Source organism: Triticum aestivum, chromosome 2A, assembly GCF_018294505.1.
Source record: "Triticum aestivum cultivar Chinese Spring chromosome 2A, IWGSC CS RefSeq v2.1, whole genome shotgun sequence".
NCBI classification, from domain to species: domain Eukaryota; kingdom Viridiplantae; phylum Streptophyta; class Magnoliopsida; order Poales; family Poaceae; genus Triticum; species Triticum aestivum.
The window spans coordinates 661,769,450-661,841,538 of NC_057797.1; positions in this window are offsets into that span (position 1 = coordinate 661,769,450).

A 72,089-nucleotide genomic window follows, 5' to 3' on the forward strand; every position below is an offset into this window, starting at 1 on the left:
AACAGAAGGGGCCATATGGAGTGATGAATGCCGTTGCGGCTTGATCGGTCTCCGCCATCTTGATTTGATGGTATCCGGAGTATGCATTGAGGAAACACAATGAGTCGTGTCCTGTGGTAGAGTCGATAATTTGATCAATGCAGGGGAGGGGGAAGGGATCCTTGGGGCAAGCCTTGTTAAGGTCCTTGAAATCGACACATAGGCGCCAGGATTTGTCCTTCTTTGGTACCATCACCAGGTTTGCTAGCCAGTCCGGATATTTTATTTCTCTAATGAATTTGGCCTCGAGTAACTTGGCAAGCTCTTCTCATATGGCTTGTCACTTAGGCTCTGAGAAATGCCGAAGAGTCTGCTTGACCGGCTTGTATCCCTTTAGAATGTTTAGGAAATGCTCGGCCAGCCTGCGTGAGATTCCTGGCATGTGTGAGGGATGCCAGTCGAAGATGTCCCAATTCTCGCGCAAGAACTCCTGCAGTGTGGCGTCTGTTGTGGGGTTCAGTTGTGCCTCGATGGATGCTATTTTTGAAGGGTCCGTTGGGTGGACCTGGAATTTGACTATTTCGTCCGCTGGTTTAAAAGAGGTGGGCTTGGGTCTTTTGTCGAGTATCACGTCGTCCCTGTCCATTGTGGAGCGCAGCGCATTTAGTTCTTCGGCCGTGAGGGCTTCGGATAACGCCTCGAGGGCCAGTGCAGCGGTTTTATTTTCGGCATGGAGTGCCATATCCGGATCACTATCTAGAGTGATGATTCCAGTGGGCCCGGGCATCTTGAGCTTCATGTACCCGTAATGGGGTATAGCTTGGAAGATCGTGAATGCCTCCCGCCCTAAAAGGGCGTGGTATCCGCTACTAAACGGGGCCACTTGGAATGTGATTTCTTTGGACCTATAATTCTCTGGCGTGCCGAATCCCACATCTAGTGTGATTTTTCCCACACATCATGCCTCCTGACTCGGGATGATTGCTCTGATGGTCATGCTGCTTTGCTCAATGCGGCTCTTGTCTATTTCCATTTTGCTAAGAGTCTCCTCGCACATGATGTTTAATCCGCTTCCACCGTCCATGAGTACTTTAGTAAGCCGGAAGCCGTCCACAATTGGACTAAGGACCAAAGCGGCTAGTGCTTGGGCTGTTCGGGATTGAGGTTCGTCACTGGCATTGAAGGTTATAACCGTATCGTTCCATGCATTTATTGCTGCAACGTGCCAGACTTTGGCGAGGCTGCGGAGTGCTCGCTTGCGCCTATTATTTGGGGTGAAAGTATCGAAGAATGTCAGTACTGGATTGTTATTTTCCACGGGATGGTGCTCTGTGGTATTGTTGATGAGGAGATCCACACCGCTCTTGGCCACATGCCAGAGTATCCAACATGCTCTAAGGCTGTGTGTTGGCATGGTATCTGGTGTACTGTGAACTTTGCATGGCCCATTGAGCCATCCCTCCAATACGGTTCCACGCCCTATAGTGGGCTTTGGTTTCTTTGTAATTGGATCGGGTGACTTACGAGAGTACACCCTTTTAGTTCGGATGGGTGTTTTAGTGAGAGCCGGAGGATCACAGAATTTTGTTTGGGTTTTCCAGGTGCTTTCCATCGCACAATACTTTTCTACTACGGCCGCCAAGTCAGCTAAGTGTGCTATGTCACGGCGACTTATGGCATTGAGGATTCCCTTGTCCGTGCAATTTTCGCAAAAGAATGAAATTGCATCTACCTCGCGACAGTCCTTGACCTTGCTCATTACAAGGAGGAATCTAGCCCAATAGTGATGTACTGTCTCTTGGGGCTCTTGTATAATGGGGGAAAGATCACTTATGTGTGGCTGGGTGGGTAGATTTAGGTCCAAACCCTGACCCGATCTGAGACCCAGGGGCAGAGGAGTTTCCGAGCTTGGTAGTTCAGGGTCCGGGACGTTGCCCAATAGTTCTGGCCCGCTGTCTGATTCTAGGTTCGAAGCTTGGGCCATGTCCTCCCGTAGATGGGTATCCGGCTTGGAGTGCTCGGGAATCTGGACATAGTTTGTCCTCAAAATAGAGGAAGAATCGCTTCATTGCTCCTCCACCACCGCTATCTGATGGGTGACCGGCAGAGAGTTAATCTCCCTTTGGTCGGGTTTAAGCCCGATCCGATCATAGTCCGTAGCGACTCCCAAGGTGGCGATGGGATCCAAGAGCTTTTTCAAGGAAGAGAGCTCCATTGGATCCATCTGCTTGGTGAATCCCGAGCCGACGTGGAGGATGTTTTTGATGACCGGAGAAGTCATCATCGGCGCGACAGCCGAACGGGCGGTCATGACGAAGCCGCCTAGTCGGAGAGTTTGGCCTACAGCCAGGGCTCCCCCAGAGGTAATGTTTTCCTTGACAACAAGATGAGCCATCAAGCCTTATCGTGATGGCACAGTGGAACTCTTAATGAAAGCACCAATGTCGGTGTCAAAACCGGCGAATTTCTGGTAGGGGGTCCCGAACTGTGCGTCTAAGGCTGATGGTAACAGGAGGCGGGGGACATAACGTTTACCCAAGTTCGGGCCCTCTCAATGGAGGTAATACCCTACTTCCTACTTGATTGATCTTGATGATATGAGTATTACAAGAGTTGATCTACCACGAGATCGTAGAGGCTAAACCCTAGAAGCTAGCCTATGATCATGATCGTTCTTGTCCAACGGACTAAACCCTCCAGTTCATATAGACACCGGAGGGGTCTAGGCTTACACAGAGTCGGTTACAAGGGAGGAGATCTACATATCTGAATTGCCAAGCTTGCCTTCCACGCAAAGGAGAGTCCCACCCGGACACGGGACGAAGTCTTCAATCTTGTATCTTCATAGTCCAACAGTCCGACCGAAGTATATAGTCCGGCTGTCCGAGGACCCCCGAATTCAGGACTTCCTCAGCGGGGTTATGTCCAAGAATATGCATTTTCATCTTATGCTTCCAACTAGCAAAATTTGTACCATCAAATTGAGGACCTATACAGTGGTAATTTCCCTCGCTAGACGCCACACTCTCCTAGGTTGTGAAACCAAGGTTATGACCACCAAAATCTATGGAAATCAAAGCAAATGGAGACCAAAGCTCTGATACCACTTGTAGGATTGAAAGTATGTCTAGAGGGGGGGTGATTAGACTATTTGACCAAATAAAAATCGAGCCTTTTCCCAATTTTAGTTCTTGGCAGATTTTTAGCAACTTTGCACAAGTCAAGCAATCAACCTACACATGCAATTCTAAGAGTATAGCAGCGGAAACTAAAACAATTGCATACGAAGGTAAAGGGAGGATTTCGGAGGGAGCAAATGCAATGTAGACACGGAGATTTTTGGCGTGGTTCCGATAGGTGGTGCTATCGTACATCTACGTTGATGGAGACTTCAACCCACGAAGGGTAATGGTTGCGCGAGTCCACGAAGGGCTCCACCCACGAAGGGTCCACGAAGAAGCAACCTTGTCTATGCAACCATGGCCATCTCCCACGAAGGACTTGCTTCACTCGGGTAGAGCTTCACGAAGTTGGTGATCTCCTTGCCCTTACAAACTCCTTGGTTCAACTCCACAATCTTGACAGAGGCTCCCAAGTGACACCTAGACAATCTAGGAGACACCACTCTCCAAGATGTAACAAATGGTGTGTTGATGATGAAATCCTTGCGCTTGTGCTTCAAATGATAGTCTCCCCAACACTCAACTCTCTCTCATAGGATTGGATTTGGTGGAAAGAAGATTTCAGTGGAAAGCAACTTGGGAAGGCTAGAGATCAAGATTTATGTGTTAGGAATGGAATATCTTAACCTCAACACAAGTGTAGGTGGTTCTCTCTCAGAAAATATATGTTGGAAGTGTAGTCATGTTCTGATGGCTCTCTCCCGAATGAAGAGTGGGTGGAGGGGTATATATATCCTCCACAAAAATCGAACCGTTACACACAATTTACCAAACTCGGTGGGACCAAATCATGAAACTCGGTCGGACCGATTTAGTTCAAAAATGTGAACGTTAGGATTTTCGGTGGGACCAACACGTCAACTCGGTGGGACCGATATCATTAGGGTTAGCGCATAACGTAATCTCGGTGAGACCGATTACACAAACTCGGTGGGACCAATTTTGGTAATAGACAAACAGAGAGTTGGTCAGGCAATCTCGATGGGACCGATTCGCTCTTTCGGTAGGACCGAAACGTTAAGAAAAGGACACAGAGAGTTTGCATTGCAATCTCGGTGGGACCGATCGCTCATCTCGATTCGACCTAAACGTTACAAAGAGAAACAAAGAGATTATAATCCCATCTTGGTGAGACCGAGATCCCTATCAGTGAAACCGAAAAGACTAGGGTTTCTGGCAGTGGCTATGTCAAGGGAACTCGGTGGCGTCGAATAGTGAATTTCGGTGGGGCCGAGTTTAACTTTTGGTTTTGGACATGTGTGGATATCAGAAAGTAGTTGAAGGCTTTGGAGCATATCACTAAGCATTTTGAGCAAGAAACTCATTAAGCAACACCTCACCCCCTCTCGATAGTATTGGCTTTTCCTATGAACTCAATGTGATCTTGGATCACTAAAATGAGAAATTTAGAGTCTTTTGCTTTGAGCTTGAGCCAATCCTTTTGTCCTTAGCATTGTGAGTGGTCCACTTTCTAATACATGCCATGCCAATCATTGAGCTTTCCTAAAATATTCATCTTGAAATAGCATTACCTCAATGAGCTATATGTTGTTAGGAATTACCAAAACCACCCAGGAATAGTTGCACTTTCAAGGCGGCGACTCCTCGTCGGCGCGTGGGCAGACCGGCGGCACCATGGAAGAGATTTGAGAGAGAGAGAGGGCGAGCGAGGGGAGGATGTAGATGAGAATGCAGGCGGGACGACGTGAGCAAGGTAGTATTTATTGGCGGCCAGAATCTAGATCGACGGGGACAGTAAACACACCGGTCGCCGGAATTTACAAGTACTGTAGTTTGAATTACACACGATTCCCGTAGCAAAATCCGTGTGTGAACATAATAGCCAAAATTCGTGTGTGAACATAATAGCTGACTATTTCCAATGCAGAACTGTGTCTGATTAATGATCCCCGCCGCTCACCTACCAAACCTCGTGCCACAAGATAGAGTGCCAATCATGTGGGGGACCGATTGTCTTGCCAGATCTTTACATTTTCTTTTTTGAACAACACATATTTACATCATCTAATGATTTTTCAACTCGCACACAAGTACACAAAAATATGATTTTTGCAACCGTTATGGTTAGGCGTTGCATGTAGATGTAGTTCAAATTTTAATTACGGCCATTAAATGGTTAGAAAATCACTTAAATGTCTTTAAAAGGTCAAATGACCCCTAAAATTTTCCAAAATTTCACATGATAGTTGTATTAGTGGATGTTAAATGTAGAAAACAAATTGAAGGCCGTAAGAGGAAGCTATCTCCCGTTCGTCATCAAACATGCATTATTCCCTCTCGGAACCACGAGCCGTTTAGTGTGTTGCTCCGGTTTGTGAGGGGTGTGTGTCCAAACTTTCACAAAACATGCCAATTTCTTTATCACATCATCTTGGTGGCATGACATTAAATCAAGCAAGGTTTCATATTTTTCTGATCATTTTTAATTTTTTGGAATTAAAATGCCATGGCACTCTATGCATGTGTGCCCATGCCTTGAGACCAATATGTTTGAAAATTCCTTCGAATTTACTGCACATGGAATTAACTCGCACACAAGTACACAAAAATATGATTTTTCAAACCATTATGATTAGGCGTTGCATGCAGATGTAGTTCAAATTTGAATTACAGTCATTAAATGGCTATAAAATCACTTAAATGTCTTTAAAAGGTCAAATGACCCCTAAAATTTTCAAAAATTTCACATGACAGTTGTATTAGTGCATGTTAGACGTAGAAAAAATTGAAGGTCGTAAGACGAAGCTATCTCCCGTTCATCATAAAACATGCATTGTTCCCTAACCATGAACCTTCTACTAAGTTGCTCCGATTTGTGAGGGCCGTGTGTCCAAACTTTCGTCAAACAGGCCAGTTTTTGTACCACATCATCTTGGTGGCACGACATTAAATCAACCAAGGTTTCATGTTTTTCTGATCATTTTTTTATTTTTTTGGAATTAAAATGCCATGCCACTCCATGCATACGTATGCATGTGTCCATGTCGTGGGACCAATATTTGTTTCAAAATTCCTTCTAATTTATTGCACATGGAATTAACTCGCACACAAGTACATAGATATGATTTTTCAAACTGTTTTAGTTAGGCGTTGCATGTAGATGTAGTTGAAATTTGAATTACGGTAATTAAATGGCCAGAAAATCACTTAAATGTCTTTAAAAGGTCAAATGACCCCTAGAATTTTCAAAAATTTCAGATTACAGTTGTAGTAGTGCATGTTAGACGTAGAAAAAAATTGAAGGCCGTAAGAGGAATCTATGTCCAATTCGTCATCAAACATGCATTGTTCCCTCTCAGAACCACGAGCCTGCTAGAGTGTTGCTCCGGTTTGTGAGGGGTGTGTGTCCAAACTTTTGTCAAACATGCCAATTTCTTTACCACATCATCTTGGTGGCATGACATTACATCAACCAAGGTTTCATGTTATTCTGATCATTCTATTATTTTTTGGAATTAAAGTGCCATGTCACTCCATGCATACGTATGCATGTGTCCATGTCGTGAGACCAATATGTTTGAAAATTCCTTCTAATTTACTACACATGGTATTAAATCGCACACAATTTTTCAAACCGTTTTGGTTAGGCGTTGCATGTAGATGTAGTTCAAATTTGAATTACGGTCATTAAATGGCTAGAAAATCACTTAAATGTCTTTAAAAGGTTAAATGACCCCCTGAATTTTAAAAAAGATCACATTACAGTTGTAGTAGTGCACGGTAGACGTAGAAAAAAATTGAAGGCCGTAAGCGGAAGCTATCTCCCATTCGTCATCAAACATGCTTTGTTCCCTCTCGGAACCACGAGCCTTCTAGTGTGTTGCTCCGGTTTGCGAGGGGTGTGTGTCCAAACTTTCATCAAACAAGCCGATTTCTTTACCACATCATCTTGGTGACATGACATTACATCAACCAAGGATTCATGTTTTTCTGATCATTTTATTATTTTTTGGAATTAAAATGCCATGTCACTCCATGCATACGTATGCATGTGTCCATGTCGTGAAACCAATATGTTTGAAAATTCCTGCTAATTTACTGTACATGGAATTAATTCGCACACAAGTACATAGATATGATTTTTCAAACCATTTTGGTTAGGCGTTGCATGTAGATGTAGTTCAAATTTGAATTACGGTCATTAAATGGCTAGAAAATCACTTAAATGTCGTTAAAAGGTCAAATGACCTATAGAATTTTTTACAAAAATTCACATTACGGTTGTACTAGTGCACGTTAGACATAGAAAAAAAATTAAAGGCCGTAAGAGGAAGCTATGTCCCATTCGTCATCAAACATGCTTTTTTCCCTCTCGGAACCACGAGCCTTCTAGTGTGTTGCTCCAGTTTGTGAGGGGTGTGTGTCCAAACTTTCGTCAAACATGCCAATTTCTTTACCACATCATCTTGGTGGCATGACATTACATCAACCACGCTTTCATGTTTTTCTGATCATATTATTATTTTTTGGAATTAAAATGCCATGTCACTCCATGCATACGTATGCATGTGTCCAATTTGTGAGACCAATATGTTTGAAAATTCCTTCTAATTTACTGTACATGGAATTAACTCACACACAAGTACATAGATATAATTTTTCAAACTGTTTTGGTTGACATTGCACGTAGATGTAGTTCAAATTTGAATTACGGTCATTAAATGGCTAGACATTCAATTAAATGTCTTTAAAAGGTCAAATGACCCCTAGAATTTTCAAAAATTACACATTACAATTGTAGTAGTGCACGTTAGACATAGAAAAAAATAGAAGGCCATAAGAAGAAGCTATCTCCCGTTCGTTATCAAACATGCATTTTTCCCTCTTGGAACCACGAGCCTTCTAGTGAGTTGCTCCGGTTTGTGAGGGGTGTGTCCAAACTTTTGTCAAACATGCCAATTTATTTACCACATCATCTTGGTCACATGGCATTACATCAACCAAGGTTTCATGTTTTTCTAATCATTTTTTTGGAATTAAAATGCCATGTCACTCCATGCTTAATTATGATAGCCGTTAGACCAATATGTTTGGAAATTCCTTCCAATTTACTGCACATGGAATTAAATCGCACACAAGTACATAAAATATGAGTTTTCACACCGTTATGGTTAGTTGTTGCATGTACATGTAGTTCAAATTTCAATTACGGTCATTAAATGGCTAGAAAATCACTTAAATATCTTAAAAGGTCAAATGACCCCTGTAATTTTCCAAATTTTGACATGACAGTTGTATTAGTACTACAAAAATTATCGTACATTTAAAACACCATCTGTTGCCACTCTACTCCAAATTCATTTTTGATAGCTAATAAAAAATATCTACAACATAACACACAGTTGTTTTCTAGGAACTGTTTGCGATGAAAATATCTGGGTCTATTTAAGTCTCCCTCCTTAAGCTTCGCCGACTCGTCTGGTCCAGTGTCGGCAACCGCCAAATCCATGAATCTCGACCCACATTCCCGCACCCCCTTCTTGCAAAGATGACGCCGTGGAAACGCTTCATGAAAGCTTGTACGATGGCCGCGTCCCCCCCGAGCGCCGTCACCTGCGCCGAGAGCGCCGCCGCCTACGCCGAGAGTGCCGCCGCATCTGCATTGAGCGCGGCCGTTTCTGCCGTGAGGGCGTCTGCGGCAGCCGATAGTGTAGCTGCAGCAACCGAGACGGCTGCAGCTGCTACTGCGATGGCAGCTGCAAATGCCGAGAGCGCTCGAGCTGCCGTCCGTGTCGCCGATGTCGCCCTGGCCCGAGTCGAGGCCATCCACGCCAAGATCGAGGATGCACACGCCAAGATATTCCAGGCCACCTCGGACCCCAGCATGCAACCCACGTCTGAAAAGGTGGTGGTGGTCATGGAGCACCTGCTTCCTCATGAGGTCGCTGAGCGGGAGCTGGAGATGTAGGAGGCGGCGCAGTTCGAGGAGTGTCGGGAGGAGGAGTTGCGTGTGGCTGAGGTCGAGGTAGAGAAGAGTTTGTCCGTCGAGTAAACGGCGGTGGGGTACCAACGCGAGCTCTAGCGCAACCACTACTACGAGTACTACAACCTTGAGGGCGGCGCCGAGGATGAGGACGCAGTCGACTTCAGTAGGGGGGACGCAGAGTCCACCAATGGCGGCATGTTGCCAGGACAAGTCATCGACGTCTCATCTCACACCGGTGACGCATAGGCCGGCGCGGCGGCCGATTTGTTAAAATTATGCATACTTGGGCTTTTTCTTTAATGCTGGTCTTTTGTTAGAGCAATGTTTAGGTCAATTGGCTCTGTTTAATTACTAAAATTGCTTGATTCAGTAAGTGTGGTTTGTCTGCTGTATGCTCTTTTGTGTGCCCAAATTAGCAAGCGATGTTAAATTATGCCCCCGCCCCTTCCCCACCCCCTTTTCTCCCCAACCACAAGTCACATTTCCCCTGTTTCCTCCTTCCTTCCTTGCTAAGCTATAGCCGCTTCCTCACTCTCACCATCTCACATCCTACCGCCGGGCCATGGTCTTCTTCAAAGACCTCTCTAGCGGTTCCTCCTCCAGCGACGACTCCTTCACCACCCGGGTATGCCTCTCTTCTCTCTCTTGGGCTATGACTTGGAATGGATGATTTTTACCCAGTGGTAGACTTGAGTCATTTCTTCCTCTTGTAGTTCCCTAGGACCATCTGTGGCAACAAATGGAGCGGGGTGGCTAAAGATCTATCTGCTCTTTGTCACCATCAATCTCCATGCGTGAAGCTATTGCGTTTGATTCTGTGGACGGTGGGAGGAAGTTTCTGGCATGTGCAGAGCAGGTTAGACCCTCTTTCGTTGTTACAAATCATCTGTTAGATGTGATTCACACACTGTCACGGTCCCAACCCATTCATACCACACCTTCAACCAAATGCATCCTAAGACAGTGTCACAATTTGTACCTAGTATCTTAAATTGTTGCCATCTCATCAGCGGTGCCATTAGAAAGTTATTTGGCACCGCTTTAGCAGTTTGTGCAGCCAACTTTGGTCCACACATCCGAGCAGCCAAGCAGTAAAATACTAAATCTTTATGGCACGAAGGAACTGGGCATCGGAGCAACTACGTGTGCTGGAGTCCAGGTCCCTGCTTTTTTTCGCTGCATCGGCTCGCCAGTGCAGGGCACCGGTGCGATATGTAGCAACAGTTGTCTTTACCCCAGTTTTGTCATACATAGTGATGACCTTAGTGCAATTAGTTCTATGTTACTAAAATTGTGCATATACACACCTGTTAGTATCAATTTGCTGTCATCCAAACACTGCCGCTATGCTGTTGTAGTTATATTTACCTTCCGCATAAAATGTTCAATTTGTTATTTATTGTACATGAGTAAGAACTTGTAGCATCGTTGTAGTTAATTATAGCTTGTGATGTTCTAGAATTTGGTTGTTGTCTCAGTACCAATTATTTCATTTGCACATTGATCTTTTTGAGAAGATATGCCATAATTAACATGTGTCTTTAGTTTTTCAAAATAAGCATTGGTGATTTTATCTGTTGCTATAAACCCATTTCCCCTACAAGTTTTACTGATCTGGTTTTAAATATTATAAGATGAATGTAAGTGTTCTTACTTGGAGTGGGTTGATCAAGAGTGGCCACAGTCTTTGAAGATGTGCCTAGCGAAGCTCTGGAGCATGTATGAGGAAGAGAACAGACGTAGGCTTAGAGAAACTATTGTCAATGCTGAAGAATATTTGAAGATGCGGGATAAAAAGTTGAAGGTGGAGAATGAGCTCAAATTTTTTATATCAGACTTTGCTAAGATGGTATTCGCGAAGGAGGAGGCACTTTCCCGGTTGGCCCGTGCAAAACAGGTTCTTACTGAACTGAAAGCAGAGGTGGATAAGACGAGCATGGATGATCTCGATAAGGGAAATGAATATATTGTTCTTATGAAGTTGAACTAGCTATATGTTGTACCGTGTTGTTTTCATGTAGCTACCGTACTGTGATGTTATAATATATTTATGTGCCTGATATGAAATGGGCAAACAACTGTTCGATATGAAATGTGAATTTATGTAATACTGGAATTATTAATTGTAAACTAATAAACCTGCTAAATGTGCCATGGACCTTTGCAAATGGTTCTAGTAGTAAAAGCGCTTGCAATGGATAGCCCAATGCCACACAGTTTTCTTCATCAAATCGTGTGTGATATAGTTGATAAAAGCAAACAGTTAACCAAGGCACACCGTGTGTGATAGTTATACCTTTCACACATGAGCCTACAAATATATATAACTGTGTGGGATGTACGTATGAACGAAAACGTTTTCCCTGGATTGACTATGTGGGATGTACATACGAACGGAAACGTTTTCCTTGGAATGACTGTGTGGGATGTACATAATAACTGAAACATATTCCTTGGATTGACTGTGTGTGATATACATACGAATGGAAAAGTTTTTCTGGGATTCACCGTGTGGGATGTACATACCTACGGAAATGATTTTCTCAGATTACCGTGTGGGATGTAAAATGATCGGGTTTTGATGCCTCGCACGATCGCACACGGCCCCGGCCTTGGTCCCAGGAGGGCTTATCCCCGTTGATTTCTAGGTCGTGTGGGAAGAACACACTATCACACACACACTCACTTGGCGACGGTTCCAAATGTCGTCACAGAAAGTGGTTAAAAACCATTTGTTTAGGACCGACGTGTACTAGTGACATGTGGTGGGGGCGGTTCAGGGGAGGGTGGGGGGGTCAGGGCCGGTGGTCCATCCGGCGGCCCGTGCAGTGTTCTATAGGGGAAGAATCAGAGAAGAGGAAGAAGAAGGGTTAGGAGATGTAGGATCTTCATCCAACTGCCTGAAATGGTCGACTGACCCAATTGACGAAAGTCACTCGACCTGCATGCAGACATTCCAAGCTTGTCGCTCAAATACAAATCTGATATGATGCTGATATTACTAAAATAGATAACGTTTAATTGGTCATCTAATGTTCCTACTTTACTTTCAAAAAGCACGTGCACCACATATAGAGAGACAACAAGGACTTGCATTCTTAACGCGCTCTGGTTCACCATGTGTGGGAACTACGCAACGAACATTTTAATATCCAAAATCTGCTTGCTCTTCTTTAGCATGTTCCACTTCTATTCTTCTTGAATAAGTACTCTCTCCATTCCTAAATACAAGTCTTTGTATAGATTCCACCATGGACTACATATGGAGAAAAATGAGTGAATCTACACTCTAAAATGTATGTCTATACATATGTATGTGATCCATCATGGAAATCTCTACAAAGACTTATATTTTGGAACAGAGTGAGTATGATAGTAGTACATTATGTTACTTGTAGTGAAGAGGAGCCGGTACATTTGCAGTGTAGAGGTCTATTCGGTCGGTTGTGATGGACACTTTCAACTCTTCGGGCCTCTTTGATTCGTAGGATTTTGTAAACGTAGGAATATGAATTGTAGTGGCCTGCCCACTTGAATCCTATAAGATTAGCAAGGAAATGCGGGGAGCTGTGTTGCCTTTGAGAGTTACACTGATATTAACAGTACCACACCTTCAGTTGAAGAGAGTTGGTATCCGAAGCATTTCTAGTCGTACCGGCAATAGTAGCCCATATTTTCCAGCAAGTTCCACTTTCCTGATTTTACTTGTGATGCTTACGGTTTTCCTGTTATATCTACACTATGATCTATGTAGCTGCTTTGTGTCGCACTAGCCGCAGTCCACTCTTGAAGTTAAACAACATACCAATCATAAATCCAAATCTTACTTCTTCAAATACGAATTGTGATATGATCACTGGTACACGTCGGTGCTATACAAACGGTTTTAACCCCTTTCCGCAACGGCGTTTGGAACCGTCGCATAGTGAGTGTGGGCGATAGGGGGGTCCTTCCCACATGACCCAGAAACCGTCGGGGATCGGCCCTCCTGGCACACACGCTCGGCAAAATGAGGTCGTGTGCGACCGGCGAGCGCTCAAATTCGGAAATACATATAGTAGAGCTAAAAAATACAATTATACAAGCGAAATTGTTTCCGGCCGCAAGTACATCACACACAATCAGTCCCCGCTAAATGTTTCCGTTCGTATGTACATCCCACATAGTCGCTCCAAGGAAAACGTTTCCGTTCACAGGTACATCACACACAATTTTTTTCCCATTAAACCGTTTGTGATAGCATTGCCATTGCACATGATATTAACAATTTTATCATTTGCGTTATCGAATGCATCACACACGGTCCATAGAAGAAACTGTGTGGCAACGGTTGTCCATCACACATAGTTTTTATGTGGTAAACGTTTGCGTAAGGTGGCCTAACGCGAACAGTTTTCAAGAGAAAGTCATGTGTGATTGTTCATTGATCCAACATGACTTATTCCTAGAAACTGTGTGCGTTGCCTGAGGTCATCGCCCACAGTATTTTTTCAATAACCGTTTGCAATAGCAAAACCCAATTAGCAGGCTAAATCGCCATTGGGAGGCTAATTTCCCTATTATTAATAATTCATTTATTAATCTAATTGACATTCATATTAAGCACATAATGTATTTCATTTCCATATTAAGGAAGCAGAATTTCATAATAGAAATACATCAGAGTACAACATGATATAGCTTCAGCACTCAGCTACCCCATTACACAACTGCACGAGCACCAAGTTTCACATGCAACATGTAAAACCTTTCGAAATTAGCATCATAGACGGTATATAGACAGATGCATCTCATCTGGAAAACTGCTGAAGTGAAAGGAAAATATTGACCCTTCATTCATGTTCAAGGTCTTTGCAACTTTAGGCCAGTGCCTATGGATGATTGACCGCCTGTCCTTTGTCCTCTTCAGAAACACTTCAATATTGAACCGTGGGTGTTGTATGAAAACCTTCCTCGCCTCCTGACCATAGAGGTGGTTTGAGAGGTAATCATCAGTGAACTGCTTTAGAAATTCTTGAAAACAAGGATGTGCATAAATATCTTCTCTATATTGGAAATGGGGCAAAGGAATAAAAAAGGCAAGGTATAATAGTTAGTACCATCTTGTAGTGAACTGATGTCTTCTCCATTGTGCAAACAAAGATCTTGTTGTTTTTTGTTGCTAATTTCTTTATCCTAACAATCTTTCTGAGTTTCTTGATTTGATCGTTATTCATAGACAACTCATTTCCCCATATTCAAAAAGGATCGAATAGTGGGTCAAAACCTTTGACAGCAGGACCTACATGTGCAAGACCAAATTTCTAAAAACCTAAATATTAGAATGGTTCCTGTAATTGCACAATAATGTGCTATTAGAGAACGGACCATGCACGTGCTAACCTCGATTGTAAACCTCGGTGCTTCCCATTGTTTCCCTGCAACACATATAAGGTAGTTAATCATCAGGTTAAGTAAGTGTTCACATGCTATCAGTAAAATATGTTGATGAAAAATAAGCACATTGCAGATTCATCAGATTAACTCAAGCCACATGGAAAACCCATTTATCCAAACCAAGCATGATTAAGAACTAGGAAATATAGCACTTGTGTATGTTTCTCATGTATTAAGTGCAGCCAAATTCAATTTATTCCTCACATCCACAACAATACAAAATTCTACCCACGACAATTAGACATCGGATTGCATAATTGAACCAAGCAGTTAACAAAACACCACAACAAATGAACCAAACATTAACTGAGCACCACATTGCACAAGAACAGGAAGTTAACCAAACCAAGCATGCTTAATAACTTGGAAATATAGCAATTGTATTTGTTTCTCATGTATTTACTACAGCCAAAGTCAATTTATTACTCACATGGTATACAATAACAGAATGCACCGACAACTATTGAACATCGCATTGCAGAATTGAACCAAACAGTTAACTAAACACCACAACACAAATGAACCAAACGTTATGAGCACCACATTGCACAATGTATAACCAAACCAAGAATTCTTGAAAACTTGTAAATATAGCAATGGTATTTGTTTCCCATGTATTTTGTAAAGATAAATTCGATTTATTTCTCACATGGAAGACAATACAAAATTTCATCCTGAAGAATTGAACATCGCATTTGCAGAATTGAACCAAATAGTTAGCTGAAGACGACAACTAGTTAACAAAACAGTTAATAAGTGAGCACCACACTACACGACATATAGAACATATACACCAGAGCAACAGATTGCATGGTAAAATTAGATAGCACAATTCACTAGAATTTGTCAAGGAAAGGCAGGAGCAGCACACACAATGGGGAAACTGGGCATGCTTAACCGGCGTAGCTAGCAAATGGCAAGGTGCTCCTCCAAGATCTAGGGGTCGGCATGAATGACAGCCATCGCGACCTTATCGACGTGTGCGGCCACGATTTGCTTCTCACTGCCAAATGCTCCTTGAGATCCTGGCTATACTATGTGCACCATGGCTTACGCCGGTGCTTACTTGGTGGAGGGGTCGGTGATTTGGGTGGAAGGTGTCGCGCTCGTGCCGGTGGCCAGGCCATGTGGGAGGTGGAAGGAGGAGGAGGATGGGGTCGGTGTGGATTACCTGCCTGGATAGATGAGGCGGAGCAGCATGAAGGAGGGTCACCGGCGAGGAGGCGACGCTGCAAGCAAGGAGTGCAGATGTCAACTTGGAAAGGAAGGGGGAAACATGGGCGATGTGGCTTTTGGTAAGGGGGAGGGTGCGGGAGGTAGATATTTCCGCGGAAGCCAAAAATTTGGAATCGCTTCAGCGAAAAAACTGGCGCGCAAAGTGTCATCAGACACGGTCCCTTATTCAAAACTGTGTATGATGTGTGAACATCACAAATGTTTCAGATAGCTTAACCTGTGTGCGATGAGTTTGAACGTCAAAAAATTTGGTTCGAATTTCCCTGGTTACCGTGGTTATCCACGTCATTGCATAATTTGGGTACACAAAGGAGACTACAGCACACCCACACTTCTTAATTGAGCAAGTTCAACAATTAAACAAAGCTAGCTAACCTAAACATTACTCTAACAAATTAAAGACTAGCGCTCTTAATTAAACAAAACAAAGAGTACTAGTACTACGACTGGTGCTCGTCGATCTCTGCCGCAGCCTCCATGTCCAGCTCGTGCCCGACAGTCTCCTAGGGAAGGGGCTCCATGCCATCCATCGTACCATAATCGGCAAGCATCTTGCCATCCATGTCTGCCATCTCTTTGGAAAAGGCTACCATGAGCTGGGCGTGGGCGGCCGTGATCTAGGCTTGGACAGGCTCCGTCGTCGCAAGGTATGCGGCGAAGGAACGGACGGCTGCTCGAACGCTCTCGGCGATTGCTAGCTCTTTGGCCGTGGGTTGCCGACTGTTGTCGGAGAAGCTTCGTTCGATTTGTGCGGTGACCGCGAGGAGCTGGGTGTGGGTGGCCTCGACATGGTCGTGGGCGGCCTCCATCAGGGCTAAGGCCGCCGCTGCGAAATGGTCAGCTGATGTGCCACTCTCAGCAGTTGCTATCCCCAAGGCAGATGTTGCTGCCGCCACCTAAGAAGCAAGAGCGGCCATTTGGGCTGCCTTGGCCGCCCGGTCACCGATTGCGGCCGTGCTCATGCAGCTTGTTAGCACGCGCATGGCGGCTGCGGCCGCACTCTCGAAGGAGTGGGCCACCGAAGGTGCCCTCACGACGCGGGTCCATGTGCCCATCTTTCACCGGTGATGATTGAAAAGTGAAATGATATTTGGGGAGCAAGCTAGTGTGCTTGACACGCCAGTTTTGGACTGTAGCCGACGCACCTTCTCGCGTAATACATAGGCGTACTATACACCGACGGTGCTCCAGGATATTTTGTGCTACATCTCACACAGTTGGTGATAATAAACTGTGTGCGATCTACTTGATTTTTCATCTTGATTTGAATTACATAATGGGGTCACAGCGGCAATGGACGGTGTTGAAATTGCTAGACCTTTTATCTGCAGTGAACATGCAACTATATGTGTGTTGTGAAAGAATTGAAATTATTCAGGGTTCGTTTGAACATTTTACACATTAAATTGGTTTTCTAGCCACTTCAGGTGCACAATTCAAAATTAAACTACATGCACATGCTTCGGTCTACCAACATGGGTTGTAAAATCATATATGTGTCCATGGGTTTATGCTTATGTCCCATGCAAGAAATGGGGATGAAATACGAACACCACGACACCGTGGCTCTCCGGAAAACGTCGACATACTTGCTTTTGTAATTCTAGTAAATCCAAAATTTGTCTGAAATTCATGAAATTTGACATGCTATCAAAGATCGGCATCACCATGCCGTGGTAAAATTTTTGTCCCATTTGGGGCAGGTTTGGGTATAAGCTTCTCATAAATAAGAGCTTCTCACAACAAGTGTGATGGTTTCGGTAGGGAACGTTTCACCTTTCTGGACAAAACGATATTTGTTGCCTCTTCTTGATTTCAATTTTTTCCCTAGGGTCAACATAGAACAACATGAGTGTTGTGTCAATTTTTGGGATTTTTCAGGGTTCGTTTCGACATTTTTATGCATTAACAGAGTTTCCAATGCATTTATGTGCATAATTCAAATTTGAACTACATGCACATGCTCGAGTGCATAGAAATTGGTTAAGAAATCAAATCTATGTCCTCGGGTGCATGCTTAGGTCCCATGCAAGAAATGGGAATGAATTTCAAACACCAGAGCACCTTTGATTGCTGGCAAAACGTTGAGGTACTTTACTTTTAAATTCTACTAATTCCAAAACTCATCTGAAATTCATGAAACTTGGCATGCTATCATGGAATGGCACCCGGCATGTTGTGGTATTTATCATGTCCATTTTGAGAGAAGGTGCACTCGAATAATAACAGCAAATAGAGGCATTTTGAAAAAAATAGGTGCCACTTTAATATCTCAAACGTTTGTATAATTCAAACCGTGTGTGTTTTGTTAACCATTCACGTGATGCCTCGTGTATTCGTTTTAATGGCTGTAGGAGCTGCCATGCGGACAGCTGCTTGACCTTGACTGAACAGGAGGTGTGCTAGCGCAGTCTAGTGTGCAGGCTGACCGAGAGGCATGCAAGCTGTCCTTGAATGCGCAGGCTCACCGAGAAGTGTGCGAGTTGTACGCTGCGCAGGCTCACGGGGAAGCATGCGAGCTGTATGCTGCGCAGGCTCACTAGGAAGTGAGCCCTTTGACTTCCATGGCCGCGTGCCTTCCTCTCTGTGCACGTGCCCCCCACAGCGGCATGGGACGCCGCCGTCGACAATGGCATCCCGGATGATGACAATGACAACGATGGCGCGGCACGCCGCCTCCGCCGCCGCTGGAAATAGTTTTTTTCTTGGGTTCAATACTGTATCTCGATCATATGAATATAAATTCGCAGTATGACTGAATGAAAGATATGTTTTGAGCGATCTTGCATTTTTTCTCTTAATGTACAGACTTATCAAACGGTTTTCTTTTGAAAAAACATCAATTGTTTTTAAATATAAAACACTCATCACAAACATCTTAGTTACAACACCCGTATGCAAACCGGGAGCTTCCCCAGGAAGGCAAGGGAAAATGTGTCGAGTAGGATTTTGGCGGCTCTTGCTCGCAAACGTTTTAGATAGAACACTGTATGCAAAGTGAGAGCAGGATTTGTGCATCTCTTCAACGCAAACGGTTCTTTTGGATGACCCGTGTGCAACCACTTACAAACAATTTGGTATGATTTGCCTCTGTCATATTGGGTACATTACCATTTGTCAAACTGGAAAGATTGACATTTGTAGATCCAGTAACATTGCCATTTGTCAACCTTGTAACACTGCGATTTGTCAAAATATGAAGCTAAAAGTCACTAGCAGTATCTAATTTTGGCAACTAAAATTCGGTAACTAAGCATAGATTCCATTCATAGATTAAGCAGGCGTTCTTAATTTATACAACAGTTCAACTCGACAGCTGAACCGACCAAATTTTTCCCCAATTGTTGCCAACCACGTACTGAAATAGCTAGTTCAACTATATATACTAGCTAATTTTAAGTACGTTGTACAGTTCCACCACATCTATAGTTAGATGAACTGAACAAAATAGCCCCTAAATACTACTACTACTGCGGAGGGGCTTTGTGTTGGGAAACGCAGTATTTCAAAAAAATTCCTACGATCACTCAAGATCTATCTAGGAGATGCATAGCAATGATAGGGGAGAGTGTGTCTACGTACCCTCGTAGACCGAAAGCGGAAGCGTTTAGTAATGCGGTTGATGTAGTCGAACGTCTACACGATCCAACTGATCAAGTACCGAACGCACGGCACCTCCGCAATCTGCACACGTTCATCTTGGTGACGTCCCTTGTACTCTTGATCTAACTGAGGCCGAGGGTGAGTTCCGTCAGCACGACGGCGTGTTGACGGTGATGATGAAGTTACCGACGTAAGGCTTCGCCTAAGCACTAAGACAATATGACCGAGGTGTAGAACTCTGGAGGGGGCACCGCACACGGCTAAAGATCAACTTGTGTCTATGGGGTGCCCCCTCCCCCGTAAATAAAGGAGGGGAGGAGGAGGAGGGCCGGCCACAAGGGGCGCGCCCTAGGGGAGGAATCCTACTCCTAGTAGGAGTAGGTTGCCCCCTTTCCTAGTCCTAGTAGGAGAAGAAGGAAGGGGAGGAATAAGAGAAGGACAGGGGCCTGCCCCGCTAGCCCTAGTCCAATTCGGTTTGGGCTAGGGCGGCGCGCACCACACCTTGGCTTGCCTCCTCTCTTCCACCATTAGGCCAAATAACTTCCCTGGGAGGGGGGGGGTTCCGGTAACCCCCGGTACTTCGAAACTTATCCAAAACTACCCGAACCATTTTGGTGTCCGAATGTAGCCTTCCAATATATGAATCTTTATGTCTCAACCATTTCGAGACTCCTCGTCATGTCCGTGATCACATCCGAGACTCCGAGAATGTTAAGCATGCGGACCCTACGGGTTCGAGAACTATGTAGACATGACTGAGACTCATCTCTGGTCAATAACCAATAGCGGAACCTGGATGCTCATAATGGTTCCTACATATTCTACAAATATCTTTATCGGTCAAACCGCATAACAACATATGTTGTTCCCTTTGTCATCTGTATGTTACTTGCCTGAGATTCGATCGTCGGTATCATCATACCCAGTTCAAAATCGTCACCGACTAGTCTCTTTACTCGTTCGATAATTCATCACCCGTGACTAACTCATTAGTCACATTGCTTGCAAGGTTCATAGTGATGTGCATTACCGAGAGGGCCCAGAGAAACCTCTCCGATACACGGAGTGACAAATCCTAATCTTGATCTATGCCAACTCAACAAACACCATCAGAGACACCTGTAGAGCAGCTTTATAATCAACCAGTTATGTTGTGACGTTTGATAGCACACAAGGTGTTCCTCCGGTATTCGGGAGTTGCATAATCTCATAGTCATAGGAACATGTATAAGTCATGAAGAAAGCAATAGCAATAAACTAAACGATCGTAGTGCTAAGCTAACGGATGGGTCTAGTCCATCACATCATTCTCTAATGATGTGATCCCGTTCATCACATGACAACACATGTCCATGCCTAGGAAACTTAACCATCTTTGATTAACGAGCTGGTCAAGTAGAGGCATACTAGGGACACTCTGTGTGTCTATGTATTCACACATGTACTAAGTTTCCGTTTAATACAATTCTAGCAAGAATAATAAACATTTATCATGATATAAGGAAATATAAACAACAACTTTACTGCCTCCAGGGCATATTTCCATCAGTCTCCCACTTGCACTAGAGTCAATAATCTAGATTACACAGTAATGATTCTAGCACCCATGGAGTCTTGGTGATGATCATGTTTTGCTCGTGAGAGAGGCTTAGTCAACGGGTCTGCAACATTCATATCCGTATGTATCTTGCAAATCTCTATGTCTCCCTCCTTGACTTGATTGCGAATGGAATTGAAGCGTCTCTTGATGTGCTTGGTTCTCTTGTGAAATCTGGATTCCTTTGCCAAGGCAATTGCACCAGTATTGTCACAAAAGATTTTCATTGGACACGATGCACTAGGTATTACACCTAGATCGGATATGAACTCCTTCATCCAGACTCCTTCATTTGCTGCTTCCGAAGCAGCTATGTATTCCGCTTCACACATAGATCCCACCACGACTCTCTTCTTAGAACTACACCAACTGACAGCTCCACCATTCAATAAAAATACGTATCCGGTTTGTGACTTAGAGTCATCCGGATCAGTGTCAAAGCTCTCATCAACGTAACCGTTTACGACGAGCTCTTTGTGACCTCCATAAACGAGAAACATATCCTTAGTCCTTTTCAGGTATTTCAGGATGTTCTTGACCGCTGTCCAGTGATCCACTCCTGGATTACTTTGGTACCTCCCTGCTAAACTAATAGCAAGGCACACATCAGGTCTGGTACACAACATTGCATACATGATAGATGAGGCATAAGGAATGACTTTCATTTTCTCTCTATCTTCTGCAGTGGTCGGGCATTGAGTTTGACTCAACTTCACACCTTGTAACAGAGGGAAGAACCCTTTCTTTGTTTGATCCATTTTGAACTTCTTCGAAACTTTATCAAGGTATGTGCTTTGTGAAAGTCCAATTAGGCGTCTTGATCTATCTCTATAGATCTTGACGCCCAATATATAAGCAGCTTCACCGAGGTCTTTGATTTAAAAATTCTTATTCAAGTATCCTTTTATGCTATTCAGAAATTCAGTATCATTTCTGATAAACAATATGTCATCCACATATTATATCAGAAATGCTACAGAGCTCCCACTCACTTTCTTGTAAATACAGGCTTATCCAAAAGTCTATATAAAACCATATGCTTTGATCACAATATCAAAGCGTATATTTCAACTCCGAGATGCTTGCACCAGTCCATAAATGGATCGCTAGAGCTTGCACACTTTGTTAGCACCTTTCGGATCGACAAAACCTTCTGGTTGCATCATATACAACTCTTCTTTAAGATATCCATTAAGGAAATGAAGTTTTGACATCCATTTGCCAAATTTCATAATCATAAAATGCTGCAATTGCTAACATGATACAGACGGACTTAAGCATCTCTACGGGTGAGAAGGTCTCATCGTAGTCAACTGCTTGAACTTGTCGAAAACCTTTCGCAACAAGTCGATCTTTGTAGACAGTAACATTACCGTCAGCGTCAGTCTTCGGCTTGAAGATCCATTTATTCTCTATGGCTTGCCGATCATCGGGCAAGTCAACCAAAGTCCAGACTTTGTTCTCATACATGGATCCCATCTTAGATTTCATGGCCTCAAGCCATTTTGCGGGATCTGGGCTCATCATATCTTCCTCATAGTTCATAGGTTCATCATGGTCAAGTAACATAACCTCCAGAACAGGATTACCGTACCACTCTGGTGCGGATCTTGCTTTGGTTGACCTATGAGGTTCAGTAGTAACTTCATCAGAAGTTTCATGATCATCATCATTAGCTTCCTCACTAATTGGTGTTGGAATCACTGGAACTGATTTCTGTGATGAACTACTTTCCAATAAGGGAGAAGGCACAATTACCTCATCAAGTTCTACTTTCCTCCCATTCACTTCTTTCGAGACAAACTCCTTCTCTAGAAAGGATCCATTCTTAGCAACAAATATCTTGCCTTCAGATCTATGATAGAAGGTATACCCAACAGTCTCCTTTGGGTATCCTATGAAGACACATTTCTCCAATTTGGGTTCGAGCTTATCAGGTTGAAGCTTTTTCACATAAGCATCGCAGCCCCAAACTTTAAGAAACGACAACTTGGGTTTCTTGCCAAACCACAATTCATATGGTGTCATCTCAACGGATTTCGATGGTGCCCTGTTTAACATGAATGCAGTCGTCTCTAAAGCATAACCCCAAAATGATAGCGGTAAATCAGTAAGGGACATCATAGATCACAACATATCTAATAAAGTGCGGTTATGATGTTCGGACACACCATTACGATGTGGTGTTCCAGGTGGCGTGAGTTGCGAAACTATTCCACATTGTTTCAAATGAAGATCAAACTCATAACTCAAATATTCACCTCCATGATCAGATCGTAGTAACTTAATTTTCTTGTTACGATGATTTTCCACTTCACTCTGAAATTCTTTAAACTTATCAAATGTTTCAGACTTATGTTTCATCAAGTAGATATACCCATATCTTCTCAAATCATCTATGAAGGTCAGAAAATAATGATGCCTGCCACGAGCATCAACACTCATCGGACCGCACACATCAGTATGTATTATTTCCAATAAGTCTGTTGCTCCTTCCATTGTTCCGGAGAACGGAGTCTTAATCATCTTGCCCATGAGGCATGGTTCGCAAGCATCAAGTGATGCCAAAAGCCAATTAGCATGGAGTTTCTTCATGCACTTTACACCAATATGACCTAAACGGCAGTGCCACAAATAAGTTGCACTATCATTATTAAACTTATATCTTTTGGCTACAATACTATGAATATGTGTATCACTACTATCGAGATTCAATAAAAATAGAACACTCATCAAGGGTGCATGACCATAAAAGATATTATTCATTTAAATAGAACAACCATTATTCTCTGATTTAAATGAATAACCGTCTCGCATCAAACAACATCCAGATATAATGTTCATGCTTAACATTGGCACCAAATAACAATTATTCAGGTCTAATAATAATCCTAAAGGTAGAGGTAGTGTGCCGACGGCGATCACATCGACTTTGGAACCATTACCCACACGCATCGTCACCTCGTCCTTAGCCAATCTTCGCTTAATCCATAGCCCCAATTTCTACTTGCAAATATTAGCAACAGAACTAGTATCAAATAGCCAGGCGCTACTGCAAGCATTATTAAGGTACACATCAATAACATTATCAAATATACCTTTCACTTGGCCAATCTTCTTATCCGCCAAATACTTGGGGCAGTTCCGCTTCCAGTGACCAATCCCTTTGCAGTAGAAGCACTCAGTCTCAGGCATAGGTCCAGACATGGACTTCTTCACTTGAGCAGTAACTTGCTTGCCGTTCTTCTTGAAGTTCCCCTTCTTCCCTTTGCCCTTTTTCTTGAAACTAGTGGTCTTGTTAACCATCAACACTTGATGCTCCTTCTTGATTTCCACCTCCGCAGCCTTTAGCATTATGAAGAGCTCGGGAATTGTCGTATCCATCCCTTGCATATTATAGTTCATTACGAAGCTTTTGTAGATTGGTGCCAGTGATTGAAGAACTCTGTCAATGACACTATCATCAGGAAGATTAACTCCCAGTTGAGTCAAGTGGTTGTGGTACCCAGACATTCTGAGTATATGTTCACTGTCAGAACTATTCTCCTCCATCTTGCAGCTATATAACTTATTGGAGACTTCATATCTCTCAATTAGGGCATTTGCTTGAAATATTAACTTCAACTCCTGGAACATCTCATATGCTCCATGACATTCAAAATGTCATTGAAGTCCCGATTCTAAGCCGTAAAGCATGGCACACTGAACTATCGAGAAGTCATCAATTTTGCTCTGCCAGACATTCATAACATCTGGTGTTGCTCGTGCAGCGGGCTTTGCACCTAGCGGCGCTTCTAGGACGTAATTATTCTATGAAGCAATGAGGATAATCCTCAAGTTACGGACCCAGTCCATGTTGTTGCTACCATCATCTTTCAACTTAGCTTTCTCTAGTAACGCATTAAAATTCAAAGGAACAGTAGCACGGGCCATTTATCTACATCAACATAGACAAGCCAAATACTATCAGGTACTAAGTACGTGATAAATTAAAGTTCAATTAATCATATTACTTAAGGACTGCCACTTAGATAGACATCCCTCTAGTCATCTAAATGATCACGTGATCCATATCAACTAAACCATGTCTGATCATCACGTGAGATGGAGAAGTTTTCAACGGCGATAATCACTATGTTGATCATATCTACTATACGATTCACGCTCGACCTTTTGGTCTCAGTGTTCCGAGGCCATATCTGCATATGCTAGGCTCGTCAAGTTTAACCCGAGTATTTTACTTGTGCAAAACTGGCTTGCACCCGTTGTATGTTGATACGTCTCCAATGTATCTATAATTTTTGATTGCTCCATGCTATATTATCTACTGTTTTGGACATTATTGGGCTTTATTATCCACTTTTATATTATTTTTGGGACTAACCTATTAACCGAAGGCCCAGCCCAGAATTGATGTTTTTTGCCTATTTTAGGGTTTCGAAGAAAAGGAATATCAAACGGAGTCCAAATGGAATGAAACCTTCAGGAACATGATTTTCTCACCGAACATGATCCAGGAGACTTGGACCCTACATCAAGCAACCAACAGGGAGGCCACGAGGCAGGGGGCGCACCTACCCCCCAGGCGCGCCCTCCACCCTCGTGGGCCCCCTGTTGCTCCACCGACGTACTTCTTCCTCCTATATATACCTACGTACCCCCAAACGATCAGATACGGAGCCAAAACCCTAATTCCACCGCCGTAACTTTCTGTATCCACGAGATCCCATCTTGGGGCCTGTTCCGGAGCCCCGCTGGAGGGGGCATCGATCATGGAGGGCTTCTACATCAACACGATAGCCTCTCCAATGAAGTGTGAGTAGTTTACTTTAGACCTTCGGGTCCATAGTTATTAGCTAGATGGCTTCTTCTCTCTTTTTGGATCTCAATACAAAGTTCTCCCCCTCTCTTGTGGAGATCTATTCAGTCTAATACTCTTTTTGCGGTGTGTTTGTTGAGATCGATCAATTGTGGGTTTATGATCAAGTTTATCTATGAACAATATTTGAATCTTCTCTGAATTCTTTTATGTATGATTGGTTATCTTTGCAAGTCTCTTCGAATTATCAGTTTGGTTTGGCCTACTAGATTGATCTTTCTTGCAATGGGAGAAGTGCTTAGCTTTGGGTTCAATCTTGCGGTCCTTACCCAGTGACAGTAGGGGCAGCAAGGCACGTATTGTATTATTGTCATCGAGGATAACAAGATGGTGTTTTTATCATATTGCATGAATTTATCCCTCTACATCATGTCATCTTGCTTAAGGCGTTACTCTGTTCTTATGAACTTAATACTCTAGATGCATGCTGGATAGCGGTCGATGTGTGGAGTAATAGTAGTAGATGCAGGTAGGAGTCGGTCTACTTGTCTTGGACGTGATGCCTATATACATGATCATACCTAGATATTCTCATAACTATGCTCAATTCTGTCGATTGCTCAACAATAATTCGTTCACCCACCATAAAATACCTATGCTCTTGAGAGAAGCCACTAGTAAAACCTATGGCCCCCGGGTCTATCTTCATCATATTAATCTTCCAACACTTAGTTATTTTCATTGCTTTTATTTTACTTTGCATCTTTATCATAAAAATACCAAAAATATTATCTTATCATAGCTATCATCTCACTATCGTAAGTGACCGTGTAGGGATTGACAACCCCTTATCGCGTTGGTTGCGAGGATTTATTTGTTTTGTGTAGGTGCGAGGGACTCGCACTTAGCCTCCTACTGGATTGATACCTTGGTTCTAAAAACTGAGGGAAATACTTATGCTACTTTGTTGCACCACCCTTTCCTCTTCAAGGGAAAACCAACGCAAGTGCTCAAGAGGTAGCAAGAAGGATTTCTGGCATCGTTGCCAGGGAGGTCTACGCAAAAGTCAACATACCAAGTACCCATCACATACCCTTATCTCCCGCATTACATTATTTGCTATTTGCCTCTCGTTTTCCTCTCCCCCACTTCATCCTTGCTGTTTTATTCGCCCTCTCTCTCTTTCTCTATTTGCCTCTTTTTACCCTTTTTCGCTTGTATGTTGGATTGCTTGCTTGTCACGATGGCTCAAGATAACACTAAATTGTGTGACTTCACCGATACCAACAACAATAATTTTAGTAGCACTCCTATTGCTCCTCTTACCGATGCTGAATCTTGTGAAATTATGCTACCTTGCTGAATCTTGTCATGAAAGATCCGTTTTCCGGCCTTCCTAGTGAAGATGCCGCTACCCATCTAAATAGCTTCATTGATTTGTGTGATATGCAAAAGTAGAAAGATGTGGATAATGATATTGTTAAATTGAAGCTATTTCCTTTTTCGCTTAGAAATCATGCTAAAGCTTGGTTTTTGTCTTTGCCTAAAAATAGTATTGATTCATGGAATAACACTACAAGAAATATGTCAACTTGTGACCTTGACTATTGGTCACTGAAAGGTCATTGTTTTTCATCTGCGACCTTTTTGTGACCAAAAACAGAAGGTCAAAAGCTGGCGGTCGTAAACTGAAATTAACAACCTTCTCTGTGAGAAGGTCGTAGACGTTTACGACCAAAATATGCCTACTGGTTTGTTTTGGTCACTAGAAACCTCCCCAGGCCACGTAGGCATCCAGCATGGCAAGCTGATGTGGCACAAGATTCAGCCCGGTCCAATTCGGTTTTCTACATGGGCCTAGCCCAACAATTCGGCCTTTTTATTGTATATTTTCTCTATTAATTTTCTCTAGCTACATGGGCCTGGCCCAACAATTTGGCCTTTTTATTTTCTAGCCATGTCCTTTTGCGGTCCATTTCATTTTTATTTTTGAGGGTTTTTGTTGTCCGGTTTTTAGATGGGTCCCAATTGTCAGATTTTTCCTGGCAGTGGATCCACATCGCTTTTTAAGAAGTATATATCAAACAGAAAGAAGAAAAGAATATGAAGATCTTCAAATAACAACAAAAATAGGTCATCCCCAGGCCTCCGTAAACCTCAGATGCACCAGGAGCTCCTTCAGTAGCATCGCAGACGCCGCGCGGTCGCACACGGCCGTGTCGATCCGAACGAACAGGGCCGCGCTACCTACGGACGGCGGTAGCTCATAGAACGCGACGAAGAGCACCGGGCCCTGTCGGGCCCGGAGTCGAGGAGGGAGTCGAAGTCGAGCGCAGAGAGTTGAGACGCGAGGGCGAGCTGTGGAGGCAGACGAGGCCGCGCGACGAGGCGCGGATCCAGCTCAACGATGGCGTGGATCTGGAAGGCCCGCTGTGGCCGTGGTGGACCTGGTTGCGGACTAACCTCGTTGGCTCGATCTGGTGCCATGGGAGAGAGGGAGAGGTACGGCTCGATATTGTCGGTGGTCGGAGAGCGGCGCGAAGAACGCGGAGGCTAGGGCGGAGGCGGCAGTGGCGACGAGGTGGTCGTGGAGCGGGTGGTCGGCGGGGAAGGCGAGGTGCGAGGCGATGAGGAGCGGGAGGCGGCGTGCGGGCGCGAGCGGCGGGAGCAGGTGGTCGTCGACGAAGGCGAGGAGGAGCGCCTTGAGGTGGGAGGGGAGGTCGCGGCGGGGGCCGTCGTAGGTGGCGGCGGTTGCGGGAGAGGGGAGAGGGGTCCGACGGGAGGGGTTAGGGTTTGGGGGGAGGAATGGTGTGCGGGGAAGAGGGGGAGGAGTGGTGTGCAGTGGGTAAGTGGTGTGTGGGGGAGAGGGTGGTATTCGACCACTGACAGGTGGGCCCGCGAGGAATTAGGCCCACATGTCAGTGCCCTCAACGATATGTGGTGTACGTGAGGGGAGCTTCTTCCGGGTGGGTGTGGGTGGGGGAGAGGGTGAGGGGTGTGGGCCGTTGGATCTGGTAGTATCCGACGGTCTCTAATGCTTGATCCACGTGACATGCCCATAGACCAATCAGAACGAAGTGCAGGCTTATGACCGTCTAAAATTGTCGTAATTGATTAACAATAGGCACTACCAACGTAGCACCACGACGTCCGGCGAAACTCCATCGCAGCGTGAGCTCCAACGCAGCACCACAACGCCCAGTGGTAAGTTTCATTCTCTTTTTATGACAATGTTTGTTAAGTTTCCAAATAATTAGTAGTGTTATTCCTCGAATAACGAAAAATCAAATTTCCATTTTCCGAGTGCCCAAAATGAGTTTTTTTGTGAAGGACCTACCAAATAATTGTCGCAAAATTGGACAAATCAATTTTCTAAAATACTAGGACACATTTAGTGCACAATTGACCAAATTGTTGGGTGCCAAAAGTTTTGATCCACCTCTCGTGAAAAAGACAAATTCCCGCCGATTCAGCAGGAAGCGGGTCAAATTTGAACTACAGCTGCCTCGTAGTTTGCTCTTTATTTTTTCCAAAAATCATTTCTAGGTACATAAGTATCTATTTAATCAGAGAAACACCAAAAAAATTCCAAGACTCAATCACTAGCTAGGAACGGTCATTCCTGCTGTTTTGACCGCATTTTGAAACGGGATAAAAAATTCAAAAAATTCAAAAAATTGGAAAACCTTCGCATTGTTTCATCATATGTGGCCAAGTTACCAGCAAAAATTATAAACTTGTAATACGACAATTATTTTAAAAAAGTGTTCTCAGAAATGAGCTATCATGCGTGAAGATTCATGGCTTTCAAGCCAAATGATCAATCTTATGGCCACATTCATGGCATAGTTTGTTCAAATGATCTCATATTGTGCACAAGGGTGCATCTTGGAATTCCAAACAATGTTGACAAAGGGAGTTTTCATTTTCTTTGAACGGAAAATTCATTTTCCATTTTCCGAGTGCCCGAAATGAGTTTTTTTTGTGAAGGACCTACCATATATTTGTTGCAAAATTGGACCAAATCAATTTTATAAAATACTAGGACATATTTAATGCACAATTGACCAAATGGTTGGGTGCCAAAAGTTTTGATCCACCTCTCGTGAAAAAGACAAATTCCCGCCGATTCAACAGGAAGCGGGTCAAATTTGAACTGCAGCTACCTCGTAGTTTGCTCTTTATTTTTTCCAAAAATCATTTCTAGGTACATAAGTATCTATTTAATCAGAGAAACACGAAAAAAATTCCAAGACTCAACCACTAGCTAGGAACGGTCATTCCCGCTGTTTTGACCGCATTTTGAAACGGGCATAAAAAATTCAAAAAAAATAAAAAAATTGGAAAACCTTCGCATTGTTTCATCATATGTGGCCAAGTTACCAGCAAAAATTATAAACTTGTAATATAGCAATTATTTTAAAAAAGTGTTCTCAGAAATGAGCTATCATGCGTGAAGATTCATGGCTTTCAAGCCAAATGATCAATCTTATGGCCACATTCATGGCATAGTTTGTTCAAATGATCTCATATTGTGCACAAGGGTGCATCTTGGAATTCCAAACAATGTTGACAAAGGGAGTTTTCATTTTCTTTGCACGGAAAATTCATTTTCCATTTTTCGAGTGCCCGAAATGAGGTTTTTTTTGTGAAGGACCTACCATATATTTTTGCAAAACTGGACCAAATCAATTTTATAAAATACTAGGACATATTTAATGCACAATTGACAAAATGGTTGGGTGCCAAAAGTTTTGATCCACCTCTCGTGAAAAAGACAAATTCCCGCCGATTCAATAGGAAGCGGGTCAAATTTGAACTGCAGCTACCTCGTAGTTTGCTCTTTATTTTTTCCAAAAATCATTTCTAGGTACATAAGTATCTATTTAATCAGAGAAACACGAAAAAAATTCCAAGACTCAACCACTAGCTAGGAACGGTCATTCCCGCCGTTTTGACCGCATTTTGAAACGGGCATAAAAAATTCAAAAAAAATAAAAAATTGGAAAACCTTCGCATTGTTTCATCATATGTGGCTAAGTTACCAGCAAAAATTATAAACTTTTAATACGACAATTATTTTAAAAAAGTGTTCTCAGAAATAAGCTATCATGCGTGAAGATTCATGGCTTTCAAGCCAAATGATCAATCTTATGGCCACATTCATAGCATAGTTTGTTCAAATGATCTCATATTGTGCACAAGGGTGCATCTTGGAATTCCAAACAATGTTGACAAAGGGAGTTTTCATTTTCTTTGCACGGAAAATTCATTTTCCATTTTTTGAGTGCCCGAAATGAGGTTTTTTTGTGAAGGACCTACCATATATTTGTTGCAAAATTGGACCAAATCAATTTTATAAAATACTAAGCCATATTTAATGCACAATTGACAAAATGGTTGGGTGCCCAAAGTTTTGATCCACCTCTGGTGAAAAAGACAAATTCCCGCCGATTCAATAGGAAGCGAGTCAAATTTGAACTGCAGTTGCCTCATAGTTTGCTATTTATTTTTTCCAAAACTAATTTTTAGTTACATAAGTACCTATTTAATCATAAATACATGGTCTGGTGGCGATACGTCAAGGTTTGGATGGTGGCCAAGGGTCCCAACTCTAGAGCGCGTAAACTCGCATGCCCGCCGCGTGACTGTGGCATTGCCATATGTTCTGGGCGGCCTAGGAATGTCTAGTGGGTTGGGCGCTCCCCAGGTAGGTGCTAGGAATAAAATCACAACATAAGATTCTCACGAGGAGACCGATCAATGCTCAAACGTGAATAAACAGCCAAGTGTTTGATTAGCGGTACGAGAAATGCACATGGCTAATGGCCGTGAGTTATGGCTGAGGATGATCAGTTACTAAGAAGTTCGTCTTCACAAATTTTCAGCTCAAAAGGAGGAGTCTAGGTGGTACTTGCTTTGCAAAGTACCACACCCGACATAAATACGAATGTTGAAGCTGGGCTCAAAACAATGAACGCATTGAGCTGGCATTTGGTGGAGGATGGTTATTTGGGCATAGGAAAGCACTATAGAAAATGGATACCATTTGGACATGCCAAAGTGGTACTTCCTTCACAAGGTGCTGCTCTGAACAGAATAGGAAAATGAATATTTTTGAGTTATTTTTGAACTAGGCAAGGAAGGTTTTTGACATATCTGATGAAGATATGATCCAAACAATTTATGAGAGTTTTTTGGGAATTTTTGCAATAACAGAAATATAGGTTGCTTCACAACCTAGAGCAAAAATTGACACATGGACATGACACATAGGCAAAACTGATGAGATGGCGCCTAGTCATCACAACCCACCACAATCTACAAGGCTATGACCATCTATATTGGTCGTTAACAACTAGAAATAAGGCAGCGGACCAGCACTATTTGCTTTATGACCAATTCGTGTAAGGAAATTACGAACTTTCTGACCAAAATGGTCGCAATGGTTTAGGGTTTGGAGCCCCCCGAACAGCTTTTGACCAATTGGTCTGAAATGATCATAGATCTACGACCAATTCTTCCAGGGTCACTCACAGAAGGTCACTAGTTGACATATTTCTTGTAGTGTAAGTGCAAATATTCTTTTATCTCTAAGTATTTTCCTCCCTCTAAGATCATCTTTCTTCTTAGACAACTATTACTCCACACATCGACCACTATCCAGCATGCACTTGTGGAAGATTATACAAGCTTGGAAGATTATACAAGCTTAGTTTTCGTCTTAGAAACGATATTATGAATTTTAAGCAACTTGATCATGAACATGTTGCACAAGCTTGGGAGAGGATGAAATTAATGATACGTAATTTCCCTACTCATGGTTTGAATTTGTGGATGATTATAAAAAATTTTGATGCCGGATTGACTTTTGCTTCTAGAAATCTTTTAGATTCGGCCGTGGGAGGCACTTTTATGGAAATCACTTTAGGGGAAGCTACTAAACTCCTAGATAATATTATGGTTAATTATTCTCAATGGCACACTGAAAGATCTACTAATAAGAAAGTGCATGCGATAGAAGAAATTAATGTTTTGAGTGGAAAGATGGATGAACTTATGAAATTATTTGCTAATAAAAGTGTTTCTTCCGATCCTAATGATGTGCCTTTGTCTACTTTGATTGAGAATAATAATGAACCTATGGATGTTAATTTTGTTGGTAGGAACAATTTTGGTAACAACACATATAGAGGAAACTTTAATCCTAGGCCTTATCCTAGTAATTCCTCTAATAATTATGGTAATTCCTGCAACAATTGTTATGGAAATTATAATAAGATGCCCTCTAATTTCGCAAAAGAATTTCAATGCTTTGATTGAAGAAAAATTGCTTAAGATTGATGAGTTGGCTAGGAACGTTGATAGAATTTCTCTTGATGTTGATTATTTGAAACTTAGATATATTCCACCTAAGCATGATATCAATGAGTCTCTCAAAGCCATGAGAATTTCCTTTGATGAGTGAAAGAAAGAACCGCTAGGATTCGTGCTAAGAAAGATTCCTTTACAAGAGTGTGTTCTTCTAGTTTCCATGATAATAAAGATGAAGATCTAAAAGTTATAGATGTGTCCCCTATTAAATATTTGTTTTTCAATATGAATATTGATAATGATGCGACTGAATATGATCCACCTTTACATAGAAGGCGTTCCAAGAATTCGGAGTTTTTAGATCTTGATGCTAAAATTGATAAAAGTTGGATTGAAGAGATCAAAACTTTAAATATTGATGAACCCACTATTTTGGATTTCAAGGAATTTAATTATGATAATTTCTATTTGATAGATTGTATTTCCTTGTTGCAATCCGTGCGAAATTCTCCTCATGCTTATAGCCAACATAAAGCTTTTACCAAACATATCGTTCATGCTTTGATGCAATCTTATGAAGAAAAACTTGAGTTGGAAGTTTCTATCCCTAGAAAACTTTATGATGAGTGGGAACCAACTATTAAAATTAAAATTAAAGATCATGAATGCCATGCTTTGTGTGATTTGGGTTCTAGTGTTTCCACGATTCCAAAGACTTTGTGTGATTTGTTAGGTTTCCGTGATTTTGATGATTGCTCTCTAAACTTGCACCTTGCGGATTCCACTATTAAGAAACATATGGGAAGAATTAATGATGTTCTTATTGTTGCAAATAGGAATTATGTGCCCGTAGATTTTATCGTTCTTGATATAGATTGCAATCCTTCATGTCCTATTATTCTTGGTAGACCTTTCCTTAGAACGATTGGTGCAATTATTGATATGAAGGAAAGAAATATTAGATTCCAATTCCTGTTAAGGAAAGTCATGGAACACTTTACTAGAAAGAAAATTAAATTACCTTATGAATCTATTATGAGAGCCACTTATGGATTGCCTACCAAAGATGGCAATACCTAGATCTATCCTTGCTTTTTATGCCTAGCTAGGGGCGTTAAACGATAGCGCTTATTGGAAGGCAACCCAATTTTAGTTTTATTCCTTGATTTTTGCTCCTGTTTAGTAATAAATAATTTATCTAGCCTCTGTTTTGGTTGTGTTTTTTGTGTTTAATTAGTGTTTGTGCCAAGTAGAACCATTGGGAAGACTTGGGGAAAGTCTTGTTAATCTTGCTGTAAAAAAACAGAAACTTTAGCACTCACGAGAACTGCTGCCATTTTTATTTGGAAAGAGATATTTAGTTAATTATTTTTTCAGATGATTAATAGATAAATTCCTCACGTCCAGCAATTTATTTTAGAATTTTTGGGGTTCCAGATCTTGCGCTAGCTACAGATTACTACAGACTGTTCTGTTTTTGACAGATTCTGTTTTTCGTGTGTTGTTTGCTTATTTTGATGAATCTATGGCTAGTAAAATAGTTTATAAACCATAGAGAAGTTGGAATACAGTAGGTTTAACACCAATATAAATAAAGAATGAGTTCATTACAGTACCTTGAAGTGGTCTTTTGTTTTCTTTCGCTAACAGAGCTCACGAGATTTTCTTCTTTAAGTTTTTTGTTGTGAAGTTTTCATGTTTTGGGTAAAGATTTGATGGATTATGAAACAAGGAGTAGCAAGAGCCTAAGCTTGGGGATGCCCATGGAACCCCCAATATAATCTAGGGACACCTAAAAGCCAAAGGTTGGGGATGCCCCGGAAGGCATCCCCTCTTTCGTCTACTTCTATCGGCAACTTTACTTGGATCTATATTTTTATTCACCACATGATATGTGTTTTGCTTGGAGCGTCTTGTATGATTTGAGTCTTTTTTTTTTAGTTTACCACAATCATCTTTTCTGTACACACCTTTTGAGAGAGACACACATTATTGGGAAATTATTAGAGTACTCTATGTGCTTCACTTATATCTTTTGAGTTATATAGTTTTGCTCTAGTACTTCACTTATATCTTTTAGAGCACGGTGGTGGATTTGTTTTATAGAAACTTATTGATCTCTCATGATTCACTTATATTATTTTGAGAGTCTTAAATAACATGGTAATTTTCTTAAATAATCCTTATATGCTAGGCATACAAGATTAATAATAAAATTCTCTTATGAGTGTGTTGAATACTATGAGAAGTTTGATGCTTGACAATTGTTTTGAGATATGGAGATGGTGATATTAGAGTCATGCTAGTTGAGTAGTTGTGAATTTGAGAAATGCTTGTGTTAAAGTTTGTGATTCCCGTAGCATGCACGTATGGTGAACCGTTATGTGATGAAGTCGAAGCATGATTTATTTATTGATTGTCTTCCTTATGAGTGGCGATCAGGGACGAGCGATGGTCTTTTCCTACCAATCTATCCCCCTAGGATCATGCACGTAATACTTTGCTTTGATAACTTGTAGATTTTTGCAATAAGTATATGAGTTTTTTATGATTATTGTTGAGTTCATGGATCGTACACACTCTCACCCTTCCATCATTTCTAGCCTCTCTAATACCGCGCACCTTTCGCCGGTATCATACACCCACCATATACCTTCCTCGAAACAGCCACCATACCTACCTATCATGGCATTTCCATAGCCATTCTGAGATATATTGTCATATTGCTTGGCTTGTCGTCGGGGTTGTGCATGATTTAAATACTTTGTGTGGTGAAGATAGAGCATAGCCAGACTATATGATTTTGTAGGGATAACTTTCTTTGGCCATGATATTTTGAGAAGACATAATTGCTTAGTTAGTATGCTTGATGTATTATTATTTTTATGTCAATATTAAACTTTTGTCTTGAATCTTACGGATCTGAATATTCATCCCACAATTAAGAAGAATTACATTGAAATTATGCCAAGTAGCATTCCAAATCAAAAATTCTATTTTTATCATTTCCCTACTCGAGGACGAGCAGGAATTATGCTTGGGGATGCTTGATACGTCTCCAACGTATCTACAATTTTTGATGGCTCCATGCTATATTATCTACTGTTTTGGACATTATTGGGCTTTATTATCCACTTTTATATTTTTTTGGGACTAACCTATTAACCGGAGGCCCAGCTCAGAATTGTTTTTCTTTCCTATTTTAGGGTTTCGAAGAAAAGGAATATCAAACGGAGCCCAAACGGAATGAAACCTTCGGGGACGTGATTTTGTCAATGAACAAGACCCGGGAGACTTGGACGCTACGTCAAGACACAAAAGAGGAGGCCACGAGGTAGGGGGGCGTGCCTACCCCCTCCCCCAGGCGCGCCCTCCACCCTCGTGGGCCCCTTGTTGCTCCACTGACGTACTCCTTCGTCCTATATATACCTACGTACCCCCAAATGATCAGATACGAAGCCAAAACCCTAATTCCACCGTCGTAACTTTCTGTATCCACGAGATCCCTTCTTGGGGCCTGTTCCAGAGCCCCGCCAGAGGGGGCATCGATCACGGAGGGCTTCTACATCAACACCATAGCCTCTCCGATGAAGTGTGAGTAGTTTACTTCAGACCTTCGGGTCCATAGTTATTAGCTAGATGGCTTCTTCTCTCTTTTTGGATTGCAATACAAAGTTCTCCCCCTCTCTTGTGGAGATCTATTTGATGTAATCTTCTTTTTGCGATTTGTTTGTTGAGACCGATGAATTGTGGGTTTATGATCAAGTTTATCTATGAAAAATATTTGAATCTTCTCTGAATTCTTTTATGTATGATTGGTTATATTTGCAAGTCTCTTCGAATTATCAGTTTGGTTTGGCCTACTAGATTGATCTTTCTTGCAATGGGAGAAGTGCTTAGCTTTGGGTTGAATCTTGCGGTGTCCTATCCCAGTGACAGTAGGGGCGGCAAGGCACGCATTGTATTGTTGCCATCAAGGATAACAAGATGGTTTTCTTTTATCATATTGCATGAATTTATCCCTCTACATCATGTCATCTTGCTTAAGGCATTACTCTGTTCTTATGAACTTAATACTCTAGATGCATGCTGGATAGCAGTCGATGTGTGGAGTAATACACTACAACAAACACCCCCCTACAGCAACGCATTTGTACCAACAATATTACAGGATCTCTTGTTTCTCCCACCTCCCACCTCCCACACTTTGTTCCGCGCTTAGAGCTAACCTCCTTTGTTCCTAAAAAAATCAAACCTCCCCGTACCCACACCTCCATCAATACCTCGTCCACCCAAACCACTCAGCCAAATTTCTATTCGCCATCTCCTCTCCCCGATTCCCCTCTCTCTAACCTAACTTCCATTGCGAGCCGCCGCCACCAGATCTAGCGATGTCCCGCGCCTTCGCTCATAGGCCAGTCTCTCCCTCAGTGCTCTCCTCCTATATTCCTCCATGGCAATGTCTTCCATGCCACTACTTGCATCCTTGCAGTAACCCTAGTTGACGCAGATCACCAGCGTAGCTCGCTCGCCTTTGTTTTGGAGGCCACTACCCCGGGTTGCTGCTGCCGGCTCGGGCATGGATCTGAAACAAGCTGTGATGTAGGGTGCTTCTCCCTTATCTCAGTGGTAGCCAGCAGTGGAGACGGGCCGAGGTTAGAGGAGCATGGGGTGGAGCTGCAGTGATGCTCCTGAACTGCCAATTGGATCCCGCGCACGTGGCTGGTTCTTGCGGCTCGCAAAGCCTTCGACGATGATGGTGCTCTTTTTGGATTTTTATTTTCGTGCCCTGCATCGTCTTGCTCTGGTGGCCCTGCGTGTGTTTACCTGCAGATGCGTGCGTGCTTGGCTCATGTGTCTGTGTCTATGTGGTCTGTGCGTGCTGATGGAAAGTACAGCTCTTGGGGACACTGATTGTTTGCTACTATCGTTGATTGGTATTGCCACCACTGCTGATTTTCCTGCTCCTTAGTACCTACTCCGCTGACGCTGACGCTGATTGTTTGCCACCGCTGCTGGTTGCTATTGCTACTGCCACTGAAAGCTATTGCCGCTGCTGCTGATTTTGCTGCTCCTTATAGTACAAATATAGTAGATAGAAGATAATATGAATTCCAAAATAATAAATTTAGAAGATAAAATACATTCCCAAATAAAAATAAAGAAGATATGTATGTTTTACAATGCGTACAATAATAATCATGGAACCTTCTAGCTCCTTACTGCTTCCATGGTCCCTTTTACTTACAGTTGTTTTTATTATTTGTTCCACCTGTACCTCATCATATGTTTATTTCCCTTGTATATTTTGTGCCTGCAAGATGTCAGCTAACAATCTTTTAGTCTCTAAACACTTGCAGTAATCGTGTTGTTGGTATGCAACTGTCCTACAAGTCGGGTTTCAAACTGTTGATAATAGATGCGCAAATAGAGATTGTGTTGAAATCTTTAACTTGCCTTGGATGATCGCGTACGGGATTAACTTGCTTTAATGGTGTGCAGCTTCAGGGGCAGATGGAAATATAGAGCTTACGACATCATCGCAGAAGGTGGGGCAACCCATTCGCTTACTTGATAAACCATCCCTGGTTCAGGCCACTAATGTCTCCATTTCCATCATCTTCTCCTCATGATGTTGCATTCTTATTTATTCCATGTCCTTAATTTTTACACTAACTGGTCCAATGAGTCTTTGTTAGTTAAGTGTGCCAATATATGTCTATTTTTCCGGTCTTAACTTTTGTCCAGGCCCATATTTTCTAGGTTCATATAGGTATTGATATTCAGTTATTCGACGACATGGTAAATGATACATGATTATGGAGCTGAATTGTGACAAAGATCAGATTCTCTTGGTTATATGATATGCCACATTGGCAGCAAAGGCAAGTGGGTAGCGTTTCTTCAAACTGGGTATGTACTAATATAAAATTGTTCATCCATTACTTAGGTTTTCTTTGATTCAGATTGTTCAGCCATTACATAGGTCACCCCTGATGCACTTTCTTAAATATTTATTTAGCTTTAGTGCTAGGTTGGTCTTGAAGAATTACATAGCGCCACATTAAATTATTTTTATTTCCCTGTAAACAGCTTGGATTCTACCTTTTCTAGAAGCAAAACTCCACTACTTTTTCTTAGAGAAGCCAAATCAAGTAATGCGTTTCTTTTTCATGTTGTTTCTTCTACTGGTTTTAAGAATCTTATTCTTGAATTGAGAACTTCTAATGTGACATTGTAGTTCTTAGGTAACTACGAGTTTTGTGAGATGTAGATTAGTTACTGATTTTTGAGCTGCTGCCATTGAGTTTTTTCTCCTAATACATAATACCAAGCATGAGTAGTACGTGAGTACTGGTGACACAAAACTATTTAATGTTGAAACCTTTGGAAAACAGAAATATCAGATTTTGGAATTCATATTGTTGTTGATATAATATAATCTTTGGACAATTGTTAGTAGGGAATACATGTTGCTGGTTGTTCACAATGAACAGGTGCATCTGATTGGTCAAAGATAATCCATGTTTTAACATGTACTCCTACTAAGTTATTTGTTAGACATACATAAGATTATGCCCCCTCCCCAACAATCTTTTCTTGCACAGTTGCTAATTTTTATGTCGATCCTTTTAGGTATAGTGTATCCTATGTATATTTTTAAGCTTAATTTCGAATTTATGCCTAAATAGTATTATGATTCTTTTTGCAGGTTGATAATTTCAATGCTAGATGATTAGTTGGATCTTGGAGAATTTATGATGATTCATGATACTTGGAGGAGAAACAACACAGTTCTTTGAATGTTAGATTGTTTCTATTTTTCTATAAGGAAGTGATGTACTCCTAAATGATGATACTTGCATTGTAATGTACTAGATTGTTCTATTGAATCAAAATATCACTTTCATTTCGACTCTATCTAATTTCACTAAAGTTGTACTCCCTCTGTAAACAAATATAAGAGTGTTTAGTGATCTAAACGCTCTTATATTTCTTTATGGAGGGACTACTTTGCACTGCCATTAGAACTACCTACTGTCATCAATGATTATATATGAAGGTTATTCTATTGTTTAAGCACTAGTGCACAGAACAACAGTGTTATAAATGATTATATGGAGGTATTCTATTTTGCAAACACCAACGCATAGAAGCGTTGCATGAATCCGTTGTTGCCTTGCAATGCATTATTTCCTAGATTACCAACGGATCTATATACATTGTTGTAAACCCTTGCAATGCCACGCATATGAATCCGTTGGTGTAGACCTTAGCAACGGTTATAGGGACAAACGACAATGCATCGATGCGTTGCTAAAGGGGGGTTCTTGTTGTAGTGATAGTGGTAGATGCAGGCAGGAGTCGGTCTACTTGTCTTGGACGTGATGCCTATATACATGATCATACCTAGATATTCTCATAACTATGCTCAATTCTGTCAATTGCTCAACAGTAATTCGATCACCCACCGTAAAATACCCATGCTCTTGAGAGGAGCCACTAGTGAAACCTATGGCCCCCGGGTCTATCTTCATCATATTAATCTTCCAATACTTAGTTATTTTCATTGCTTTTATTTTACTTTGCATCTTTATCACAAAAATACCAAAAATATTATCTTATCATATCTATCAGATCTCACTCTCATAAGTGACGTGTAGGGATTGACAACCCCTTATCATGTTGGTTGCGAGGATTTATTTGTTTTGTGTAGGTGCGAGGGACTCGCGCGTAGCCTCCTACTAGATTGATACCTTGGTTCTCAAAAACTGAGGGAAATACTTACGCTACTTTGCTGCACCACCCTTTTCTCTTCAAGGGAAAACCAACGCAAGTGCTCAAGAGGTAGCATATGTGAACGTAGAGCTTATCACACCCGATCATGACATGGTGTCTCAACACGACGAACAGTAGCAACTGTTGGAAATATGCCCTAGAGGCAATAATAAAATGGATATTATTATATTGCCTTGTTCATGATAATTGTCTATTGTTCATGCTGTAATTGTGTTATCTGGAAATTGTAATACATGTGTGAATACATAGACCACAACATGTCCCTAGTGAGCCTCTAGTTGACTAGCTTGTTGATCAATAGATGGTTACAGTTTCCTAACAATGGAATTAGGATGTCATTGATAACGGGATCACATCATTAGGATAATGATGTGATGGACAAGACCCAATCCTAAGCATAGCACAAGATCATGTAGTTCGTCTGCTAAAGCTTTTCTAATGTCGAGTATCCTTTCCTTAGACCATGAGATCGTGCAACTCCCAGATACCGTAAGGGTACTTTGGGTGTGCCAAACGTCACAACGTAACTGGGTGGCTATAAAGGTACACTACGGGTATCCCCGAAAGTTTCTTTTGGGTTGGCACAAATCGAGACTGGGATTTGTCACTCCGTATGACGGAGAGGTATCTCTGGGCCCACTCGGTAGGACATCATCATAATGAGCTCAATGTGATCAAGGAGTTGTTCATGGGATGATGTGTTACGGGAACGAGTAAACAGACTTGCCGTAACGAGACTGAACAAGGTATCGGTATATCGACGATCGAATCTCGGGCAAGTATCGTACCGATAGACAAAGGGAATTGTACACGGGATTGATTGAATCCTCGACATTGTGGTTCATCCGATGAGATTATCGTGGAGCATGTGGGAGCCAACATGGGTATCCAGATCCCGCTGTTGGTTATTGACCGGAAAGTTGTCTCGGTCATGTCTATGTGTCCCCCAAACCCATAGGGTCTACACACTTAAGGTTCGGTGACGCTAGAGTTGTAGAGATATTAGTATGCGGTTAACCGAAAGTTGTTCGGAGTCCTGGATGAGATCCCCGACGTCACAAGGAGTTCCGGAATGGTCAGGAGGTAAATATTTATATATATAGGAAGTCCAGTTTCGGCCATCGGGAGAGTTTCGGGGGTCAACGATATTGTACCGGGACAACTGGAAGGGTCCCAGGGGTCTACCGGGTGGGGCCACCTATCCCGGAGGGCCCCATGGGCTGAAGTGGCGTGGGAACCAGCCCCTGGTGGGCTGGTGTGCCCCACCCAAGGGCCCAAGGCGCCTAGGGTGGGAAACCCTAGGGGGTCATTGCCACTCGAGGGGGCATGCGCCCCCTGGTTGGAAACCCTAAGGGGGTCGTTGCCCCCCGAGGGGCCGCCGCCCCCCCTCTATATGGGATCTCCAAGGGGTCATGCGCCCCACTAGCCCCTATATATACTGGAGGGGAGGGAGGGCAGCCGCACCCTAAGCCCTGGCGCCTCCCTCTCCCTCCCATGACACCTCTTCCTCCTCCAGTAGCGCTTGGCGAAGCCCTGCTGGAATCCCGTTGCTTCCACCACCACGCCGTCGTGCTACTGGATCTCCATCAACTTATCCTCCCCCTTGCTGGATCAAGAACGAGGAGACGTCTCCGCTCCGTACGTGTGTTGAACGCGGAGGTGCCGTCCGTTCGGCACTAGGATCATCGGTGATTTGGATCCCGACGAGTACGACTCCATCAACCTTGCTCTCTTGAACGCTTCCGCTCGCGATCTACATGGGTATGTAGATGCACTCCTCTCTCTCTCTCTCTTGTCACTAGATGACTCCATAGATTGATCTTGGTGATGCGTAGAAAATTTTAAATTTCTGCTACGATCCCCAACAACAACGGTGCATACTCAGGGAGAATACTTATACCTTGAAATTTAGTGAGAGATTATCTTATAATGCTACCGCCATACTAAGAAAAATAAGATGCATAAATGATAAACATCACATGCAATCAATATAAGTGATATGATATGGCCATCATCATCTTGTGCCTTTGATCTCCATCTCCAAAGCACCGTCATGATCACCATCGTCACCGGCTTGACACCTTGATCTCCATCGTAGCATCGTTGTCGTCTCGCCAACTATTGCTTCTACGACTATCGCTACCTCATAGTGATAAAGTAAAGCAATTACATGGCAATTGCATTTCATACAATAAAGAGACAACCATATGGCTCCTGCTAGTTGCCGATAACTTTGTTACAAAACATGATCATCTCATACAACAATTTATATAATCACATCTTGACCATATCACATCACAATATGCCATGCAAAAACATGTTAGACATCCTCTACTTTGTTGTTGCAAGTTTTACGTGGCTGCTACGGGCTTAGAAAGAACCGTTCTTACCTACGCATCAAAAACCACAACGATTTTTCGTCAAATGTGTTGTTTTAACCTTCAACAAGGACCGGGCGTAGTCACACTCGATTCAACTAAAGTTGAAGAAACAAACACCCACTAGCCACATGTGTGCGAAGTATGTCAGTAGAACCAGTCTCATGAACGCTATCATGTAATGTCGGACTGGGCCGCTTCATCCAACAATACCGCCGAATCAAAGTATGACATGCTGGTAAGCAGTATGACTATTATCACCAGAACTCTTTCTATTCTACTCGTGCATGTAACATCTACGCATAGATCTGGCTCGGATGCCACTGTTGGGAAACGCAGTATTTCAAAAAATTTCCTTCGATCACGCAATATCTATCTAGGAGATGCATATCAATGAGAGGGGAGAGTGTGTCTATGTACCCTCGTAGACCGTAAGCGGAAGCGTTTAGTAACACTGTTGATGTAGTCGAACGTCTTCGTGATCCAACCAATCAAGTACCGAACGCACGACACCTCCGCGATCTGCACACGTTCAGCGCGGTGACGTCCCTCGTACTCTTGATCCAGCTGAGGCCGAGGGTGAGTGATACGTCTCCAACGTATCTACTTTTCCAAACACTTTTACCCTTGTTTTGGACTCTAACTTGCATGATCTGAATGGAACTAACCCGGACTGATGCTGTTTTCAGCAGAATTACCATGGTGTTATTTATGTGCAGGAGCAAACGTTCTTGGAATGACCTAAAACTTCACAGAGTCACTTTTGAGAAAATAAGAAAAACACCTGCCAAAGATGAAGGCCAGGGGCCCACCATCTCTTCGCGAGGGTGGGGGTGCGCCTGCCCCCTAGGGCGCGCCCCCTACCTCGTGGGCCCCCTGTTGCCTCTTCGACTCCAACTCCACCTCCATGTATTGAGTTTCGGGGAGAAAAAAAATCAGAGAGAAGAAATCATCGCGTTTTACGATACAGAGCCGCCGCCAAGCCCTAAAACCTCTCGGGAGGGCTGATCTGGAGTCCGTTCAGGGCTCCGGAGAGGGGAATCCGTCACCATCGTCATCATCAACCATCCTCCATCACCAATTTCATGATGCTCACCGCCATGCGTGAGTAATTCCATCGTAGGCTTGCTGGACGGTGATAGGTTGGATGGGATCTATCATGTAATTGAGTTAGTTTTGTTAGGGTTTCATCCCTAGTATCCACCATATTCTGAGATTGATGTTGCTATGACTTTGCTATGCTTAATGCTTGTCACTAGGGCCCGAGTGCCATGATTTCAGATCTGAACCTATTATGTTTTCATCAATATATGAGTGTTCTTGATCCTATCTGGCAAGTTTATAGTCACCTATTATGTGTTATGATCCGTTAACCCCAAAGTGAGAATAATCGGGATACTTATCGGTGATGACCGTAGTTTGAGGAGTTCATGTATTCACTATGTGTTAATGCTTTGTTTCGGTTCTCTATTAAAAGGAGGCCTTAATATCCCTTAGTTTCCGTAAGGACCCCGCTGCCACGGGAGGGTAGGACAAAAGATGTCAAGCAAGTTCTTTTCCATAAGCACGTATGACTATATTCGGAATACATGCCTACATTATATCAATGAACTGGAGCTAGTTCTGTGTCACCCTAGGTTATGACTGTTACATGATGAACCGCATCCGGCATAATTCTCCATCACCGATCCATTGCCTACGAGCTTTCCATATATTGTTCTTCGCTTATTTACTTTCCCGTTGCTATTGCTATCATCACTACAAAATACCAAAAACATTACTTTTACTACTGTTACCTTTTGCTACCGTTATCACTACTATCATATTACTTTGCTACTAAACACTTTGCTGCAGATATTAAGTTTCCAGGTGTGGTTGAATTGACAACTCAGCTGCTAATACTTGAGAATATTCTTTGGCTCCCCTTGTGTCGAATCAATAAATTTGGGTTGAATACTCTACCCTCGAAAACTGTTGCGATCCCCTATACTTGTGGGTTATCAAGACTATTTTCTGGCGCCGTTGCCGGGGAGCATAGCTCTATTCTTTGAGTCACTTGGGATATATATCTGCTTATCATTATGAAGAACTTGAGAGATCCAAAAACCAAGATCTATCCCTCAACTACGAGGGGAGGTAAGGAACTGCCATCTAGCTCTGCACTTGATTCACCTTCTGTTATGAGTAAGTTTGCGACACCTACACCTGCTTCTGCTATTCGTTCTGATATGTCGCATGTTATTGATGATGCCACTTCTGCTATGCATGATACTTATGATGAAACTACCTCTATGCCTGATACTACTATGCCACTTAGTGATTTTCTTGATGAACAACTTGCTAGGGCTAGAGAAATTGAAAATATTGAATCTGATGATACTGATGAAAGTGATGATGAAGAATCACTTGTTATTCCTAAGGGTTATGTCTTTGATCAAGAAGCTTCTTTAGCTATTTTAGCTTGCCAAAATAGAAATGAACTCAAAAGATTATTAGCTAAATGGAGTAAGCAATCTCTAAATGCTAGAATGAAACCTGACCCTGCTTTTGCTACTTCACCTATCTTTGTTACTGATAAGGATTATGAATTCTCTGTTGATCCTGATATAATTACTTTGGTTGAATCTGATCCTTTTCATGGTTATGAATCTGAAACTGTTGTGGCACATCTTACTAAATTGAATGATATAGCCACCCTGTTCACTAAAGATGAGAGAACTCGTTACTTTTATATCCTTAAAATATTTCCGTTCTCATTAAAGGGTGATGCTAAGATATGGTTTAATTCTCTTGATCCTGGTTGTGTGCGTAGTCCCCAGGATATGATTTATTACTTCTCTGCTAAATATTTCCCTGCTCATAAGAAACAAGCTGCTTTAAGGGATATATATAATTTTGTGCAAATTGAAGAAGAGAGTCTCCCACAAGCTTGGGGGAGGCTTCTCCAATTACTTAATGCTTTGCCTGATCATCCTCTTAAGAAAAATGAAATACTTGATATCTTTTATAATGGACTAACCGATGCCTCCAGAGATTACCTGGATAGTTGTGCTGGTTCTGTTTTCAGGGAAAGAACACCGGATGAAGCTGAAATTCTATTGAATAATATGTTGACAAATGAAAATAATTGGACACCTCCGGAGCCAATTCCTGAGCCTATTCCTAAACCAACTCCGAAGAAGAGGGGTATTCTATTTCTCAGTCCTGAAGATATGCAAGAGGCAAAGAAATCTATGAAAGAAAAAGGTATTAAAGCTGAAGATGTTAAGAATTTACCTCCTATTGAAGAAATACATGGTCTTAATTTACCGCCTGTTGAAGAAACATATAATCTTAATCCTTTACCTATTGAAGAAACTCATGGTCTTGATAACCCGACACAGGTAGTAAAGGTAAATTCTCTCTATAGATACGATAAAGCTGTAATCCCATTTACTAAATTTGCTAGCCCATGCTTAGATGAGTTTGATAAATTTATAGCTAAGCAAGAAGATTTTAATGCTTATTTTGGTAGACAATTGAAATACAATTCAAATATGCTTGAACACTTGGGTGATTATATGGCTAATGTTAAAGGTGAACTTAAACTTATTAGTAAACATGCTTCTATGGTTACCACTCAAGTAGAACAAGTACTTAAAGCTCAAAATGATTTGCTCAATGAATTGAATAGTAAAGATAATGATAATGCTGTTAGAGTGGCTACTAGAACTGGTAGAATGACTCAGGAACCTTTGTATCCTGAAGGCCACCCTAAGAGAATTGAGCAAGATTCTCACAGAAATAATATAGATGTACCTAGTTCTTCTAAAAAGAAGAAAAAGAAAAATGATAGGACTTTGCATGCTTCTAGTGATCCTATTGTTGAAACACCTGAGAATCCAAATGATATTTCTATTTCTGATGCTGAAACTCAATCTGGTAATGAACCTGAAACTAGTAATGTTAATAATGTTCATGATGATGCTCAACCTAGTAATGATAATGATATAGAAATTGAACCTGCTGTTGATCTTGATAACCCACAATCAAAGAATCAACGTTATGATAAGAAAGACTTTGTTGCTAGGAAACATGGTAAAGAAAGAGAGCCATGGGTTCAGAAACCCATGCCTTTTCCTCCCAAACCATCCAAGAAAAAGGATGATGAGGATTTTGAGCGCTTTGCTGAAATGATTAGACCTATCTTTTTGCGTATGCGATTAACTGATATGCTCAAAACCAATCCTTATGCTAAGTACATGAAAGATATTATTACAAATAAAAGAAAGATACCGGAAGCTGAAATTTCCACCATGCTTGCTAATTATACTTTTAAGGGTGGAATACCAAAGAAACTTGGAGATCCAGGAGTACCCACTATACCATGCTCCATTAAAAGAAACTATGTTAAAACTGCTTTATGTGATCTTGGAGCCGGTGTTAGTGTTATGCCTCTCTCTTTATATCGTAGACTTGATTTGAATAAGTTGACACCTACTGAAATATCTTTGCAAATGGCTGATAAATCAACTGCTATACCTGTCGGTATTTGTGAGGATGTGCCTGTTGTAGTTGCAAACGTTACTATTTTAACGGACTTTGTTATTCTTGATATTCCCGAGGACGATAGTATGTCTATTATTCTTGGAAGACCCTTTTTGAATACTGCAGGGGCTGTTATTGATTGCACTAAAGGCAATGCCACTTTTCATGTTCATGGCAATGAGCATACAATACACTTTCCGAGGAAACAACCTCAAGTTCATAGTATCAACTCTACTGGAAAAAATCCATCAATTATATTTGGAGGTTTTGAATTTCCTCTTCCTACTGTCAAGAAGAAATATGATATTCTTATTCTTGGGGATGTGCATATCCCCGTTGAGGTAACATAGTGTTAATCAAAATTTCTCCGGTTCCATGTTATTCAGAATGAGTTGTTAACAAGACTTGAGCAACCTTGTTAGTGGATTCCTTTTGATGATCATGAGATGGATGAAACTAGAAGGCACAATCTTCTGTACCCCACTTTTACTTTCTGTTATTTATAATAAATAAATAAAAATAAATATTTTTCTGTCTATTATCTGATTATCCGTGCAATATAAAAATACCTCGAAAATAGAAGTTCTCCAAATGCCCAGAAATTTAAATATGATTTTTTTCTAGAATATTTGAGGATTTATGGAACTGAGAACACACCAGGGGGTCAACCACCTGCCCACGAGGGTGGAGGGCATGCCCACCCCCTAGGGCGCGCCTCCCTGCCTCGTGGGCCCATGGTGGCCCTCCTCCACTTATTCTTGCACCCACACACTTCATATTCCTCCCACAAACACGAATATCCAGCTCAAGCACGAGTTCTAGCTCATCTTGCTGCCATTTTCGATCTCCTTGCTCAAAGCACCTCTCACAAAACTGCTTGGGGAGATTGTTCCTTGGTATGTGACTCGACATTGGTCCAATTAGTTTTTGTTCTAGTGCTTTATTCATTGCAAATTTTTGCTGCTTAGGTGACCCTGTTCTTGAGCTTGCATGTCAAATTTATATGGTCAAAGTAGTTTTGATGCATCATATAGGCCCTAGGCACTTGTAGGAGTAGTTGCTATCAATATTATTGAGTTTGGTTTACTTTTATTTTGAAGTTACTAAAAAATTTCAGAATTTTTCAGAGGAAGAAATATGCTTAGGAAAATGTTCCAAGGTGGTTCTTCAAGGAAGCAAGGACCCAGGCTTGCAATGCGTGATGCTGATGAAGAGCCACCAAGAGACGCTCCAGTGCGTCCTTGTGAATGGCCTTCTGAGAACTTTATGGATCGAGCGGGAATTAAGGAAGAATTCAGCGCATATTTGCGTAACGCTGACCTTGTGAGCTTCGAGGAAGAGAAGTGCAGCCAGTATCACTATCTCACCAATACCTTTGTGAGGAGGTTTGAATTTTCAACTCCACGTAATTCTCCAACTGTCCTGTTTGATCTTTATGATAAATCTTACACTATGGACTTAGAGGATTTTACCACTGCTTGCAAACTTCCACAATGGGGTAGTATAAGGGATCCTCGCAAATATGAATGTAGAGATTTTCTTGCTAGAATAACCGTGGGAGAATCTAGATATATTACACAAGCTACCATAGGGAGCATTCACTTTCCTGCTATACATTATTTTGCACTCTTCATAGGTAGATGCATTAATGGTAAATATGAGGCATGTCACATGTGTGTCCCCGATCTTAGTATTCTTAGGAGTGCTGTGTTAGGAGACAAATCATATAATTTGGGAGCCATTGTTGCACGTAGGTTGCATCTTAATAGACTTAATGGAGATTTCTTTGGTGGAATTTATGCAACCCACGTAGCTAATTTTCTTGGTATAGCCATACGCGAAGATGATATTGAATTACCTCCTCCTTATCTAGATTTTAATGCTATGGTTCACCACCAGTTTGCCGAGAGGAACGAATCAGCTCTCCAGTATCGAGTAATCTTTGACAGACACCATGATGTCCGTATTACTCTCCCTACTCCTGCCTTCTTTGATTATCAGGCAAGAGGAGGATATACTATTACCAGAGAGGAGGCAGATGAGTACGAGAGGAGAGAGGAGGCCGCTCGTTGCCACGCTGCAGCTCAGCAAGCGATAGCCGCTGCATCGCAGTACGACCCCAACTACTATTATGGATATCCTCCAGGCCAAGCGTGGCCATAGACCAACTTAGGCCAAAAGCCTAAGGTTGGGGGAGTACGTATTTCCACCGACATATTATGTTCACACACTCATTGCTAGATGTCGGTGCTCATACTTTTTCATTGTATCATACATGCTAGTTTACTTTCCTTTTATGCTTTCTTCTTGTGTGTTTAATAAAACAAGAAAAAACTAAAAAATAGTTGTAGCTTTTAATTAATTTACTTTCCATGCTTCTAGTAGTAATTAAAAAGAAAACCCAAAAATATTTCATGTTCTTCTTCTGCTTGTTGGGAGCTATCCCGTGTAAATAGTTTTATGTCTTTTGTTTTCTTTAGGGGTCGATAGGAGAAGACCATAATTAAATTGTTGAAGTGGCTCTTATATGCATTATTGTTTATCCGGCAAAAGAGCCCATATTGCCTTTTCTTCTCCTGTTTATTGAATGCATGTAGATTCCAGCTTAGTCCAATGCATGTTCACTATTATTATTATTCACATCGTTCGGTCATGCAAGTGAAAGGCAATTATGATGTTATATGATGGACTGGCTGAGATGAGAAAAGCTGGTATGAACTCGACCTCTTTTGTTTTTGTAAATATGATTAGTTCATCGTTCCTGATTCAGCCTATTATGAATAAACATGTTTGCAATGACAACTAGAGATCATAGTTTCTTGTGCCATGCTTGATTAGCTATGAGTTATAATGGTTTACCTTGGGTGCCAACATGCTATTAAAATGGTTATGATGTGGTATGATAGGGTGGTATCCTCCTCTGAATGATTTAAGTGACTTGACTTGGCACATGTTCACGCATGTAGTTGAAACAAAATCAACATAGCCTTCACGATATTTATGTTCATGGTGGATTATATCCTACTCATGCTTGCATTCGGTGTTGATTAATTTTAATGCATGTTCATGACTGTTGTCGCTCTCTAGCTGGTCGCTTCCCAGTCTTTTGCTAGCCTTCACCTGTACTAAGCGGGAATACTGCTTGTGCATCCAAATCCCTTAAACCCCAAAGTTATTCCACATGAGTCCACTATACCTACCTATATACGGTATCTACCTGCCGTTCCAAGTAAATTTGTATGTGCCAAACTCTAAACCTTCAAATAAATATCCTGTTTTGTATGCTCGAATAGCTCATGTATCAACTAGGGTTGTCTGTATCTTCCATGTTAGGCGGGTTATTCTCAAGAGGAGTGGACTCCGCTCCTCACTCACGAGATAAATGGCTGGTCACCGGGATGCCCAGTCCCATGCTTTATGCAAACTAAATCAAAATAATTGCAAACAAAACTCCCCCTAGGACTTTTGTTAGTTGGAGGCACTCATTGTTTCGAGGAAGCCATGGATTTATGCTTGTTGGTGGAAGGGTGAGTATAAAATTTACCATTCTGTTTGGGAACTGCCTATAATGTGTGTAGCATGGAATATATCGCCATCTCTTGGTTGTTATGTTGACAATGAAAGTATACCGCTCAAAATATTATTCACCTCTGTTTCAAAACCGACCTCTGGCACCTCTACAAATCCCTGCTTTCCTCTACGAAGGGCCTATCAATTTACTTTTATGCTGAGTCATCATCCTCTTATTAAAAAGCACGAGTTGGAGAGCACTGCCGTCATTTGCATTCATTACTGCTAGTTTACATTGAGTATGACTTGACTGGATCTCTTTTACCATGAATTACAATGTCTAGTCAGTCCTTGGTCTTTAAAGATGCTCTGCATTTATGTTTTGCGGTCTCAGAAAGGGTTAGCGAGATACCACCTTGTTATATCATATTATGATTGTTTTGAGAAAGTGTTCTCATCCGAGATTTATTATTATGCCTCGCTAGTTGATTATGCCATTGATATGAGTAAACTTGAGACCTATGCGTTATTGTGAATGTGGTTAGTTATAATCTTTGCTGAAAACTTGAATGTTGGCTTTACATATTTACAACAACAAGAGCAAACAGAGTTTGTGAAAGTTTTTCTTTATCACTTTCAGTTTATCAACTGAATTTCTTAAGGACAAGCAAATGTTTAAGCTTGGGGGAGTTGATACGTCTCCAACGTATCTACTTTTCCAAACACTTTTGCCCTTGTTTTGGACTCTAACTTGCATGATTTGAATAGAACTAACACGGACTGACGCTATTTTCAGCAGAATTACCATGGTGTTATTTATGTGCAGGAGCAAACGTTCTCGGAATGACCTGAAACTTCATGGAGCCACTCTTCAGAAAATAGGAAAAATACATGCCAAAGATGAAGGCCAGGGGGCCCACCGTCTCTTCACGAGGGTGGGGGCGCGCCCCCTACCTCGTGGGCCCCCTGTTGCCTCTCCAACTCCAACTCCACCTCCATATATTGAGTTTCAAGGAGAAAAAAATCAGAGAGAAGAAATCATCGTGTTTTACAATACGAAGCCGCCGCCAAGCCCTAAAACCTCTTGGGAGGGCTGATCTGGAGTCCGTTCGGGGCTCCGGAGAGGGGAATCCGTCGCCATCGTCATCATCAACTATCCTCCATCACCAATTTCATGATGCTCACCTCCGTGCGTGAGTAATTCCATCGTAGGCTTGCTGGACGGTGATGGGTTGGATGGGATCTGTCAAGTAATCGAGTTAGTTTTGTTAGGGTTTGATCCCTAGTATCCACTATGTTCTGAGATTGATGTTGCTATGACTTTGCTATGCTTAATGCTTGTCACTAGGGCCCGAGTGCCATGATTTTAGATCTGAACCTATTATGTTTTCATCAATATATGAGTGTTCTTTGATCCTATCTGGCAAGTCTATAGTCATCTATTATGTGTTATGATCTGTTAACCCCGAAGTGACAATAATCGGGATACTTACCGGTGATGGCCATAGTTTGAGGAGTTCATGTATTCACTATGTGTTAATGCTTTGTTCCAGTTCACTACTAAATGGAGGCCTTAATATCCCTTAGTTTCCGTAAGGACCCCGCTGCCACGGGAGGGTAGGACAAAAGATGTCATGCAAGTTCTTTTCCATAAGCACGTATGATTATATTCCGAATACATGCCTACATTATATCAATGAACTGGAGCTAGTTCTGTGTCACCCTAGGTTATGACTGTTACATGATGAACCGCATCCGGCATAATTCTCTATCACCGATCCATTCCCTATGAGCTTTCCATATATTGTTCTCCGCTTATTTACTTTCCCGTTGCTATTGCTATCATCACTACAAAATACGAAAAACATTACTTTTACTACTGTTACCTTTTGTTACCGTTATCACCACTATCATATTACTTTGCTACTAAACACTTTGCTGCAGATATTAAGTGTCCAGGTGTGGTTGAATTGACAACTCGGCTGCTAATACTTGAGAACATTCTTCGGCTCCCCTTGTGTCGAATCAATAAATTTGGGTTGAATACTCTACCCTCAAAAACTGTTCTGATCCCCTATACTTGTGGGTTATCAATGAGTTCCCTCAGCACGACGGCGTGTTGACGGTGATGATGAAGTTACCGACACAGGGCTTCGCCTAAGCACTACGACAATATGACCGAGGTGTAAAACTGTGGAGGGGGGCACCACACATGGCTAAAGATAAACTTGTGTCTATGGGGTGCCCCTCCCCCGTATATAAAGGAGGGGAGGAGGAGGAGGGCCGGCCACAAGGGGCGCGCCCTAGGGGAGGAATCCTACTCCTAGTAGGAGTAGGTTCCCCCCTTTCCAAGTCCTAGTAGGAGAAGAATGAAGGAGAGGAAGAAGAGAAGGAAAGGCGGGTCCGGCCCCGCTAGCCCTAGTCCTATTTGGTTTGGGCTAGGGGGTTGCGCGCCACACCTTGGCCTGCCTCCTCTCTTCCACTATTAGGCCCATTTAGAGACTCCTCGGCATGTCCGTGATCACATCTGGGACTCCAAGCAACCTTCGGTACATCAAATCAGATAACTCATAATACATATCGTCATCGAATGTTAAGAGTGCGGACCCTATGGGTTCAAGAACAACGTAGACATGAACGAGACTCATCTCCGGTCAATAACTAATAGCGGAACCTGGATGCTCATATTGGTTCCTACATATTCTACGAAGACCTTTATCGGTCAAACCGCATAACAACATACGTTGTTCCCTTTGTCATCAGTATATTACTTGCCCGAGATTCGATCGTCGGAATCATCATACCTAGTTCAATCTCTTCACCGGCAAGTCTATTTACTCGTTCCGTAATGCATCATCCCGTGACTAACTCATTAATCACATTGCTTGCAAGGCTCATAGTGATGTGCATTACCGACAGGGCCCAGAGATACCTCTCCGATACACGGAGTGACAAATCTTAATCTCGATCTATGCCAACTCAACAAACACCAACGGAGACACCTATAGAGCATCTTTATAATCACCCATTTACGTTGTGACGTTTGATAGCACACAAGGTGTTCCTCCGGTATTAGGGAGTTGCATAATCTCATAGTCATAGGAACATGTATAAGTCATGAAGAAAGCAATAGCAATAAACTAAACGATCATAGTGTTAAGCTAACGGATGGGTCTAGTCCATCACATCATTCTCTAATGATGTGATCCCATTCATCAAATGACAGCACATGTCCATGGCTAGGAAACTTAACCATCTTTAATTAACGAGCTAATCAAGTAGAGACATACTAGGGACACTCTGTTTGTCTATGTATTCACACATGTACTAAGTTTCCATTTAATACAATTCTAGCTTGAATAATAAACATTTACCATGATATAAGGAAATATAAATAACAACTTTATTATTGCCTCTAGGGCATATTTCCTTCACTTTGTACTACTTCCGGCTGCCTCTCCTCTACCGAGCATGCTCAGTAATAGGAGGAGGAGGAGGAGCCTACTGACGAGCTCGGCAACCGCAATACGGTGCCTCCCACTGTTGCAGCTTCAGCGATTCTCACCTCGAACGCCCTCTGCCGCTCCAAACGACCCCTCTCGAAGCGGTTGTTCTCCTCATAGATCTCCTGATTCCTCACCTCTGAGGTGGCGTGTGCCGCAGCCACGACGGCGGTAAGGCTCTTTGCATGCTCGACGAGGCGCTCCTCCTTCTCCCGCAGGAACTCGATGTAGCGTGCAAGGTCGCTGATGCACGTGCGGGCATCCACCTGTGCCTCCCGCCTTCGGGTGGCGATGGCGTAGTGGGTGATGACCCCGGTGGTTGATGGTGGGCTGGCGGCCATGGCAGTCGATGATGGGGTGGCGGCCACGACCACCACCTCCCGCCTTCAGGCCATGGTGGCGGAGCGGGTGATGGCCACGGTAGCCAACAGTGGGGTGGTAGCCACGACAGCCACCTTCCGCCTTCGGGCCGCGACGGCAGAGCGGGCGATGGCCCTGGCTTTCGACGGTGGTGTGGCGGTAATGGTGGTCGGCAACAGGTGCCAACGGGCACTGGCGGCGGAGCGTGTGGTGGATGTTCCGCGCACACCCAACAGGGACGCCACGCGCACTACACTGCGCCGCCGCCATGGTGTAGCCTCCTAGCTGGAGCTGTCCTCTGATGAAGGCGAAGTGGCTAAGCGACAATGACGGATCGGTGCCATTGGCGATTGTGGGAGAAGCATATGAGATAAGCTACAGGGAGGGAGGGGAAAATGCGACACAGGACTCGCCAGCCGTGAGGGTTTTTATAGCAGGCCGAGAAGCATCGGGATTTTGGGGGATTTCATCGAGTCGGGCGGGAAGCTATCACGGGAACCTACGAGGTTTCACGGGAACGGGCTCACTGACGATTCATTGGCGCCACCATTTGGCGAAAAGAACGCCCCCGTGCGCTGCGCAAGCTTGCGCTGTAAGCCGTCTGCGACAACGGGGTGACTAGACGTGCGAGAGGAGGATGAAAGGCCACGTACACATACGGTTAATCAAAAAATGTTTGCGATTTAATTACCTACTATACGCCCGTCCTAGTTTATAAGTATGATCTAACAAATAAAATATGACTGCATGTCACCAAAGATTATATAGTTGGATTCATATTTGAACTTAGTTTCCATATATAATTTTCATAACATGCATTAGCATTTTGTTGGTGAAATTTTAGGGCAAAGTATGGCACATAATATAAAGGGGACTATAGACTAGACGGAGATGGTTGCACACGGCCGCTCTCTACGCAGCGACGCAACTGTCGGCCGACTTGTAGGTGACCATTTGATGTGTGTTCAACTACTCTATGCGTGTGGTTGCTTGTGGTTCAGGCGGACGCGGAGCGCTCTGCTCACGTCCCGCCGCGTGCTCTATGCTCTCGTTCCCTCCAGGTGCTCTGCCCTCATCCCTCCACGTGTGCTGCCAGTGTTTGAGGCTGGTGCACAATCATGCACATTCGTGTGCATGCGTTTGCGCCGGGCGCGGTATGACGATGCAGCAACCCGCTGCAAAAACTGCCATGCGAATGCTCCGAGAATCCACGCCGCCCGGCCCTCTTTTATTCCTGGGGCCCTTTACCTTCATCTCTCGTCTCACATGACACAATAAGCACACCCACGAGGACACATACAGAGAAGACAGCCAGCTCCCAGCGGCCGATGACGACAATGCCAGGCAGTTCACCACGCAACACATCGTGGACACCCACGTGAGGGGGAAGGCTCTCTCGGTGGTGTACACAAACGATCCGGTCTTGGTGGAGAGCTCCATCCAAACTATGGAGCAGTTCCTTGCCGAGGACAAGTACCAAGTGGTTATCTTCGACCTCGAGTACACCATGGGTCATGCCAGGCATGATCAGAAGGTTATCGTCGCCTAGTTGTGCGTGCGAGATGACGTCCTCGTCTACCACTACCACCTGGCCACAACGCCTTGTGAGCAGTTCTCCAGGTTTATCAACAACTCCTACTACAGTTTCGCTATGATGGACACCACCAACAATCTAAAAGGGCTCAAGGTTTCGGGCTTGAAATGTCCGAATCTTGTCAACATCCAGCACCACTAGAAGGCCCGGGGCAGCGAAAACAAACTGAACTCCCTGGTTGACCTCGCCTCGGCCATCATCGACCCCTACTACATGAAGATGAAGAATGATATCAATAAGGACAAGAACGCCTGGCACAGTGTGTGGCATGAGAGACTGGATGAACAACATGTCAAGTACATGGCCATGGACGCGTACACAAGCTACGAGATGTACAGCCAGTTCATTGACATGAGGAACTGTCTTCTTCCTGCCCCAGACGAGGGATCGAGCCACAGAGCAGTGGCGGGAGCGTCACAAGAAGTAGATGACTAGATGATCGTTTCTTCTACTTTAGAATGCATGCAATTGTTTATTGAGGTGTGTGTGAATGATCTGTATAGTCACTTGTGTAATTGAATGTTTATTTCAGTTATATATATACATGTTATTCTTCTGTAGACAGAGCAAATCACACGGCTTATTAGCAGCAATCGTCTCTGTTCTTATTGGTCTTCACACAAATTTCTGATTACGGACCTGTTTGCCGCTTATCACACACATCTTGTTCAGTTCAACCGTTTCCATTGTGTTGCCTAACCACACATAGTTCATCCTAGTGAACCGTATGTTGTATATCGCACACGCCTTCATCCGGCTTCCCGTTTCTTTTATTCCTCCTCATCCCAAACAGTTAATTGAACTGAACCGTATGCCCTGCATCGCCACGCAACTAAAATCTGAACCGTGTTTGATGCATCCGTCATCGCAAATGTTTTGCACCTTTTTTGACGGGTTTTTTACACCACCATTTGCGATTACGGCATCGCACACAATTTTGTCGAAGGGTCTCTGATCATAGTGTCGCGTTTGGACCATCCTGTAGTAGTGGATACTGATATTATTTAACATACACACATTTAATTGGTCAGCTAATGCTCTCAGATGATTTTCCAAATGCATGTGGCCACATATAGAGAGACAGCATGGAATTGCATTTCTTTGGGCGCTGTGATTCATCAAGAGTGGGCAACCAACATTGTATGCAAAGAAGCAGAACCTCAAGAATATGCTTCCTCTTTTGTTCTTTAACATGTTGCTCTTTTGTTATTCTGTATTTAGTACGTACAGTATGTTCCTTGTCACGAAGGGGAGCAGGGACATCTACAGTCAACAGCTGATAGAGCTGGCTTGTACGTGATCGATAGGTTTTCAATTAGTAGTGGTAATACAACACTGTATTTTCCAGCCAATTCCATTTTCCTGATTTATATATGCTGGTTATGGTGTACCCCTTTTATGTACACTACGATCTACCAAGTAGTTGTGTGCTCCTGTTCTCATGGTTTGGCAATAAACTCTCTATACAATATATTATGAACCTATCATCTGCCAACTATCCTTACTTATGGAGCCTATTTTTTGTGCGCTTCTACTAGATTATATTAATGCACACACCATAGTACAACACACATGGGCTCTCTCATCAGAATCTAGTGATAGCACACAAGGGTTTGCAGGGAGCCCCTATATTGGAATATCCTCTACATTACAAAGATAATCTCACTACTATTTATGTTTTCACGCTTCTCAGATATTGTACGTAATCACAATGAATATCAGAATGCGCGCATTAGAAGAATATTGTGGAACACTACAATGAATACAAAATTGGCACCAAGGCATTGATTTCCATTCTGGATGCAATGAAACTCAAACGCTCCCCACCTACAGATTTTTGTTCAAAATATGATCTTAATGACTATTCTGACCTCGAGGAGTCGAAGGCAGATGGCATGTCTTGTTCACCCATCAAGGTGCTTGCTCTAATTTGCCAAGGTTTTATTGATTGCACGTATCTTGCATTTCATCTACTTTGTTGCACCGCCATCTGCTTAGTTTACTCATCATATATGTCAAGATGCCATGCCCATCCATTATTAATACATATTCCATCTGTCATCATACCATGTTTTTCCACTCAAATGATCTTCTTGTGCATCAGACAACAAAAAGGAAGAGTGTGATTGCCGAACATGAAGGAGCACCAGCAAAGTCCTTGAAAAACATGGCGGTGCCGGAGAAATCACACAACACCCCACTTATATTGGATCTACATCCAATGACATAAAATGTAGGACCGACTCCAGCAAACTGTACCCATACTTCACTAGCCACACCACTAGCCCACCACACAAGACCTGCATTCCAGCAAAAGGTATGCTGATTTCAGTTGCCATAGCATCAGCGCCATAAAAAAATCCCACTCCAGTAAAAAGTACAGCAAGTCCACCGACCGAAGACCTATCCCAACTGTAGAGGACGGCCAATTCATGCAGATTGGAATCCCATTACAGTTATTCACTACTAGGGAAAACCTTATACACAGCATCTTAGCAGTAGCGCTGGACAAAATCATGCGCTACTGCTACTTAGTAGTAGCGCGTGTAAATAAACCGTGCTACTGCTATCATTTTAGCAGTAGCGTGTATTAGCAAAACATGTTGCTGCTAAGTTTGAACTGGGTGCACATGGCTAGCCCCACTTAGTAGCAGCGTGTATTCGTACCCAGCGCTACTGCTATGCTCCATAGTAGTAGCACTTTTCTCGAACCCGTGCTACTACTAACCCTTCCTTATCCTCCCGACATGGCCGCCCCTCTCACTCTCCCTCTCAGTCACTCTCCCCCGCCCGTATGCCCCGTCGTTTGATGCCCCGTCGTCCGCCGCCTCCACGCTGCTCCTCCACCGAGGTACTCCATCCATCCCTCCTCCTCCCTCCTCCTCCGGCCGCCCCCTTCCCCCTCCTCCTCTGGCTGCCCCCTCTTCCCTCCTCCCTCCTCTGCCGACAGCCCTCCTCCCACCGCCCCCTCCCTCATCCTCCTCCGGCAACCCCCTCCCCCTCCTCTCTCCTCTGTCCTCCCACCCCTCCTCCCTCCCTCCTCCGATCCCACCGGCCTCCTCATCAATGGGTGCTTAAGTAGTTGTAGATGCTTAAGTACCTAGCTACAGTTCATCTAATTAGTTAGTACTTGTAGATGCTTAAGAACTAGGGCAGTAGGGTTAGGGCAGTAGGGTTTAACTAGATGTTAATTAGGGCAGTAGTGTTTATTTTAGAGAAAAAAATTCAATATAGTTTTTTACTATTTTTTAGTAAGTGTTTAATAGAATTAGTAAGAAAATTAATAGAACTAGTTGAACTAGTTTATTTTTAGTAAGAACTAGTTTATTTTTATTTATAGTAAGTGTTTAGTTGAATTAATAGAACTAGTTTATTTTTAGTAAGAAAATTTAGGTATATGAGACTTGATTATGTAATTAATATTTGACTATAGAACTAGTTTATTTTTAGTAAGAAAATTAACAGAACTAGTTTATTTTTAGTAAGAAAATTAACAGAACTAGTTTATTTTTAGGTGTATTTAATAGTATTCTAGGTGGATTCGTTTTGAAGTGGACATGTCATATTTTGAACATGTCACATTTGTTCTTATTTTTTTAGTTAAAGCAATTATTCCCGCATCCTCGTCGTCGACTCGGCGGAGGACACCTGCTTGATCAGAGGGGGCCATGTCCAGGACTGGGCTCCGCCGGGCTGGTACTGGAAGGTGCTACCTTCCGGGGGTGTGGCACCCCGACTCAGAGCGACCGGTTTACCATGCATTGCCAGCCCAGAGACCATGTCTTCTGGCAACTCACAACATCTTGGTACAGAATATAACCGCTTTATTGATCCTAGCGGATCAGAGTTTATATTACAACAGGGGTCGAGGCCAAGCGACACACACGGTGCGGCTAAACAATATGTACATTATTTAGTGAACATAAAGGGGCCTCGATCATAACAACTACGCGGCAGCGGAACAACGTCGTAGCGGAAACTCCATAGCACAGGGACACCGATGTGGACACGATCTAGACTCGAGCAACACTCCTTTCCAACGAGACTTTCCTGAAATTTGGCATGACACGCCAGGTCAGTACATTGAATGTACTTGCAAGCTCACAACAGACATCATCATAATGACGAACAATATCATGATAATTAACCAATTAATAATGCAATAATGTTCCAACATGCTGCGATCATGCTCTTGTGATAAACATCCCTCGGGACCGACTTACCAACCGTGATCGTTCTCGGATCACAAATAAACCAACATCGTGGCCTTGACAAGAGTAACTCGTGATCCTTACGGCGATCACAACCACGACCAATATTTGGTTTCGAACATCTCGATGGCCTTTCCGCCATCATCAACAGTGCAAAGTCCATAACTTAGTGTGCAAATTTATTAAACGTTGACTTATGGTGGGACCTACTACGAGGCATCCGTGACCGTGGACTCGGCTATCGATAGATTATACACTCTGCAGAGATAGCACGCTATACCCACACCACGGAACCCATGGCCTTGCACTCCCATTCGGGTGGACGGCATTCCGATGAAACCCCTCCATTGCCATGACACCCTCCCGGCCACTCCGACCCAATCCCCAACGGGCTAGTCCTGGGTGGTCCCGTGTCTACCAAAGACACAACGACCACCGTCGTGGCCAAAACGATCCCACTCGGGGACCCGGTACCATAATCTCAAAAACAGGCACACAAGGTTGTGCCTACTTACCAGGCCAGGGTAAGCATGCCCATAACCTTCCCTAGTTGGAGGCACCGACCAGAGGCATGTCAATGGACCGAATCAAGGCCTTCCCACAAAGGCAAATGTGGTTGCACTGGGAAAAACTCGATTCAGCAACACCATGACCTAGTCAACAATATATTCAAGTTGAGTTATAGTCAGGTTCAACTTAAAATGAAAATGACCGGTGTCATAGCATGCCATGAAATGCAATACTACACATGCATCACATATTAATGAAAATGACTAATGTCAACCATATTCACACTAAGAATAAACATCAACAACTCATATTACTTCCCTGGTCAGCATAACTCTCACTTTAACAAGATATTTTGTAGCAAGTTTTATTATTTTTCTCATGCAAGAAAATCACTTCGATTAATTTCCCATATGCATAGCAAAAATTATACTATCAACAATACAAGCAAATCCTAATTTCTTTACCAACCAACTTAGGTTCAAAAATTCTGTAAATCAAGCAAAGTGGCTAAACAAGCACTTAACAGCATAATTTTCTAGCAAATTTTACTATTTTATTTGTGCAAGAAAATAACTATTAGTAATTACTGATATGCATAACAAATCATTTTATCATTACTAAAAGTAGATCTTAGCTTTTGTTACCAACTAAACTAGTTTCAAACATTCTGTAAATCAAGCATAATAACTAACAACCACTTAACAGAATATAAATAACATAATAGTTATTTAAATGCATGGATTAATCATTTCATTCAAGTAAGAAAATCATAAATATTGAAATGACACCATGAAAATGTTGCTGTGGCTTTCCTTAGTGCAGATGAGGTTCACAAGCCTTCTGGTGATCCTCAAGACAAGCCTCACCCTCTGAAAATAATTTTAAGCACAAGAAGAAAATATCAAGAACACTTCTGAAAATCACCAGAAATTCTAGACAACTCAGAAAAATCTCATTTTTGGTGAGTTGCTAGATTTCTTTGCAAAGAACATAATGCAAAAAGAATCAATTCATTTAGACTTATGGTTCAAGAGTTATAGCTGTTTGAAGCTCTCTGTAAATTAGTTGAATTTGAATTTAAATAAAACAGACTAGGGGGTGACGTCGAAGGCGTAAAGCCTCAGGGTGCCACCACTCATACCGCTTCGCGCGCATACATAGTGGTTGACTAGCGGGCCCCGCTAGTTAGGTGAAGTGGAGAGGGAGAAGGAAACAGAGGGGGTCGCGGCTTCGCCGGAGCTCTCACCGGTGATGAGGGCTCCTTGGCCAAAATGAGGGGGAGGGATCCCGTAGCGTAGCTAGGGGTGGTCGGACGGTGTTGGAATCGACCTCGCAAGCAGAGGCAGAGAGCGGTGATCGCCGGAGATGAGGAAGACAGCGAGCAGAGGCAACTTCAGGGGCTCTAGGGGGGCGGAACATCTTCATCGGAGAGAGGCGGAAGCCCTGGAAGGATCGCCCGTGCCTGGGAGGGGCTGGAGCTACCGCGATGACCTGAGGGGATCGCCGGCGAGCTCGAGCTCGGGGACGGCGGCCCGTGGCCTGCCCGGTCGGGCTACGGCTATATACACGTTCGTGGAGTGTGTGGGAGTGGAGGATGGTGCTCGAGGAGGCTGGGGGTGGTTCCTTTGATAGGCGAGCGTCAGGGGTGGATCGGGGCTCCACCGGTGACACCTGGACGCTGCGCCCGGTGACGAGCGGCATCAGTGAGAGGTGGAGCAGGCGACGCAGCTCACGCGAGGACTGTGGGCGAACGGGGACGAGCACAAGATCAAGAGGAAGGCGACGAGCACAGTGCAGAGCGCACTATGGCGTTGGCCGGACCACGCCCGTGCTTGCTGCGGCAAGCTCTGGCGTCGGCGAGCGCTAGGGGGGAGTTAATGGCATTGAGACGAGGATGGTGGCGAAGTTCGGCACGCTCGGGCACAAGGGGGAAGCGAGCACGCGCAAACAGAGCGCTCGGCGACACTCAGAGCGCGTCGACAAGCATGCTAGCATTGTGGACACGCGTGGTCACCGCGTGAGCTCTTCCCTCAGGCCGACCAACATCCAAATATCATGTCTGGCTTGTTGTTCGTGGTAGTTTTGAAGATTACCACGCTTTGGTTTTGTTGCAGATGCAGTAGAGAAGATTTTACAAGCCAGGTAAGTTTCTGATCAGTAACTTTGAGATGTTACTGAGGTCAAATGGCTAGGAGTTGGGGGCTGTGCTTTGGAGGCTAACCATCATCGACTAAGGTGATGATGCACAAGAAAATTCAAGCACAATGGAGCAAGTAAAATGGTAGTTGCTATAGAAACCACCATTTCTGTCCAGAACAGAAAATATTTTCTGTAGCAAAAATATTCCAAAAAGTGATGAAATATTTTTGCTTAGGAAGGTTCCCTAGGGTTTAAAGAATATTTGTGAATTTTCTCAGATTTTTGTGGGCAAGAAAAATTAGGGTTGCTTTGGATCTTATTGGACTAGCTAGGGTTTTAGAGAGGAAAAATGAATATTTTTCATTTAAGAAAAATATTCCCAAGATTATTTTGAGGTGGATCAGAAGGGGAATGATGATTAGAGAGGGGAATGATGCACTTGGGTGAAAGCCAAGGGTACCCAAGTGTTTAAGTCCATATGAAAAGATTCAAAAACTCCAAATTTCAAACTAAAGCCAAATGAAAATCAGGCAAATAAGGGAGGGCAAAAATAAGGCTGTCACAGGGGGGCGCAGCTTGGTGAGGAGCCAGCCCATCGTTGACCCGAACCTTCTTTGGTGGTGGTCGTGCGGGCCAGTGATTGTACGGAGGCTTGAGGACCCTGCGAAGGTGGTATGTCACCGTGTCAGGGAGGAGGATGAGCACGTCTATCGCTACATGGTTGCGTTGGAGGGCAGGTTCTCCAATACCTGGTAGGTTCTTCAGGGATCTCACTAGAGCTATGATCCCGTGATGCTTCCTTCTCTTTGGGTGTCCATCGCCCGCGCCGATACCCGTCGTTCGATAGGGTTTTAGCTGTATTAGTGATGTTATATGTATGATACTATTCGAGATGTATTAGTGATAATATTCGACGATGTACGGACGCAAGAGATAATTTAGTTTTGCTTATTGAATGCATGCTAATTTGAATACTTATTTATTTTACAATTTGATTTTGCTTATTGAATGCTCAAATTGGAGAACTACTCCTATTTTGAATGCTCAAATTGGACCCCACTATGCAAGGCGTATGCATTTGATTAGTTGATAGCTTATAGGGTTTTTGTTTTTGCAGAAATCAAGGAGCCCCTCCATCATCCCCGCCGTCGTCCCCGTCACCGACCCCCTCCAACCTCGAGGTGAGACCAGTCAAATCTCCATGTCAATTTGAGTCCTATAAGATACTTTGAAATGTTTTGTTCATATTTTCAACCATTGAAAAATGCAATGACCATCAAGTTTGAATGCTCATATGATGTAGATATTAACATGTATATCTTGTGTTGCTCAAATATGATATGTGCTTGCCCAAGTGGCCGGCCATAGGTTACACCTTCGAGTGGCCTATGTTTTGCTGGAGTGTTGATTAATTTCCGTTTCGGCAAATTTCAGGCGCTCGATATGTCCTTTTTTAGCAAAGGTCATGCCGGATTTTTCCATGAATTTTGGCATGACTTGTGCTAGAATATGTAGGAAATATCGAGTGGCCTGGATTTTCTAGAAAGATAATTAGCCGACATTTTGGGTTGACTTTAAGTCTGCCGAGGCTCCATACATGCAGTCAACAGAGTGAGGGAGAAAGTCTGCACCATATATGAGAGAAGAAGAATCCTGACTGTTGTCGTGGGGGTCGTTTTTCCTTATTCTCCTTGTGCTAGTCCATTGTTATGCACTAGGGGAAGGAGGAATAACGACCATTACCGAGAGTGCAAAAATTAGTGAGGGAATGTGTCCACCATATATGAGAGAGGACGGAGAATCCCATCTGTTGTCGTGGGGGTCGTTTATCCTTCTTCTCCTTGTGCTAGACCTTTGTTATGCACTAGAGGAGGAGGAGTAACGACCATCACCGACAGTCGCAAATGTCAGAGAGGAATCAGTGAGGGAGAGTTTTCAAGAAAAGACTCGGCAGACCGATAGTCAACCCGTGATGAATAATAATGATCTAATTTAGTTTTTGTAGTACATATATTTAATTGTACAAGTGTAATCTTTGAATTATGAACAAAGGAAATGTCGTCATCGGACGACTAAAGTCTCCCGGGAGAGTCCGACTGGTGCAACAACGACCGAGGTCTGTGTGACAGGCCACACCTGGACAAAGGTTGGCGCTTTAGCATTAAGCTCTAGGAGACCTTCCATGTTGAAATAGTACGTAACGATGACAAGTTTTTTTCATAATTAAGCACGACTTCAACTACTTCAACATGTAATTTTCGTATTTTACAATTCGACTAGCTTATCCCATGTCATACAAGACACTATGTCTTGGAGAGGATGGATTTTGACGATCATGAAAGTATGGAAACAAATAAAATTCACCTAAGGACCCATCATGGTATGGATTTTGAAGTAAATATGTACAGTTCTGAGATTGTAACCCATTTTGGTTGCCCGAATTAGGAAGCACGTTGCAAGATGGATGAATTTCATGAGGGTATGCTTGTCACCATGGATCTTGGTGATCCTGACATCGCCCAAGACAATATGGACATTTGGGTCCTTGTTGATACGCTTCCACTTCTACCGCTATGTGATTTTCTCAAACATAGTTATTAAGTAATTTATATTGTTTATTTCAAAATAGTTGACAAATTATTTCCATTGATAGCTTATTTCCATTCTTCAAAGAGTGTGCGAAAGATGGTAGACAGAACCTATTACACCGATGGCTCAGAATTAACTTATCGGGAGAAAAATCATCTGATCTCATTTATTACTAATCTATTATCAAACTCCTCCGCATTATGGTCAATACGTGCCACTAGTGCATGTGTTGAACTACGGAACATCCATGGAGATGCCATGGTAAGATTTTTTACTATTACAACATCCGTACATATTTTGCATATATTCTTCTAAAACTGAACTACATTGCGAACTATGAAGCTATTACTATGTTTTTCAATAGAAAATCCCGAAGGATTGTGTGCCTCATCTGATGTTTCAGAAAGGCCGCCTTGATGTTTTGAACATACTGCCAGGTGATCGTACGAATCACTCTTGTCGATATCGGATTTCTAAAACCGATGAAGACATGACAATCAAAGATTGGGAAAAAATGTATGGTCAATCGTAGGGAGGTACATGGAAACAACATTGTGCGAAGGACAAGAATTGAAGACCGGATAATCTCCATTCTCCATAATGGAGAGTCAGGGCCTATCTTGTTTTATGCTATTTTACCTAAGAAAAGGTAGTAGGTCCTATGAGAGAGAAGTAGGTCCTACATACAATGTGTTATTATGTGGTACAATGTGTTAGAGTTGATGATGATGAGGAGGAGTTGTGATTATGACTAGTGACCAACTTGCTATATGATGTCGCATTGATGAAAATGGTGATCATGAGGAGGTGTTATATGACAATGATGTATTATGATGATAAGTTGTTAATGATATGATGATGATGATTTATTATATCATCGGGTGAAAGAACCGCAGATTAATTACAAGTGGATGGATCCATCCACTTGAAACTAGTCCACGGTTATTTCACCCAGTGATGTAATAACTCATTATGATGTAAAAACGATCTCTACATTGCCACTGTATGAAAACTTGTATAATGGTGTATGAATGTCAGGACCCCGATTCCATGTCACATCGATCTAGCCGGTAACACCTCATATCACATTGCGGCCTCACGCACGGTATCCCCACGGGTGTCGCCTTACCATAGCCCGGGACCATTTGCGCCTTTTGGCTCACGTATATGATAGTGTCGCTAGCATCCATATGACAGAGAACCCGGGCCGACATGGCTAGTCGTGAACCCAAAGAGGCACAGACCTATGGAGATAGGCATATGTGAATCATATCGAGCATGTCGGTCATCAGCGTGTGAATCCGGGCCATAGCACTAGGCTAACAGGACTCCGGGGAACCCGGGCTGTAGCAGGCTAGGCAGGACTCCGGATGTCACCGCGTGACATTTCCCCGAAGGGACAGACATAGGAACAAAGTGAAACACATGCCGGCCAGTCAAGTGACCTGAGCAGTAGTGCTGGGCTAGCAGGACTCCGGTGAACCGGGTATAGCAGACTACTATGGCTTGAGGAGCACTAGACTACATTTCCCCATAAGAAAGGCTGCCAAGGATAAACAACTAGATTGTCGGATGCCACACATACCAAGCATTTCAATCATACACACAATATGCTCGATATGTGCAAATACAACATGGCATCACAACAAAACTCTACAACTCAAGTACTTTATTTAAAGGCTCCAGAGAGCCATACAGAACATGTTCATACAGGTAGGGGTCACATGACCCGACACTCGAGTCATACAAGCATACAAGCACATGCGGAAGTAAATAGTCTGAGTACAGACACTAGAAAGCAAGAAGGCTTCTCGAAGCCTGTCTATCTACATAGGGCCCTCCATGGCCAGGGTCACCACCTGGGTGGCGAGTTACTCATCGATGTCGAGGTCTACATAAAACCCATCGGAGGGGGCGGTGTTGTCATCTGAAACAGTAATTAAGCAAACATGAGTACAAAGGTACTCAACAAGTCTTATATTAGAACCTACTATACATGCTCATTCTCAAGAAGGTGGTGGGGTTGTTGCAGCAAGCCAGCTTTGACTCTTGGCTAAGCTATCCTACGGAACTCCACTAGTAAAATAGTTTTCACACACGAGTCCACTACTCACCAACACAATACTCCACCGGGGATCCTCCCTCGTCATCCTATGAGAGGGCCATCCTCGGTACTCACACTTATCTTGAGTCTTTTAGTAGTATCAATTAACTTGTCTATGAACTGTATAGGCAACCAAGTAGTCCTTTACCGTGGACGCGGCTATTCGAATAGTTTTATACCCTGTAGGGTTGTACTTCTTCATACACGCTTTCACCACTTACCACCGTTTACACGACATGTACTCGGCAACCTTCAAGCGGAAGCCCAATGAGGGTGTCAGCCACGGCCTACCTAAAAACTCAAGCCTCTAGTCCAGGTTTATCGCCTATCCAGGTTCCATCCGCAGGGAGTCCGGCCGAGGTTTCCACATACGGCCCCGAACAATGTGAACATGGTTCCCGAGACACCAAACGGGTGACTCGGTACACCGTGCCACGGTGTATCTACCACAACATAGCCCACCCCAACATAGCCCACCCCTAGGGTCAGCGCTACGCACGGCCGCCAACACATAACCTACAAACACCAGAAACTAATTGCAACTCCTGGACAAAGTACTAGGGTGAATAAGAAGCCGAGAGGGTCCATTGGTTTCGGGCCCAATGTATGGTAGTAACTGAATCTTAAATCACACATACAGATCTCAGTTCTTATGGACGGCCTCAATGAAACAACCCACCATGTACTCCTACATGGCCTCTCATCGATACCTTACCCAAATCATGTTCAACACATCCCTCACATTACTGACATAATCATTTCACTCTAGCCCATCACCTAGATGAACCAGACCTGACACAACTCTAAGCATAGCAGGCATAGCAAGGTAGGAAACGCATACGTGGCTCAATCAACTCCTACACATGCTAGTGGGTTTCATCTAGTTACTGTGGCAATGACAGGTCATGCAGAGGATAAGGGTTCAACTACCGTAGCACACAGCAGTTTGAATCGCGTTGTCTTAATGCAGTAAACAAGAGCAGAAGCTAGAACATGGGTTTGTATTGGAATGATCAATGGGTTGCTTGCCTGATGTAGTGGTAGTAGGGTACTGCCCTTCAGATGGATACTCGGGGTTATCCTCGGAGGCAGAACCTACCACGAAAGACACACCGAACATAATCAACACATGACAATATGCAACAATATGATGCATGCTATGACATGGCAAAATGAATGCGTCTTGGCCTAATGCAAGCTAAAATTGAAAGGAATGAACTCATTTGAATCAAAGATTCAAATATTAGTTCATTTAACATAGCCTTATTAGTGCATTATCTTATTTTGCTTAAACAGCAAGGTTAACTTGTTTTTTCATGCATGAAGTCATTACAAATGGATAGATCGAATTTTTCTGATCATTTTTCATATATAAATTGTTTGATTTGGAGCTATGGCTGATTTTCTATGATTTTTAGAAGTTTTGGCTATTTTCTGGAATTTCCTATTAAAGAATAAATCCAGAAAAGGATTTAATGCGTCATCCTGACGTGAGTGTGACGTCAGCGGTCAACTGAGATGGTCCAGGTCAACCCTGACCTGTGGGTCCCATCTGTCAGTGTCAACTAACTAACTAAATTTAGTTAGTGTTAAACTAATACTAACCTAGTTTAATTAGTGGCCTCGGGCGCACACGTCAGTGAGTCAGGGGAAAATCAAACTGTGGTCAACCCGGATCAAACTCGCCAAGGGCTCGTCGCCGGCAAGGCCAGGGACGGCGGAGGGTGCGGGTTTGTTCCTCCGGCGACCAAATGGCCGGCGGAGGGCATCTAAGTGACGTGGGCACTCGTCCGCGTCGAGTGGTGTGGCTTGTTGGGCCTGGGGTCGTCGCCAGGGCTCGGGTGAGGTCGCGGTCATCGCTGTGACGGTCGTGGTGGCTCAAGCAGGGCACATACGTGCTCTACACGGCGCGGGGAGGAAGCTGGGCACAACGGCCGGACCATTAGATGGTCGGAGACTCGTCGGTGGTGGTCACAGGCGGCAGTGCATGCGGGCGAACTCGAGGCGGCGCGTACGGTGCACGAGAGCTAGAACGGAGAGGGGGAGAAGGGTCAGTAGCTCACTGCAGTTGTAGGGGAGCGATCGGCGGGCTCGAGGAAGAGCTGGAGCGAGCGGGGCGGCGAGGGGGATCTCCGGCGACCGAGGTTGAAGACGAGCTCGGTGCAGCGTCTCCGGGGCGAGCGAGCGCTCGGGGATGGGTCTAGGCGAAGCAGTGGATGATGGCGGAACTTCTTGGCACGGCAAGGCAATGAGTGGACGGCGGTGGCTGCGGTGGTGCTTGTTGGCGGCGACGGCTGCGCTCGGCAGGGGATGGGGAGAGAACCAGAGGAGGGAGAGGGGCACGGGGAGAGTGGGGAGAATGAGAGGGGAACGAGGGGGAGTGCGTGGCACTCGTAGGCGTGCCCGGGGCGTCGGCGGAAGTAGGAGGTGGCTGACGTGTGGCCGCGGGCGCCGGCTACGTGCCTCTCGTCCTCCTGGCGAGAGGAGGAGGATGACTGGCAGGAGCCAGTGGACTGGGCCGAGCTGGGCCAGGCCAGGGCGACATGAAAGTCTTTGCTTTCTCTCTCTTTTTCTTTTTTCATTTATTGTATTATTTCTGTAACTTCAGGGCTTTATTAAAAATGCCAGGGCATATCCAAAAATCATAAAATTAATCATGGCTACTGCTTAGAATATATCCAACAGCAAACATTTTAGTTTATGATTATTTGAGCATTTAAAATATTTTATAGCATTTAAATGCCCAAATGCAAATACTATAAGAGTTAATCCAATGACCTTAAGATGTCCTAGAAAAAGGTGCACCATTTTTGTCAAAGGTTTTAACCCAAAACAAAAAGGGTGGGCTTTTTAGAAGGGCATTTCAGGTTCATTGAAAAAGTTTTTAGTAAACCCTAGTTGTTCCAGGGGGGGTGCTGGGGGTTCTGTCATCCCCATTTCAAATTTAAGATAAATTTGAACATGGTGCACACTCTAATGCTTGAACTAGCTAGGGTGTGACAATGAATATGACATAAAATGAAAAAATAGAATACGCAATAATAGTAGTAGTGCGGGCGCAGAGGCCCGCTGCTAGTACTTAACAGTAGCGCGTTACGGAAAACTTGCTACTACTAAGTACTTATAGCAGTAGCGTGTGTGGACCCACGCTACTGCTAAGCTTTTGATGTAGCGCCTTCTAAGTAGCGAGGCACCCCGCACTACTGCAAGGCCAAAAACCCGCACTACTGCTAAGGTTTTCTCTAGTAGTGATTCCTAGTTTAAAATACAATGCTTTCAATTTTGTTAGGGACTAAGTGCATATATTCCCATCGTGGGAAGATTATAGTGAAGACAAACACCATTTTCACATTTTCCTGTCCCACTTACGTGTAAGTGCTATTATTCATGGTGATTATTTTCCTGTTTTCTCCTAATTGAACACATTAATGATTTACTTTACATTGTTGTAAGTAGGCGAGGGTCAATCTGGATAGTCATGACAAGCAAAGCATGCTTGCGCTTTTCAAGGAAGCATTGCAGCAGTATCGGTGTTACCTGAGGAAATCACACTTTGATGGCAAGTCTATAAATGAATTTCTGGTGAAGTCTCCTATGCTAAATTTAGAAGACATTGAATGGAAAAACCTTGTTATGCATTGGTCTCGTTCCTAGGATGAGGTACAGTCTATGATACCACATGACAATTTACTGGTGTAGAGACCTGGTATACAAACCGTTTTTTACCCCTTTCTGCAATGGCGCTTCGAAC